The sequence below is a fragment of the Coregonus lavaretus genome, assembly GCF_964263955.1.
Source record: "Coregonus lavaretus genome assembly, chromosome: 36".
Taxonomy (NCBI): domain Eukaryota; kingdom Metazoa; phylum Chordata; class Actinopteri; order Salmoniformes; family Salmonidae; genus Coregonus; species Coregonus lavaretus.
In genome coordinates, this window is record NC_140023.1 from 25,660,628 (window position 1) to 25,731,546 (window position 70,919).

The 70,919-nt window shown below is 44.0% G+C and overlaps 1 protein-coding gene across 2 annotated transcripts; it reads left to right on the forward strand.

Moving 5' to 3' along the window:
* Positions 1-1,787: 1,787 nt before the first annotated feature.
* LOC311110996 (uncharacterized protein) lies at positions 1,788-34,051 on the forward strand. 2 transcript variants are annotated; one of them, XM_084153674.1, is made up of 14 exons: positions 1,788-1,885; positions 10,195-10,329; positions 10,449-10,622; positions 13,201-13,281; positions 13,544-15,788; positions 15,897-15,950; positions 24,835-24,895; positions 25,105-25,172; positions 26,530-27,253; positions 27,632-27,823; positions 31,712-31,790; positions 32,100-32,221; positions 32,801-32,952; positions 33,131-34,051. In XM_084153674.1, exons 1-14 carry the CDS (start codon positions 1,805-1,807, stop codon positions 33,229-33,231), a joined length of 4,269 nt encoding a protein of 1,422 aa, XP_084009800.1. In that variant the 5' UTR covers positions 1,788-1,804; the 3' UTR covers positions 33,232-34,051. The 2 variants fall into 2 exon arrangements, with proteins under 2 accessions (XP_084009800.1, XP_084009801.1); XM_084153675.1 differs by having other exon boundaries at positions 10,470-10,622.
* Positions 34,052-70,919: the final 36,868 nt, after the last annotated feature.

Below are 70,919 nucleotides of genomic sequence, written 5' to 3' on the forward strand. Positions count from 1 at the left end.
AGCTGTCTAAGGCACTGCATCTCAGTGCTTGAGGCGTCACTACAGACCCCCTGGTTCGATTCCAGGCTGTATCACAACCAGCCATGATTAGGAGTCCCATACGGCGGCGCACAATTGGCCCAGCGTCGTCCGGGTTTGGCCGGTGTAGGCCGTCATTGTAAATAAGAATTTGTTCTTAACTGACTTGCCTAGTTAAATAAAGGTTCAATAAAAAATTGGAAGACTGATATTATGTTTTATTTTGACCTAACTGATATGGACCCCGATTTCATTTTCATTGTTAATTTGATTATTTTTCTTGGAAGATTCTTTATTCATAAGATGAAGTGTGCAGAAAACAAACCCCTTTTTAAATTGTAATTGTTTAAGAAAGAACTGAAGAGTAAATGTAAAAACTAAAAAGCAGTATGTACCATAAAACTTTTTGACAAATGTAAATGTTCTTTTGACATGTGATACCCCGTCTGCGTTAAGTTGATGTACTCTTGTCCATATATTTCTGTGTTGTATTTTGTGTTATTGTTTAATAAAAATAAACATTACAACAACAAAAAAGACCCCCCCCAAAAAAAATATATATATATGCGAGCACAAACATTCACTTTCTGTAGGCACAAGAGGCGGCAGGTAGCCTAGCGGTTAAGAACATTGGGCCAGCAACTGAAAAGTCACTGGTTTGAATCCCTAAGCCAACCAGGTGATAAGAGTGTCTGCTAAATGACGAAAAGCGAACCTATGTATGCGGATGCCTTTAGAACGTTTGAGCACTACCAATTTGACTGTCCAGACCAGGGATGTGCAACTTTGATGGGGGGCCACAAAAAATATGAACTAATAATGAGAGGCCGCAGTGGCTCGCGGGTCTGTGTTTTCATAACCACACTGATTTTTGTAATCTATTTGTGGTATACTTAACTCTCTTAACTAACGTGAGCCTAGCGTTTTGGGGGCCCTAAGCGAGATTTGGTTGGGGGGGCCCCACACCTCGTGGGCAAAACATTTGACTGACCACAGTATTGAGGACAGAGAGAAAACTGTACGTTTGAGAGTGTATTTCCTGCAATTCTACACATTTTGCCATGGGGCACATTGTGTATTCTACTATTATAAATCTCAACAGTAAGTTGAGACACTGACTGAGTTCCAAAAAAATTAAAAAACATTTAAATAAATTGGCAGGGGTGTTTTTGGAAATTGATCTGTGGGCCGCCAGTTCAGTTGGGCCAGACCACTGAGGTATAATCAAAGACAGTACAGTAGGAAGAAACTGCTTCTCCAACAGAAATCCCCGATCACGCTTGTAGGCGATGTCATGGCGATTTTGGAGTGGTCTCGCGCATGTGCAGGCCGTCAGAAATAAAGGCACTCCTTCGATATAAAGTCGTTTTTGACGAATGTGTCAGTTTGTCACTTTCACAAGGGTGGAGTAATAACATGTTCAAATACTTACGATATTTGCTCGAATCTAGCCTTTAGATTTCGAGAATATGAACAACTAAGGAAGAATGTTTCACACCTCTCAATGACTTATCATATCCCTAACCCCGGCCTGGTCTGTCACGCAAGCGTTCCCGGAAGTCTCGCGATGTTGTGTCTCTGGGTTTAGAAACTTTGTGATTATGCCATGGTCTTTGGTCCAGACCATAGATTGGTCCAGACTTCGGTGAGGGCGGAGTTAAACTCTGACCCTATACATAATTTAGCCGGGAATCCAAATACCACGTGTCCTCCGCCCGTCTTGTTCCATCAGTGCACGATTCACATAAAAACATTTTTCCCGCACAGAGTGAGAGTTGTTGCTAAGATGGCGGCGCGGTGGGGAGCAGGCGAGGAGCTGTTAACTGCCTGCAACATGGAATTTTTTTCTACAAATACACTAGACGAGGTAAATTACATTGATTTGATACTGTTATGTGTTTTATGTTTGGTATCATGCATGTATTTTTGCTGTATGTGTATGTCTCGTGTGCTGGGAATGATGCGCTGAAAAAGTGACACGTGGATACAATCACTGCTGCACAGAAGAATCATGGCATGATTATTAGCAAATGGTTGGCTACGATTATAACTAAAATGTATTGATACGTAGAATGTTTTCATGGGTATTTTGTTAACTGCTGCACTAGCTAGTGTACACACCATCTGAAGTAGCCGGCTAGTTAAGTAACGCATTGCTAGCCCGGATGTGTGGTTAGCTGTAGACAACGTGTGTTAATATTTGCTTTAAATGTGTTGAATTGTTAGTCTTTTGGATTTCATTGTAAACTACTTCGGTCAAACCAAAGTGAATGATTATATGGTGTAGTAATCCTATGGCCATTCTTCAATGTGCGAATTTTGCAAACGTAAAACCTCATGGATGACTAATGGGGAGTTGTCCAGTTTGTTTGGCCAAGATGAGGCCATTGACAGCTAGCTGGATATTCGTATAAAATCGTGACAAGTTGATGTCTGGCAATTATAACATCATATAACCAATTGTGTTGATTTAATAAACGTTTCAAACCCACCTATATGCGTCATGTAAAGGGATGTTATTTTGGGCCTATTTAAATTCGGTCTCAAGATGATTCATTCCCACGTGGTTGTAAATGCATGACGTAAACCTTTCAATGAAACTGCATAATCGTGATTGCAAGTATATAGCTAGTAAGAATGTAATGTATAAAATTGACACTACCGGTAACGTTATTTCACAGTTAAATAGCTGCAGGTAGCTTGTAAAAAGATCAATGAGTGAACACCTGGCTATACGTGCAGCGTTGTTTCAGACAGTGTAATGGGACAACTTTGGGCGATTGGCAACACTTCTCTTTTTACCCGAGTTTGTATATGATGAGATTGTACGATTATTTCCAATACATGCTCATTAATATGAGCAACACGTGGTGGTGGTGAATTAATCCCATGTTAACTGATTCAAACCGACAGCAGTAGCTACATTTCCTCGGTCAACCAATAGACCGCATACCAGTCTTTGTGTATATTTCAGACAACGAAATTGTATTTGAGGTAATATTAGCACAGATGTGTATACAAGACTGCCTGTCTGGTTTCCACAAGGGTAGCTACAGCCTTTCCTACAGCGGAGCCGCGTTTGTTGTAGTGCAACACGTGGTAATTAGGAAGGAGATCCCTTTGGGCGAGGTGCGTGGTAGCAACATGTCCTACTGCGCAGGGTCCGGTTCAATTGGGCATGGACTGAACGACACGTGGGTTACAGAGATGATGGTAGTTTGGTGACTTTCTTTTTCTCTCCCTAAATCCTAAATACTCAAACTATATAGATTAGGAATGAGTTATGTGCTGTCTAATGATTTTATATAAGTTATACATGCATTATTATTTTTTCTGCCCACATGGAATGGCAAGTGCCCAGGCCTGTTCCAGGCATCCATTACATGATTGTGGGTCTTGTATAAGTGGACTGTAGTGAACACAACTGTTTAGGTCCTTCCATAAGAATACTTTTTAATCACGATAATCGATCTTGTTTGCTGCTGAAGAGACTTCACACTGCACTCCCAACATTAACATCATACTGTGCACTACGAGAAACCTCGTGTTTTGTTTTCATTGGGACAGCTTCTGTGCTTGGCCTGAGGGCCTAGATACTAGGTTACCATTATTTCTACAGTGCTATGATGGTCTGGACCAATGTTATAAACATTAACTTTCTCCTCATTGGGGCTGTGCTGCTGCAGCCTCTGTTAAAATCAGACAGATTATCATTTTATAATAAACAAATGTATTTATAGGATTCGATTCACCAATATGTATTAGTGTCATGATACTAGGGCTGACCCCATTTAGTCGACTGTTTGGTCCATAGGCTGTTGGTCAACCAAGTTATTTTTTTCCCCCTTTTTTTGAGCAGTTGCAAATATTTTTCCTATGTCATACACCTGTCTGATTCGCCCTGTCTCAGTGGACTAATCTGTTGTGGAGGCCGCAGGGATGGCACACGGTCCAAGAAGAGTGTGGCTAAGATGCAGAAGGCACATCTCTCTAGAATGTTCTCTCTCCTGCCACTTCGTGCGCATTCATTGTTTCATAGCTTAATTGTGTGAATTGTTTGCCCTTTGATTGTTAGTGTCTATCAATTCCCCATTAGATGTATTAGTAGTACATTATGACCTCTATGTTGAAAGATTAGGCTATCACGAACACAATGGTGTGCTCCAATTTTCTCTAGGACTCCCACAAGACTCGTCCGAAGGTCCCTGGTACCAGTAAAAAAAATAGTATATACAGAGATTAGTGCCTAAAATAAGGGGTAACTTGTTCCATGTAGTGAATCAGTTATTAAATGCTTTTCTATTGGTTAATGGCGGTAATGCCAAATTCAATGTTTCATAATTTTTTATATACATATTTTTATACCTAAAGGGGTCTGTCTTAAAATTCTAAATCAAATAGCTAAATAATTCCTGCTTGAATTTTTGCTTGTAAGCGGGAATCAGGAGAATAGAATTATGGTCCGATTTGCCAAATGGGGGGCGAGGGAGAGCTTTGTATGCGTGTGTGGAGTAAAGGTGGTCTAGAGTGTTCTATCCTGCCGATACAGTGTATAACACGCCAGCTGTATGTTATTCATGTCATCGTTCAGCCATGACTCTGTGAAACATAAGATATTGCTTCTTTTAATGTCCCCTTGGTAGGATATTCGTGCTTGTAGTTCGTCCACTTTATTATCAAGCTATTTAAGTTGGCCAGTAGTATCGATGGCAAAGGCAGATTAGCCACTCCTCGCCGGCTCCTTACCAGGCACCCCGATCTCCTTCCGCGATATCTCCTTTCTACTTCGAATGACGGGTATGAGGGCCCTGTCGGGTGTCTGGAGCAAATCCCTCTCGTCTGACTCATTAAAGAAAAATGATTTGTCCGTTCAAGATGAGTAATCGCTGTTCTGATGTCCAGACGCTCTTTTCGGTCATGAGACGGTAGCAGCAACATTATGTACAAAATAAGTGACAAACAATGTGGGGGAAAAACCACACAATAGCACAGTTGGTTAAGAGTGCATAACTGCAGCCATCCCCTCTGGCGCCATTACTGAGAACACATGAGGCTTTACCCACTTTAAGTTAGTTGTAACAGTGGCCAAGTAGGCTACTGTGGTTATTTGATCATAATGTAGGCCTACCAGAGTGACCTATCAAAAACAATGGAGAAAATGCATCCCATAACATTTTAACATGGATATAGCAGTTCTATCATTCAGCCTACAGTAGCAGCCAATGTGATGTTCAATGTAGGCCTACATTCCATGAGACTTTCGGGAAAAAAACATGCATGGCTTGACATTAACCCGTCTTATCCGCTTGTCATTCAGACAAGGCGGTGACTGAATGTTGTTTGATGGAAGAAACTACTTTACAAAATAAAATTCATTATTCCCATACCATTACCACAGAGACTCAACAAATTATGCTACCCTCTGCCTATCGGTTACTTAACTTATTTAAGCCTGTCACAAAATACAACACTGCATCTTTAAGACAAAGCTCTGACTCACTTTTCAAAGATGTTTAGAAATGCACATGTTTGTGCTCTTGTAGGAAGCAGTCACTCCCCTATTGCTGACTACAAATTATCTAAAACTGGGCTAATAACTCACTAACTAGCAAAGGATATGAATAAAATGGGCACATGTAGCTCTTGCTTTGATCTCAACATAAGTGCATCTGCTCACAACCACAGTTGTAAACACATTCCAGTTCAAAGTAAATAGCACAGATCGATATATGGCAATGGTCTATTTGCATATAGGCACTGCAGCACTGATTTGGTTATGGCGCACAGGTCTATGTAGAGTACGGGTTGAGTCGTGCAATAGAATCCTACTCGGATGCATTCTGCCTACAACAATCTCTTGCATAGTTTTTGTTTCGGTATATTGCAGTGAAAGTGACTAACATTGTGTTGATTTGATCACAATTGCCACAGTCAAGGGAAACATTGATAGTGTTAACTAACAGGGAAAACTCTAGAAAGAAAGTTGAGTGAAGTTCAATCTCGTGCTTCTCTCCAGTGGACTGATATTTCTTCTGTGCATTGCAGGTGGCTACTGCTATGTCTTGTGCGCTCTGCACACCAGTGGCGGGTGCGGCAGCTTAACGGGAACATTGCCTACACGATGCCAAGTATCACGATCTGGCGTGATATCGCGATACCACAGGGGGAAATGTCAGTGGCCTAGTGTCCTGTTGGCCATGTCCCCTGACACTTCCCTTTTTCTAAATGTTATGTGCATGTGCTATACAAAATAACCTGATTCACACTTCTACTCAATACAACACATTGAATTTAACTTCACTGTATAATAGAATACTGCATAGAATGGCAGATTTGTGAAGGCCTACCTGTGATTTGGTTGGAGGAATGGGAGAAAGGAATATATGCATAATGACCTGCATGTCATTGTGGCGAGAAGGGGAAAACACTGCATGAAACCTTTACTCTTCAGTTAAAGGAAAACTCCACCAAAAAACGGTCTTTTGCTTTTTGTTTCATTAGTCCATTGTTGATATAATCCCAATGTTTTGCTTGTCAGCATGTGTTTTTTCCTTTACCACACACTCCCTCCCTCACACACGGTCTCCCTTTATAAACTCACACTACTCTCTCTGTCCCACAAACACATACAAACTGCTCCCAACTTTTAAAACATTAGGCACCAAACAGAATGTAATAAGCACCAGAAAGCAATAGTTTTTGATAGTTTAGACTTACATTAGGCCTATATGAATCCTACCTTTTTTGAAGCACATCTCATGAGTAGCAGAACCTTTTCCTTTCTTCCTGTGCCAATCAATTTTGCCTAGACCTACTGTCAAGTTACCAGGTTGTTAGCTAGCTAGGTAACATGACTGAACAATGTTTGTTATCAAAACAATAAGCAGCCCGGGATTAGTTTAAAACGGCCCAGCGACATGGTTTGTGAAATTCAAATGTGTGCAGGAAGAAAAAAAGTTGGCACAGGTTGAGTCATTATTTATTTTGCCGTTTGATCCTATGCCACGTTGAAAGTCACTGAGCACTGCAATAAGGCCATTCTACTGCCAATAGCCGAATCCACTAATTTGAAGGGATGTCCACATACTTTTGTATGTACAATGAATTCGGAAAGTATTCAGACCCCTCAACCTTCAACATTTTGTTACGTTAGCCTTATTCTAAAGTTGATTAAATTGTTTTCCCCCTCATCAATCTATTCACAATACCCCCTAATGACAAAGCAAAAACAGGTTTTTAGAAATGTTTGCAAATTTATAATAAATCTATGTAAATGTGATAAGTATTCAGACCCTTTACTCAGTACTTTGAAGCACCTTTGGCAGCAATTACAGCCTCGCGTCTTCTTGGGTATGAAGCTACAAGCTTGGCACACCTGTATTTTGGGAGTTTCTCCCATTCTTCTCTGTAGATCCTCTCAAGCTCTGTCAGGTTGGATGGGGTGCGCCGCTGCGCAGCTATTTTCAGGTCTCTCCAGAGCTGTTCGATCAGGTTCGTGTCCGGGCTCTGGCTGGGCCACTCAAGAACATTGAGACTTGTCCCGACACCACTCATGCGTTGTCTTGGATGTGTGTTTAGGGTCGTTGTCCTGTTGGAAGGTGAACCTTCGCCCCAGTCTGAGGTCCTGAGCGCTCTGGAGCAGGTTTCCATCAAGGATCTCTCAGTACTTTATTCCGTTCATCTTTGCCTCGATCCTGACTAGCCTCCCAGTCCCTGCCGCTGAAAAACATGCCCACAGCATGATGCTGCCACCACCATGCTTCACCGTAGGGCTGGTGCCAAGTTTCCTCCAGACGTGACTCCCGAGTGGCGCAGTGGTCTAAGGCACTGCATTGCAGTGCTAGCTGTGCCACTAGAGATCCTGGTTCAAGTCCAGGCTCTGTCGCAGCCGGCCGCGACCGGGAGACCCATTGGCGGCGCACAATTGGTCCAGCGTCGTCCAAGGTAGGGGAGGGTTTGGCCGGCAGGGATGTGGGTTCCCCACGGGGGGCCAGTATGGGGGGGACGTATGCATTCACTAACTGTAAGTCGCTCTGGATAAGAGCGTCTGCTAAATGACTTAAATGTAAAATGTGACGCTTGGCATTCAGGCCAAATAGTTCAATCTGGGTTTCATCGGACCAAAGAATCTTATTCCTCAGGGTCTGAGTCCTTTAGATGCCTTTTGGCAAACTCCAAGCTGGCTGTCATGTGCCTTTTACTGAGGAGTGGCTTCCGTCTGGCCACTCTACCATAAAGGCCTGATTTGGTGGAGTGCTGCAGAGATGGTTGTCCTTATGGAAGGTTCTCCCATCTCCACAGAGGAACTCCGGAGCTGTCAGTGACCATCGGGTTCTTGGTCACCTCCCTGACCAAGGCCCTTCTCCCCTGATTGCTCAGTTTTGCCGGGCGGCCAGCTCTAGGGAGTCTTGGTGGTTCGAAACTTCTTCCATTTTAAGAATGATGGAGGCCACTGTGTTCTTGGGGACCTTCAATGCTGCAGACATTTTTGTTATCCTTCCCCAGATCTGTGCCTCGACACAATCCTGTCTCGGACCTCCACAAACAATTATTTCGACCTCATGGCTTGGTTTTTGCTCTGACATGCCCTGTCAACCGTAGGACCTTAATATAGACAGGTGTGCCTTTCCAAAACATGTCCAATCAATTGAATTTACCACAGGTGGACTCCAATGAAGTTGTAGAAATATCTCAAGGATGATCAATGGAAACAGGATGCACTGGAGCTCAATTTCGAGTTTCATAGCGAAGGGTTTGAGTACTTAAGGTATTTCTGTTAAAAAAATAATAAATTTGCAAACACTTAAACCTGTTTTTGCTTTGTTATTATGGGGTATTGTGTGTAGATTGTGTGGGAAACTATTTCATAATACGGCTGTAACGTAACAATGTGGAAAGTCAAGGGGTCTGAATACTTTCTGAAGGGTGATTGTGTGTTTTGCATAAAGTTAAACTTTCGTTTTACTGGAAGAGAAATAGGCTGGCATACTGAGAAGTACAGATAAAAGAAGCTACACATCAGTCGGTGCGCTGTCTGCTGATAAAATGCCAGTTCATTAATTCTCATCCGGGTTTAGAAGTTTGACTGAAGCACAAATGTAGTGATTCCGAGCAGAAATTACAATAAGCATTTTAGATCTGTGTTTACAAAACGCCACAATTGTGTTAATGCGACCCCTAGTTTAACTTGCTAAATTATTAAGGTTATTGGTTAGCATATTTAGCTAGCAGCCTCCATGCAAATTCACTAATACTTGTGCTAATTTTGTTAGCATTCTGGTAATAGATGCTCAATGGGTGTTTTTTGGCGCCCACTTGTGTACCAAACTGGTGATACTGTAAATCCCGGGGTGAGAAGGTAGCTATGAAAATCTGGAAACGCCCAACCCTAATGAGTGCATCGGTCTGTGGGAGGCCAAACTTATGCTAATTAATCATGCATCGGTTAGAACTGATTTTGAATCACAGGTTCTGTCTTTTTACTGCTTTTTATTCAGAAAATATCGCTTATCTGTTGACTGAATTGATGCGTCCTCTCCTAAAGTTCAGTGGCCTATCGAACCTTATTGCATGTAATTGGTCATTGCTGACTTTTGGCCGATAAACAACTATTTTAGCAGCTTAGAAGTCACTGCAGACAGATCCAGCTCAGAGGCCCAAGCTCCTATTAATTTAAAATGGAAAATGATTGTGTTCATGCAACAAAATTAACCGCTTCAAACTAAAACGTATCGGAGCCCATGCGTCTAGATGCGTATTGAATCCTTCATGGAAGGAGAGCTGCACATCTGTAATATAGGCTATATCTCAATTAGTTTAAAAAAAAATGTATGGCTCCTAAATTTTGTGGCCCTAACTGTTTTTTAAGTTGGGAGCACCAGTGAATTTTAAAAATGTAGAGCCATGGGTGGTAGGGCCTATCTCCATGTGTTGGTTTGAGAGGACTGGCGCAGGGTTAAAGTAATACGGCCAAAAATAAATCCAGTACCACCCAGCCTTTCAAAGGGCATGATGAAGCTATCAATCACTACTGGATATATTGATTGAACAGTTCTTCAAATATGAGTTGCGACTTGCCCAAAGGGTAGGTGCTATGGGTGGATTTTCGGATCGCTCTGACATTTTGGATTGTGGTTCTTCAGGCTTACTGACCCATTCCCCCTCTGCCCCTATCAGGCGGTGATCCTCCATGGGGGCCTGTCTAGTGACAATATGGCCAGTCTGGAGCTGGAGACAGAGGCTCTGGAGGCCCTCCACTGCTGTCTGGACCCCTCCATACTGTCCATCTTTGAGGACACAACCACAGAAGAGGTAAGGCTCAGAGAGCAATGTTCAAATCACTTCCTGTTTCCTATATAGTGCACAACTTTATAATGGTAAAACATTTTTTTTGACTTTGCTGATTTGTGATTTTTTTTTTCTTCTCAAAGAACACCTTTTTTTCTTCTCAGAATAAAGTTGGACTTGATGAGGATAACGAGGCGACGCTGCTCACAGCTCTGACTGAGATCCTGGATAACGTGGACGACGAGAACCTGTCCCCCTTCGACACTCTGCCAGACTCTGACCTACTGACTGGCCAAAAAGGCCGGGAACACTCTCCGGTGAGTTCAACATACAAACTGAAGTTATCCCTGTTTGACATGCTGCCTGACTCCGAACATGCACCCCATGGATTCCCAGTTGTTCCTGGCCAACACACCAGGGTTTACGCTAAGACAATTTGGCGCCGGACAAGTGACCGGGAAGATTTTAATTTATCGGACATTTGACAAATGTACCTGTCCTCCATATCCGTAACCCATTACGGCGTCCACCCAAGCAGCCCGCAGCGTCAATAAACCGATATTAGCCAAATGAGCCACCTTTACGTGTCCTTAAAAATAACCTATTACATTGTGGTTCGATGTGTATCTAAAACTATATAGCCTATTGTTAAATTGGTTTTTACTTTCCTAAAACCATAATGGCTCACCTTACGGTTCAGCTGTTGGCGATTTGAGCACTAAATGCATCAGGGCGTTGCATGCATAGGCCTATAGGCTTAGGCGTCCACTGTATGAAATGAATATAAAAAAATGAGAAGCTTAGGCCTTGCCCCAGAGATGCCGGCGGCATGCTACGACGCTGACATGCATGTCTTTATCCTTGTCAGATGGCTACTGCATCTGCTATACAGGAGGAGGCTAATTTATAAATCAAATTGTATTTGTCACATACACATGTTTAGCAGATTTATATTGCGGGTGTATCGAAATGCTTGTTTATAGCTCCAACAGTGCAGTATATCTAACAATTCATATTGTTAGACTATAGGAGTAACTCTGGTAGGCCTAAAACATAATTCCTCACCTGAAGTTCAACTGGTGCGCACTGCCTTCATAGCATAGGCCTGCAGTATAATAGACTAATGGGTACACCAAACTTCACAAACATTTCTTAACTTTATTGGGATAATATCAAAAGTTAGTCAAGCCATTGTTTATAGGGAAAATACGAGCAGGGTATGATATTGCGGCAAACGCATTACAGTTTGGAACTTTAATTTAATAGGCACACGTTTACACGGAGGCCAGGTAGCCTAGGCCTACTTCTATGTATAATCAGGTGCGTGTCCTTACTCAACATTGACAGGAGCGCTACAAACGACAATTAATAAATTGACAACTCCTAAATGTAATGAAACCAAAACGTGTTCCTCAGTGTAGCCTAGGTTGTGCGGTCTGCAACCGACGTGTCCACTCTGACAATGAGAACGGTAATAGACTGTAATAATGTATTGAATGCATTAACAGAAATTACCATAACCAAACAAACATTTATATATAGAAATGATGGAAATGAAAGGTAAACGACACTGGTGTGCCATCCCTGCGGCCTCCGCAATGGGTTAGTCCACTGAGACAGGCGTGAATCAGACAGGCGTCTCGTGCCATAAAAAAAAAATTATTGGTCGATCAACAGCCTGTCGACTAAATGGGGCAGCCCTAGATGTTTCCATCAGAACCAATTATGGATACCGTTCAACGCGGGACACTTGCTGCTAAAACCGTCATTGGCCAAGTACTAATCTCACTATGCAATGCCCTTAGACGGATCATTACTGTTTAAAAAAAAAAACTGTACTTAACTGTTATAGCTAGGGGTGTAACATACACATTCGTACCGACCCTTTCGGTACAGGGACCTCAGTTGGGTCCGCATATCTGAGCTGAAAAAAACATTCCAGGCTATTCTGTTAAAACAATCAGAGCGTATACGCACGCTGTAATCCGCATTTCAAACTGGCATTTTGGGAGATGCAGCCGGGAACTAGTTCTGTACAATGGCCAGTGGTGGGGTCGATAAACCAGGAGGATTCGCCATCGTTTAAATCATTTTGGCTTCCCAGTAGATTACAACGCTGATGGACAGAGTTTTGGATAGAATTTTAACAGTATGTCACCACTGCTGAACGAGAATAACCTAATAGCCGCTGCCAACACCTCAAACATCTTGACACATTTACGCCGTCATCACCCCAGTATTCCTACCACCGGCGCAAGGCTGAAATGCAAAATAACAACACAACTTAGTCTCCCCACTGCATTCAAGCAGCCTTTCGTAGCTGAAGTTACAAGAGCGGTGGGTATGTTTATAGCCGCGGATATACGTCCAACTCTTGCTTATTGGTCTATTAACATATTTACCGCATGGTGATGTCAAGATGGAAAGCCAAAACTCCATCCCACTAAAACAGGCTGACATTTCAGGCAGTCTTTTCAAACAGCTCTTACACTAAAATGCCATTGTCGTCATTTTCACAATTTAAGTATTATTCCAACCTAGTGTGGAAATGCATATAAAACACATGAAAATCACATTTGACTGCACTAGGCCTTTTGAATAGACAAAACGTAACTACAGTAACTGTTGGCATTTCATTTTCCCGCTGTACCGAAACCAAACCGTGACCCAAAAACCGCAATGCGTGGTGAACCGTTACACCCCTAGTTATAACTGCATACGTGACGTTAAACTTCGTAGGGCTGAGATGGACCCATCTCTAGGAAGCAGGGCTGTCTAAACAAATAGGAAACTGGAATACATTTTGTCACCAATGACAACTTTTTATGCTTAAACTGTTTCACTGTTGATGTTTGTCCTTTGTGATTGTAATGTTTGTTTCTTCTAATATTGTAGCTGAGGAGACTGCTGTGCTTGTCCCACTCGCCTCCAGAGAGAGAGACACTCTGCCACACACGACAGTTCTCCACCGGAAAGGTAGCACACCTGGTTTCATTACCTTCCTGTTGTAAATGCATTCAACTGTATCACTCTAGCATATGCTGTATTTTCATATTGACATGTACATAAGATCTTCAGCGAAATCATGAGACGTATTGCTTTAAAGTGCAGACACACCAAATAGTCTAGCTGGTGAGGAAGTCTGCATATGCAGGTGGTCCAGTTGACATTTTAAACCTCCAAGCTGAACGGAGAAAGCGCCAGATGTTAACCAGAGGTTTCCTCTCTCTTTATCCAGAGTCTCCCCAGGACACAGAAGTCTGTCCAGAGGAGTGATGGAGAGGAGGAAGAGGACGGAGAGGCCTTTTCTCCCTCCCTGAGCCCAAACAGACAGTCCTCGTCCCCAGAGCAAGAGCTCCTGAACTGGGGTGACCTGTCCCTGCCTCTCCCTCTGGCTCTGGAGCAGCACATGGAGGATGAGGGCGAGGATGGAGAGAGCATGTCAGTGAGTCTAGGAGAGCTGGTCAGACACATGCACCCCTATTGCATGGCAGTGTGCGTGGAGGATGAAGAAGGGGAAGAACGGATGCTGGCGGAGGAAGGGATACTGCTGGAGGTGGTGGAACAGGGAGAGCATGGAGAAACGATATTTGCCATCCCAGACATGGGCATCCCTCACTCTCATCTCTCCCTCTCCTTGCCAGGAGTAGAAGACTCGTCCAAAGCAGAGCAGAGGGTTCCAGATGAAATTTCGGAGGCAGATATGTTGGAAACGCCTGAGTCTGAGTTGGCGAATGATGATGTCGTAGTTGACGATGACCCAGCAGAGGTGGCTGGCTCTTCTGCCGCGACCCTGAGGTCAAAAGCAAGGGGTGAGAAGGTTAACAGCAAACCAAAGGAGGAGACTGTAGAAAGATGTCTGTCTCGAAGGAAAAAGAAACGGAAAAACAAAGAGAAGATTTCACCTGCTGAGGTCACTCCTGAACCTGCCCAGGCAGAGGGGAGGGTCCTGCGGAGCGCGTCCAATAGGAGAGCAGCCCAGGAATCCTTGCCCCGGAAGCCCATGAAGGAGACGACCAAACCAGAGAAGAAGAAAATGGACAAAGAGTCGTTTTCTTCTGCCATATCTATGGCCGCCCCCGAAGCCCCAAAACACAAGACGAGAGCGACACATACTGCCGAAACACAACACACACAGCGGCAGAGCCATGTGGAAGTCACAACCCTACAATTATCCACACGCCCCAGCGTTAAGGTCATCCCCGCCTCTGACCATGTGTCAAAGGTCATGGCCTCTGACCTATTGCCAATGACTATGACCCCCGAGAAGGTCCCCCAACCAACCACAGGCTGTGAGAAGCTTCAAGGCCCCCTAGCTTCTGCAGCTAACCCAACAGCCCCCCAGACGATGGCAGCCCCCCAGGCAATGACAATCAACCCTGCAGCACCCCAGTCTCTGAACCCCAGTGAAGTACCTGTGTCAGTGGCCCCTCAGGCAACAATGCAGTCCAACAGTTGCTCTCTAGGGGCCCCCCAGGTGATGCCCCAGCCCATTGAGGCCCCCCAGGCTATTGAGCCCAAGCCTAAGCCCCTGTCCCTCCAGCAGTACCGGCTGCTGCGCCAGCAGAAGAAACCGGCCCCTGTAGAGAGACCGGAGGACCAGAGCACCAAGTGGCCCAGCCTCCCTGATGCCCCTACAGAGCTGCCCCCCATCCCCTGCCTCCCCATCCCCTCTTCCAGAGACCCCCGTCGCCCCCACCCCTCCCCAGGGAAAAATAAGGAGGTGGAGGAGGTGAAAGAAGCCTGGCAGCCCATGGGACCAGGAGCACCTCCTACACCTGAAGCCCTGCTGGTGCCTCCTGCTTACATGCTGGCCTCCAAATCATCTTCCCCTAGCAAGGCTACTAGTGCAAATGCATCCCCTACCACCCCTCCCCAGCAAGCGGCTACGCCACAGCCAGCTAAAGCTAGCCAACCCCAGCCCCCCATCTCCGCTGTGCCTGTATCCAGTACTGTGACGGTAGTACCCCCATCACCCCAGACCCCCTCTACCCAGCCCCAGAACCCTTCTGTGAAGCGTAATATACCCCAGGCCCCCCAGCCTGCACTGCTCCAGTCCCAGCTACCCTCCTTGAAGCCTGTAGTCCTTATCAAATCTGAGAGCTCCAGTGGAGCCTCTTCTAAAACCACTACAGATGCCCACAGGCCCACTCTAATTGCTACTGTAGCCCAAAAACCGACCCCCATCGCTGCTGATTTACCAGAGAAAATGTTAAACCGCACCACCAACGCTGCTGCTGTTTTTGTCCAGAAATCTACCCCTGCTGCTCCTCTGAAGGTGGCTGCAACTCTCCAGAAGGGAGTAGTTACTCTGCCCCAGCCTAAGATGCCTGAGCTGCCTACAGTCACTCCTGGGTCTACCCCAGCCAAGCCCTCCACCACCCAGGCCTCCAAACCTCCAGTGAGGTGTACTACAGCCCAGGAGGCCCCCAAAGCCAAGAGCCCTACTCAGGAGCTGATAGAGGCCTTCACCAGTGAAATCGGTGAGTGGACGTACTACTGATCCTCTGGTTGCTTAAATGTGTTAGACTTGCCACATAGTTTTTGTGGTGTATTGGTATAGTAGTGAGTGGTTCTGTTATCGCTCACAGGTATTGAAGCGGCTGACCTCACCAGCCTGCTGGAGCAGTTTGAAGAGACACAAGGTGAGTGATACTGAGTATTGACGCTAGCGTTCTCTCTGGCTGTAGGGGATACAGTTTTCAAAACGTACTGCCAAACTTCTTCAAATTTCCATGTTTCTTTGGCGTTTTAGTTATTTCATCTGACGCATTACCCACGTTTTCTTGAAAAATAGACATTCTGTTAGAAAACAGCCAGGAGTTTCACTTTAAATGGTTGACTGTTTCCTGCTGAAAATAGAATCCACGTAGCCCTTAATCCTCTAGCATGCTAGTGGCCTTAGTATTGGTTAACAGCTTTGGGTCAGCTAGTTCAGTAGTACTAGACTAAATCTGTCCCCAGGATCACTTTCACTGAATTGTATAATGGAGAAGTGGAGGGAAGTAGGGTTGCAGAGCAGGGCTATCTCTGGCCATGATTGACTGATGGGGTGGGTGGAGGAAATTAGAGTGCCAAGACTCCTGGTGTTAAGAACGGGCACCTTACGATGTCAATGGCTGACACAAACATTGGACTTTGCAGGTCAATCTGGAACATGCTCATTGTCTTGTGTGTTTTGGTTCAGGTAAGTAGCTTGGCGTAGCAGCGTTTGCCATGTGTTGGCTTTTTATTCATGTCTTATCTAGACTAATTTATTTATTTTTGATTTTAAAAACAACAATTGTAGATTTTATTTTGGTTCAGTCAGGATGCTGGTTGTCTTGGCATCAACTGTTCACATGTAAGAAGCATTCTCAGCAAGGTGTCATTCCTGGAGGCCTTTCTGGGTTGTAGCCTAGTTTGCCAGTCCAATACACTTGAGTGCAGTTCAGAGTAGGGAAGGGCACGGTTATTTGAATATCCGAAAGGACGTTAGTATTCGATTACTTGTGAGTATTCATTTGAGGGGGAAATATTATAGGCTTTTTAAAAACTAAATGAAAATATCCATGTGATGTTGTTACATAAGGATATACCATTACATTTTTTTTTATTTAACCTCTACGGGATCGTTGTCCCGTATACCGGACGGTTGAGCTAAAGTGCGCTAATGTGATTAGTATGGCTGTAAGTAATGGCAAACTTTCCAGGACATAGACATGTCCTATATGGGCAGAAAGCTTAAATTCTTGTTAATCTAACTGCATTGTCCAATATTACAGTGAAAAAATACCATGCTATTGTTTGAGAGTGCACCACAACAACAACTTATCACGGCAACTGGTTTGATACATTCACCTCTGAAGGTAAATAATGTACTTACATTCAGTAATCTTGCTCTGATTTGTCATCCTAAGGGTCCCAGAGATAAAATGTAGCGTAGTTTTGTTTGATAAAATCATTTTTTTATATTCAAATGTAGGAACTGGGTTCTACAGTTTGAACCCCTGCTGTCTCTGGCTCCACACCCACAACGCCAGGCCATCTAGATGGGTGGAAGTTAGTGTATAAGCTAATGATCCATCATGTATGACATTCCTGGGAGTGTGTAACCTTACATTTTGTATTACCATATAATTTTTGTATGTTCTCTATAGCTATGTACTTGAAAATGTATAAATTGACCAATTTGGCACATTTGGGCAGACTTGATACAAAATAGTCCAGTATTGCAACGCTTCGCTGGATGAAGCTGAAACTTTGCGCACTGCTGCCATCTAGTGGCCAGAATCTGAACTGCGCCTAAACTGCAATATTATTATATTGTGGCCTTTCGCTTGCATTTAAAAGATGGAACAAAAATAATAGAAAACACGTTTTTTTTCTTTGTAGTATCTTTTACCAGATCTAATGTGTTATTCTCCTACATGAACTAGTTAAATAAAGGTTAAAAAAAATACAATTAATTTCACATTTCCACAAACTTCAGTGTTTCCTGTCAAATGGTATCAAGAATATGCATGTCCTTGCTTCAGGTCCTGAGCTACAGGCAGTTAGATTTGGATGTCATTTTAGGCGAAAATTGTAAAAAAAAGGGTCCGATCCTTAAGAGGTTAATAAAACAAACTTTAGAATATAGTAGCCTATATGACGTGCGCCCCAGCCTTCACGCTTGTTTCAAGTGATGTGAGAGCTCACTAATGCAATGCAAGTTGGATTTAAAATGAGAGAACACAAATTGAGCAAAATAAGGAGTACAACAATGAGCAATCAACAGGTAGGCTGTGTTTAATCTGAATGGAGTTAAGGAGAAAGCACAGCAAAATATAGTTACGCTAGCGTGGAACCCCGTATTATCGGCATATTCAACAGCGTTTAGTTATTGGCCACCTTTACTATTTTGTTCAAAAAAGAGACCCCAACCATGTATCTGAAGTGTTTACTAGATAGTTGGCTAGCCTTCCGGTAAAAAATGACTTGCCTGTCAGCATTTCATTGCATAGCCTGGTGCGCCCTCCTGTGACTCTTAAATTGTTCTTCACCAACACATTCAGTGTTGTAACCAAATAATGTCTAATTTGTTTTACAGATTAATCTTATGTTTTGAGAAAGTAGATAACAGTTGAATACTCAAATATAAATGAGTATGAATAATTTACATCAAATAAAACTTTAATTTCAGTGATGTGCATTGACATAAACAACACTGGAGTTTGTTGCAGAGATGCACTTGGAAAGTGAAGGAAGAAATACACAAGATGGGTTGAATAAATATAGATATATAGTAGGGCTGTCAAAAATAGCGCGTTAACGACGTTAATTAGTTGTTTGCTGTTAATTACGTCAATTTTTTTAACGCATTTCACGCATGCGCAGTGTGACAAATTATTCAGGTCAGGAAAGTGGTTGGGAGCTAGAGGCGAGATGGAGCAAGGTGAGCAAAGTGGGCCTATTGACGGATTCAAATATAAAAAGAATGATGATGGTACAGTTAACAAGTACAAGGTTATTTGCAAGATTTGTAAGAAGGAGTTTCAATTTCACCGGAGCTGTTCAAGCTTGAAGTACCATGTCAACGCCAAACATGCGTTTGCTGGGCCGTCAGATTCAGCAAGTGGTTTGCGCCAGACCACGCTGAATGTTTGCAGGCAATTAACAAAATCAACCTCAGATAATTTGACCAACACAATAGCAAAATGGATTGCAAAGGATTGTAGACCCATTAGCATTGTAGAAGACTCAGGTTTCCTTGATGTTTTGCAAGTGGCGTCTCAAGACTCATTCTATAAGCCACCGTCAAGAGCCACAGCCAAAGACAAATATTATGGTGTGTAGTATGTTTCAGCTTGATTTAAAACACCATTATTTGGCTGTGTTAATAAACAGACATAATATGAAAATTATGTATCTGTGTCCTGTTTATCTTTTGGTATGCATTTCAGAAAAAAAATGGTTAGGATTCAGGTGTAATTGCAAATAGTGATTAATCATGATTAATCCACTGAAAATTCTGATTAATTTGATTAAAAATTTTAATCATTTGACAGCCCTAATATATAGATTATATTTTAGACTTTTTTTGTACAAATAATAATTTCATATGAACACAAACAATTACATCTTGACCTCCATCCCTATATTGAGCACAGCAGGTGGTGTCTTTTTATTAAAAATACAATTGATTTAACATGGTTTTGCAAAATGTAGAAGTTCTTCAACAACAATAGTAATTGATAAAACAGAGCGAAAAACAGATTATGAAGTACCTGAGAGTGGTGGCGTGACCGGTGGAGCTTTTCTCTTCCTTTTCTGTGCTGCAGTTTGAGAAAAAGTAGTGTTAGACAGAGCATGTTTCATGAAAACCCTTTTCAACCTCCCAGTGTGTAGTGGCCACCGGGGAAACACTTTGGGTAGATGATAAATTGGGGGACGTCCTCCCCAGCTGTGTTGAAGCAGGCCAGCACTGTGATGTGCTCCTTAGTCCCCGGAGCCTGCTGGTACACGTGTTTTGTGCCCTGGGGAGCCAGCACTTTGTGCCTACTCTGATCGCTACGAAACCCAGACTCATCGCCGTTATAGATTTGTCTGGGTTTCTCCCTCAACCCACTCTCCAAGTGCTTCTCATAATAAGTGAAGAAGGTGTCTCATAAGAAGTGAAGGTGTCCATCGTCGGACGTGTGGCACACTCAGCTCTCCCCCTGTCCAGGTTGTCCGGCTTCCTCATGCTCAGGTTCTTGTGCCGCCTCCTGAACATTTCCCACCACCTCTTCCCCAGTGGTGAAATTGTTTGGGTGCCGAAACCTAGAATACAATAGAACTGTCCATCCAGGATGAAAATGTTTGTTTTGGGATCACCATACACATCCACATCACACACTGAGAACAGTCAGTCCAGCAATCTACATACATAAACACATAGAACACCAAATACCTGCATATTTTATCTGCATATTTAATCAGCCTCTGTCTGGTGAAGGGGAACCCATGGCTGGCTGCAGTAGATGCAGTACTGCACCAGAGAATGTTCATCCTCTGGTGCAAGCAATGTGGGTGGTCCACTGCAACAACCATGGGTCACCCGGCCGCTCAGCCTGTTCACCAGGGTCTGCCGAGGTACACCATGCACCTTGGTAGAAAAGAGAACTGTTACTAGCAGATAAAATTCACCTACACATGGTCATCTCCTATAAACAAAAGATGCATAACCTTGGCAGCCTGGTGGATAGCCATCTTTGCCCCGCAGTCCTCCATGGCATGGAACATGTCCACCTCACTCCACTGCTTCCTCTTGACTTTCTCCATGCTGTGGTGGTAAATACAAGTAGCTAAATAACTTGGCATACTATACACATTTTAGAAAGATAACTCAATCTGAATGTGTAAACATTTACATTTCAGAGCTAAGGCATTGAAAGGTGAACGTTTTTACAATAACTGAAAGTGTACCCACGTTTTTTGTTTTATCTGTAATGAAAATTAGTGTCCCAATTAGTTTAATATTGATGCATACATTGTAACATTTGACTAAATACTGCCTCTATGTAGCTGTTGTAAGATGAAACATAGCCAACAGTGATGGGTGTCAAAGTTCATGGTTCAAAGTTCCAAATATATTTTAGCAGATTGTGCAAAACGTCCCCATCAGAGGACTCCAATGTTGATACGGTAAAGCTTGACAACATTCAGCTGTTTTCGTGATATGTATTATCTAACGCTTACAATTTATTTCCCTTTTGGGCTCCCGAGTGGCGCAGCGGTCTAAGGCACTGCATCTCAGTGCTTGAGGCGTCACTACAGACCCCCGGTTCGATTCCAGGCTGTATCACAACCGGCCGTGACTGGGAGTCCCATAGGGCGGCGCACAATTGGCCAAGCGTCATCCGGGTTTGGCCGGTGTAGGCCGTCATTGTAAATAAGAATTTGTTCTTAACTGACTTGCCTAGTTAAATAAAAAAAATTGCTGTCTTAGCAGTTATCAACATTTAGCAACTAAGCTAGCAACATTAGAAAATCTGTTAGCTATATTTCAGAGGTAAAAAGTTGGATATTAAATAATGTGTCCCACAATGTGTACATAACTTTTTTGAAAACTCTCAACCTAACTTAACTAACTTAAATTGCACTGAAAATCGGTGGTCAGCTAGCTAGAAGGGGGTCTTTAGTCGCAAAACGTACTGTTATTTTCCAGTCCATGTAAATGTTGAGCTCGAGGTGATTTAGTCCTCCAACCGAAAGGGTTGTCCGACGTTGGGGGGGTGGAATTAGCTAGCTTCTTTAGGCTACTCCGATTTGACACAGTGAAGACGGGCACTGTCAAATGGATGATAAATAACATTGTGGCTGCGACAAGTTAGCCAGTTTAGCTAGCCTTTGACGTGCTGGCTTGGCTGCATGCATATCTTTCCCTCCTGTCAGCTCCACTCGCATCTAACACACCATCCGGCCCTTCCCCCGCAGCAGCAGAGCTGCACAGTCTCTCCCGGTGTGCTCAGGTTAATAACATAAGTATAAAAATAAATTCCATGTATTCTGGATATCCATTCTCCCCCCCCCCCCCCCCCCATAATAGTCAAATAGTACATTTATTTCGAACACCCATCCCTAGTTCAGAGTTCATTGTTCATGTTTGATTACATGATTTATCATATATTCTGCACGTGAATAATAAACATGGTGGTGAGACTTCACGTGCCGTTCACTCTGCAGTCTGCATGGTTAGAAGAAACAAGATGTTGGTGACACCGATGCTGCTTGTAAGCGTTCTATAATTACACGATTACAATGAGCAAAAACACAAATGCAACATGTAAAGTGTTGGTTTCATGAGCTGAAACATTTGTTTACATCCCTGTTAGTGAGCATTTCTCCTTTGCCAAGATAATACATCCACCTGACAGGTGTGGCATATCAAGAAGCTGATTAAACAGCATGATCATTACACAGGTGCATCTTGTGATGGGGACAATAAAAGGGCACTAAAATGTGCAGTTGTCACAATGCAACAGATGTCTCAAGTTGAGGGAACATGCGGTTGGCATGATGACTGCAGGAATGTCCACCAGAGCTGTTGCCAGAGAATTGAATGTTCATTTCTCTACCATAAGCTGCTTCCAACATCGTTTTAGAGAATTTGGCAGTACGTCCAACCGGCCTCACAACCGCAGACCACGTGTAACCACGCCAGCCCAGGACCTCCACATCCGGCTTCTTCACCTGTGGGATCGTCTGAGACTAGCCACCCGGGCAGCTGATGAAACTGGGTTTGCACAACCGAAGAATTTCTGCACAAACTGTCAGAAACCGTCACATGGAAGCTCATCTGCATGCTCGTCGTCATCAGGGTCTTGACCTGATTGCAGTTTGCGGGCAAATGCTCGCCTTCGATGGCCACTGCCACGCTGGAGAAGTGTGCTCTTCACACTGTACCGGGCAGACATGTGGGCGAGTGGTTTGCTGATGTCAACGTTGTGAACAGAGTGCCATATGGTGAGGTTATGGTATGGGCAGGCATAAGCTACAGACAACGAACACAATTGTATTTTATCGAAGGCAATTTGAATACAGATGCTGTGAAGAGATCCTTGAGGCCCATTGTCGTGCCATTCTTTCGCTGCAATCACCATGTTTCAGCATGATAATGCACAGCCCCATGTCGCAAGGATCTATACACAATTCCTGGAAGCTAAAAAATCTCCCAGTTCTTCTATGGCCTCCATACTCACCAGACATGTCTCCCATTTGAGCATGTTTGCGACGCTCTGGATCGACGTGTACGACAGCGTGTTCCATTTCCCGCCAATATTCAGCAACTTCGCCATTGAGGAGTGGGACAACATTCCACAGGCCATAATCAACAGCCTGATCAACTCTATGCGAAGGAGATGGGTTGCGCTGCTTGAGGCAAATGGTGGTCACACCAGATACTGACTGGTTTTCTGATCCATGCCTCTACCTTTTTATTTAAGGTATCTGTGACCAACAGATGCATATCTTTATTCCCAGTCGTGTGAAATCCATAGATTAGGGTCTAATGAATTCATTTTAATTGACTGATTTCCTTATGAACTGTAACTCAGAATCTTTATTGTTTCATATTGCCTTTATTTGTTCAATGTAGTTTGTGTAGCTCTTACTGTCTGCAAAAGGCTAGTTTCATTTCTTAGCATGTTGTGGCTAAAATAAATATTGTTAGCAGTTAGCTATCTAGCTAGCAAAATGTAAGCGTAGCTAGCTAATACAGCGCGATACCAGTGCTGGTGTAGGCCTAGAGCAGCATGTTTTTGTGCAATGGTATCTTCTAAATTAGAGAGGAATAGGCATAGCATGAATGTTAGCGAGAGTTACCTACATGAGAAAATGTTACATCCTATAGGGTCCCCTAGGAAACACTAACCAACACTTGTTCCTACCCTGTCACAATTCCTCCCTAGCTTATTCATTTGTCATGTCAAACAACAATGTATTTAAAGTGCTGCCCACTTGAATTACAATTATATTTCCATGATTCCAACAGTTCACCAATAAACTAGACCTAGATTGTTTGCCCATATGTGGGACAGTGTGGAAGTTATAACAAAAGTGCAGGAAATGCAGAAATTAAGATTATTTTTGGTTGAAGTTAGATTGTTTTATGCTGTTCAGTCAGAATGGAGAAAGCCCCATTTGAAATCATGTGTTGCCACCCTTGTCCTGAACTACTGATATTTAGAACTTAAAGGAGAAAACTACCCCAAAAACTATTTAGCTATGTTTCGTTAGTCCATTGTTGATATAGTCCCAAAAATGTTTTGCATGTCAGCAATCGAGTTAAGATACAGAATGTAACTTTCAAAATACAGGAATGTAGCCCGTATGATGCATTATACATAATACGGGCCAAGTTAAATTCTGTATCTTAACTTGATTGCTGACATGCAAAACATTCAGGGACTATCAACAATGGACTAATGAAACATAGCAAAAGTAATTTGGGTGGCTTTCCTTTAGTCATATTTAGACCCTTTTTTTATATTATTCAAAAACAAACTACTGTCTTACTATGAAAAATATCGTGATATATTTTGGCCATATTATCCAGTCCTACAAGGGGGGAAACTGGGTTCACATTTTCTACTATTACTACTTTAATAGGGGTTTGCCCCTTTAAGTGTATGTCTTCTTTTTAAAAAAAGACTGCATAGTCAGGGCGGCTGCTATGCGCTCATGTCGGCTGAGCTGCTGGAATTCTGCCCTGTCCGCAGATCCATTTAACACCGCTGCCGTTGTCTGGCTGGATGTACAGGCCCCAGCTAGAACAACTGGCCAGACGTGTGTGTGTGTGCGTGCGCACGGGTTGGCACCTCCACTGGCGTGTGTGTGTGATGCCACCAACTAGTCCAGGCCTAGCATAATGGCTGAAACCTCATGTAGATCTATCCCAAAATCAAAATGTTATCATGGAAACGAGTGCCTATGAATGTGTTGGAGAAAGGTGAGCATGCTACCTTACCCCCCCCCCCCCCCATCCCTTGCTTTTACTCATTCCTTCTCTTCCCTCTCTCTCTCCAGCTAAAGAGGAGCAGTATGTTCTGGAGGTCTCTGGTAGAGCAGCAGCTGTAGGAAACTCTAGGTGAGTTACCCTACAGCCTCATGCTGCTCTTAGTCGGTGTGTGGGTACTTTGTGTGCGTATGGATGTGGAGCATTCGCCAAGACCTACCACACACTCAATTGTTCTACTGTTCTTGTCTGTGTGGCCTCTGGACTTAGCCTTAGGCTCATCTTAGTGTACATGTTCAATGAAGCAGTGTGTTGAAGGTGCGTGTTTGTTTCTATCGTAGTGTGGAGCAGCCATGTGACAGGACAGTCGTGGAGACTGTCAGCACGCATGACCTGGCAAGCACTGCAGGTAAGAACTACTGTACTAATCACCCCGTAAGCTGCTAATGCTTATTGTATTCTGCTAATGCTAATGCTAACCATAAACCAATCACCCGGTCGTCACTAGTTGCCACAGTCATAAACCCTGCCTATTTCTACAATTTCTTGTGAATTTAGGATATAGCCAATTTTGACTTTGTGGCTATGATATCTAGTGGAATCCCAATCACCCTGTACAATGCTAATCACACACCAATCAACCTGTACACTGCTAATTGTAAATTGCTGATGCTAGTCATACACCAATGGTCCTGCATGGCTCAGTTGGTAGAACATAGTTCATGCAACGGCAGAATTTTAAGTGTATATTAATCGCCCTGCACACTGCTGATGCTAATCACACACCAATCAGCCTGGGCCTGTTTTCCCAAAAGCATCTTAAGGGTAAGTTCATCGTTCAAACCTTCATAGGAACATCGTTAAATCTCCCAAAAGTTTCCCAAAACTATCATTAGTAAAGTTGCACTTGAAAAGTTATTAGAACAGCTAAGTGTGTCATTAGATGTATTTTTCTTTCCCCCTGCCGCGTCACTTCATGTACAGCTCTCCGCTAAACGTATAACTACGAAGTTGATATTTGCAGCCATAGGTGATTATCTTTCTAGGAGCTGATCCTTCGTCAGTATTGTGGAATAATTATAATGTTAAGGTAAGATTTGAATGGAGAAAGCTGATCAGAGAGCAGTGCTGCCATTCCATCCTATCAGTATCGACGCATGCTCCAATGACACTTAACAAACATTCTTTTTCCGTGGTGTTTTGGGAAACGCATGCTACATCTTCGGCCATTGTAGGAACAATGCATCGTTAAAACACTCGTAAGCCTAAGTTCCATTGCTATTGGGAAACTGGGCCCTGTACACTGCACAGGCTAATCACACTGCTAATGCTAATGGCCCACCAATCACCATGTACACTGCTAATAAAAAAAACATTTAAAATAATGTTTTATTGTCACGCAACGGATAGGTGTTTTACAGGGTCAGTCGTAGTAGTATGACCCCTGGAGTAAATTGGGTTTAAGTGCCCTGCTCGGGTATTTGAGTCAGTGTCCTTTTCGGTTATAGGTCGAACGCTCTAACTGCTAAGCTACCTGCCGCCCTATACACTGCTAACATACTAAAAACATGGCAGAGGTTTACGCCCTAAAATAAATCGCTGTCACTCCATGGAGTAAATGGAAAATATGAACACCCGCCTGTATCTCCTGGTAAAATGCTTGACATCCATTTTTGTGGTCCAAAATCTACCTTCAAATGGCAACCAGAGGCATTCTGCTTCAGATTTAACAGTAGTGGACTACTCTCTGTTCCATCTCCTTCCAGGTCTGACCCCTCCAGCTACCCCTCCTCACCAGATGTGGAAGCCCCTGGCCCCCGTGGCCCTCCTTGGGAAGAGCCGAGCGGTTGAGGCCCCCAAACCATCGCCCTCCAAGGCCATCCAGATCGACGCGCGGCCCCTGCCCTCCAACAAGCTCCGAAGCAAGCCCCCCAGCCCACCTGTAATTCCCACCCCCAACCCGGTGGCTCTCACCCTGGCTTTCTCAGACCACGACTACTGCCTCCCTCAGAAGGAGCCTGTAGCTATTGCTGGAGAGCCAGGCAAGCGCTGGAATGTCAAACAGCAAGCAGCCATCACCATCAGGACCATCGAGCCACTTGGCAGCACCACTACCAGGGCACCCCAGAGGATCCCTGCCCCCTCCCTCCAGACCCTCATCCCTGCCCTGGGTACAAAGATCCAGCAGGCTCCTCAGCCCCTGGATGTAAAGACTGACAGGACTAGCTCTGTGCTGGGGACCCCTGAAGCCTCTCCCACCAGGCTGGAGCAACAGGTCGGTCCCCTGGAGAGGAGTCCCAAGAAAGAGAGGTCCTACCGGGGCTACAACACTACCTCCTCCCCCATGCCTAGCCCCAGCCCCAGGGAAGGAAAGCGAGGACGGGAGAGGAAAAGGAGACTCCACCATTCCTCCAGCCCTTGTTCTACTGACTCTGAGTCAGACTTTCACTCCTCTTCTCAGTCTAGATCTTGCTCTCCACCCAGGAAGAGGTGAGACGCTCATCCCCTCTTTTATTTCTGTTTTAAAAGCTATTTGTCCCCTCTTGTCACTGGGCAAGGCGGTGTCCACTAATGGCACTGTCTTACATCTGTCAGGGGAAGAGAGAATGTCCATATTCATCCCAGTCATCTCTAGTCAGTGAGGAAAAAGGCTGGTTCATGCTATGGACACAGATGTATAGTATTTGTATCTGTTTTGAACAGACTTTGTTTGAGTTCTCAATCTTTGTTCTCCCCCATCTGCTACCAATGTAGCACTCAAGGTGATGTCATTGGTTTACATCCACGTGACTAATGGAGATATCCAGTCCATCCTGATCTGACATCACTGACAGATTCCCTCCTTCCTCCCGTCCTTCTCTTCTCCAGGTACAGGCCTCGTCACTCTAAGAGCAGCTCCAGTGCTTCGTCTTGCTCCTCTCGTTCCTCCTCTCCTTCCCTGTCCCGCTCTCCACCCAGGCGGCGGTATTCCTACTCCTCTTCCCGATCAGGATCCTGGAGTACGTCCCGTTCCCGCTCTCCCCACAGACGGGCATGGCGCAGAGGCAGCAGACCACGCAGGTAATTAAAGCACTTTCCTTGTAAACAGCCGTGAGCTTAAAAAAATTATATGGAAATTAACCGCATGTACATTGCCTGAAGACAGTATTCACACCCCTTGACCTTTTCCACATTTTGTTGCTACAGCCTGAATTTAAGATGGATTAAATTGGTTTGTCACTGGCCTACACACACTACCCCATAATGTTAGTGGAATTTTGATAAAAATATTAATAAAAAATGCTGGAATGTCTTGTATTCAATCCCTTTGTAATGGCAAGCCTAAATAAGTTCAGTAGTAAATGTTTGCTTAACAATTCATAAGTTGCATGGACTCACTCCGTGTACAATAAGTGTTTAACATGATTTATGAATGAATACCTCATCTCTACCCCACACATACAATTATCTGTAAGGTCCCTCAGTTGAGCAGTGATATTTCAACCACAAAGACCAGGAAGGTTTTCCAATGCCTCGCAAAGAAGGGCACCTGTTAGTAAATGTTTTTAAAGCACTTTGGATGGTGTATCAATACACCCAGTCACTACAAAGATGCAGGCATGCTTTCTAACTCAGTTGCGGAGAGGAAGGAAACCGCTCAGGGATTTCACCATGAGGCCAATGGTGACTTTAAAACAGTTAGTTGAATGGCTGTGATAGAACTGTGGATGGATCCACATTGTAATTACTCCACAATACTAACCTAAATGAGAGCGGAAAGAAGAGCCTGTACAGAATAAAATATGTTACAAAACATACATCCTGCTTGTAATAAGGCACTAAAGTAAAACTGCAAAAAATAAAATGTGGCAAAGAAATTGTTTATGTCCTGAATACTAACCGTTATGTTTGGGGCAAATCCAAGACCACATCACGGAGTACCACTTCATATTTTCAAGCGTGGTTGCTGCATCATGTTATGGGTATGCTTGTCATCGGCACGGGATGTTTTTTTAATTAGAAACTGAATATAATTAAGCACAGGCAAAATTCTAGAGGAAAACCTGGTCGGCTGCTTTCCAACAAACACTGGGAGACTTCCCTGGTAAGAAGCAGTTGGAGTCTGCAGTGCTGCACTGCCTGTCTCTGCTGGACCTGGCCCTGCAGAAGACCTGGCCCTCCACTGCATTCTCCCGAGTGGCGCAGTGGTCTAAGGCGCTGCATCGCTGTGCCACTAGAGATCCTGGTTCAAATCCAGGCTCTGTCGTAGCTGTCCGTGACCGGGAGACCCATGCACAATTGGCCGGCAGGGATGTAGCTCAGTTGGTAGAGCATGGTGTTTGCAACGCCAGGGTTGTGGGTTCGATTCCCACGGGGGGCTAGTATGAAAAAAAATGTATGCACTCACTAACTGTAAGTCGCTCTGGATAAGAGCGTCTGCTAAATGACTAAAATTGTAAAATGTAAATGAGACTAATTCACCTTTCAGCAGTACAACAACTGTATATTTCACATTGTGTTAAGTTAGTCGGAAGTTTACATACACCTTAGCCAAATACATTTTAAACTCAGTTTTTCACAATTCCTGACATTTAATCCTAGTAAAAATGCCCTGTTTTAGGTCAGTTAGGATCACCACTTTATTTTACAAATGTGAAATGTCAGAATAATAGTAGAGGGAATGATTTATTTCAGCTTTAATTTATTTCATCACATTCCCAGTGGGTCAGAAGTTTACATACACTCAATTAGTATTTGGTAGCATTGCCTTTTTAAATTGTTTTAACTTGGGTCAAACGTTTTAGGTAGACTTCCACAAGCTTCCCACAATAAGTAGGGTGAATTTTGGCCACATCTCCTGACAGAGCTGGTGTAACTGAGTCAGGTTTGTAGGCCTCCTTGCTCGCACACGCCTTTTCAGTTCTGCCCACACATTTTCTATAGGATTGAGGTCAGGGCTTTGTGATGGCCACTCCAATACCTTGACTTTGTTGTCCATAAGCCATTTTCCCACAACTTTGGAAGTATGCTTGGGGTCATTGTCCATTTGGAAGACCCATTTGCGACCAAGCTTTAACTTCCTGACTGATGTTGCTTCAATATATCCACTTAATTTACCTTCCTCATGATGCCATCTATTTTGTGAAGTGCACCAGTCCCTCCTGCAGCAAAGCACCCACACAGCATGATGCTGCCACCCCCGTGCTTCACAGTTGGGATGGTGTTCTTCGGCTTGCGAGATACAACCTTTTTCCTCCAAACATAACGATGGTCATTATGGCCAAACAGTTCTATTTTTGTTTCATCAGACCAGAGGACATTTCTCCAAAAAGTACGATCTTGTCCCCATGTGCAGTTGCAAACCGTAGTCTGGCTTTTTTATGGCGGTTTTGGAGCAGTGGCTTCTTCCTTGCTGAGCGGCCTTTCAGCTTATGTCGATATAGGACTCGTTTTACTGTGGATATAGATATTTTGTACCTGTTTCCTCCAGCATCTTCACAAGGTCCTTTGCTGCTGTTCTGGGATTGATTTGCACTTTTCGCACCAAAGTACGTTCATCTCTAGGAGACAGAACACGTCTCCTTCCTGAGCGGTATGACGGCTGCGTGGTCCCATGGTGTTTATACTTGCGTACTATTGTTTGTACAGATGGTACCTTCAGGCATTTGGAAATTGCTCCCAATGATGAATCAGACTTGTGGAGGTCTACAATAGATTTTCTGAGGTCTTGGCTGATTTTCTTTTTGATTTTCACATGTCAAGCTAAGAGGCACTGAGTTTGAAGTTAGGCCTTGAAATACATCCACAGGTACACCTCCAATTGACTCAAATGATGTCAATTAGCCTATCAGAAGCTTCTAAAGCCATGACATCATTTTTTGGAATTTTCCAAGCTGTTTTAAAGGCACAGTCAACTTAGTGTATGTAAATGTCTGACCCACTGGAATTGTGATACAGTGAAATAATCTGTCTGTGAAAAATTACTTGTGTCATGCACAAAGTAGATGTCCTAACCGACTTGCCAAAACTAGTTTGTAACAAGACATTTGGAGTGGTTGATAAACGAGTTTTAATGACTCCAACCCTAAGTGTATAAACTTCTGACTTCAACTGTACGCTGGAGTTCCTGAGTGGCCTAGTTTTTACTTAAATTTGCTTAAATCTATTGGTGTCTAGCGACGATCAACCAACTTGACCTGATTTTTAAAAATAATAATGTGCAAATCAAGGGTTGACTGGTTCAGGGAACAGAACTGAAAACCTTAAAATAACTAAATTTGGTCAACAGAACCATGAACCGAAAGTGGTCTATACATTTCTGTAACAGAACCATTATTTTAAAAGCATTGTAACCGGTAAATAACAATTATTTTTACGTTTTCTGGAATTATTTTCTAGTCCCACAAATCAAAGCTCCTATGCAAAGCCCTCTCTGTCACTCAAACTTATTCAAGCATCTGCCTGCCAGCTGGAAATCTTTGCCAGTAGGTGTGTAGGCTAAGTTAGCGAGAGATGTTAAGGATACTATTGTTATCACGTTGGATTTATTAACTACGATAAGGTAAGACTATTTTAATTCTAGTGTCTTAGCTAGCTAAAGTTTGCTGTTATGGCAAAATACACATTTATCTTAATGACTTTCCTATATAGATTTAATCGCTTACCCGCTGCTCTATCCGCACTGATTGTTTAAATAATTTGATGGCGCGCTAAATGTAAAATAATATAATTTGAGGTTTTAAAAAGGAACAAAGGAACGATAAACCGGTACTGTATGTCCTCCTGACTACAGTGGCTGTAAAACAAAATGTGAAATATGTCAAGGGGTATGAATACTTTCTGAAGGCTCTGTATGTCCTGACTATTTGGGATAGGATAACATAATGTACCGGTACTTGGCTTTATGGATACAGATTTAAAAATGATATAACATTGACCACCTCACCCTCATTACGTTTCTTCCCACAGCCCCTCTCTCAGACCAGGCTACCGGTCTGAATCTAGAGAAAACAGCCAGGAGGTGAAGAGACTCAAAGAAAAAGCGATCGTGAGTACATCATTTTCTATCAAAGTGAAGTTGCCGATTTGTGCCTTTCAGGAATTGGGCCCAGTAGTAACCTCCTTAAGAGGTGTCTGCTCTTCATTGATGACAAGTCGGAATGGGACAGTCTGTCACTGGGTCACGGTCTGGGTACAGTTCCCCAGAGCAGCGTGTCCTCTTCAGTTGGCATTTGTCTGAAGGGTCAGAAAAGAGGGGTGGGGGGGAGAGTGAGTATGTGTGCTTTTAAGCCAATCATGCCTTGAATGTGGGGTGCAGAATAAAAAATGTGAGCTGACTGTTGTCGTTCCCCCTCAGGAGGAGCGTAGGGTTGTTTACGTAGGGCGAATCCGGGGGACAATGACTCGCAAAGAGCTGAGGGAACGCTTCTCTCTGTACGGAGAGATTGAGGAGTGCACTCTACACTTTAGAGACCATGGGTAAGTACTCTCAAACATGTTTTGTTTCAACAACGAGTAATTCCTGAAACCTGTCATGTTCAGTAGGCACGATATGGAAAACATTTTGAAACCAAAGTGTCTATTGAACAAGTCTGAGTCTTCCTGCCTCAATCACTGAACATTTGGTTTTACGCTTACTAAACATGACTTGAAAAGATTTTCTCCCAGACCAAGAGCTAACACCTAGGCTTTAGCTCAGTGGGCTTTACCCTGTCAGTTACATGAAGCACCCCCCAGTGCACTGTCTTTGAACCTGGTTGACCCTTTGTGGTCTCTCAGGCCAAGCTACAGCTGCTACAGCAACAACCAGGCTTGTTTATAACTGGGGCCTCTTGGCTAAACCACCAGGTGGCTCTTTTAAGAACAACCCACACCTTGACACAATCTAGTAGTCATTGGTAGTGTTCATGTCACCAAACAGAAGAAAACCGACCAACAGGGCGGGACTACCTGGACTATAATTAACGCTAATTTTAGTGTTTGTTTTGATTTAAAATGTTTTCCCATTGTGTGCCCTAATGAATCAATACAACCCTGGTTGTTCCATCTCTGTGATAGGGATAATTATGGGTTTGTGACGTACTACGATACGAAGGATGCGTTCACGGCCATCGAGAATGGCGGCAAGCTCCGTAAGCCTGATGAACTCCCCTTTGACCTTTGCTTCGGGGGAAGGAGACAGTTCTGCAAGGCCAGCTACGCTGATCTAGGTAGAATATGCCATTTTTTGGGGGGTCGTCAACACTGCTACTAGTTGTCAGTATTCAGACAAAATTATCATTGATTTATTGTACTGGCAACTTTCTTGGTATACACCTACATCTGGTTGCAGTGATGCAAGGAGAGTTAACAGTGATACTAATGTTCATTCTCTCGCCCCTCCTCCAGATTCTAACCGTGAGTATGACCCGTCGCCCGCAAAGGGCAAGTTTGATGCACTTGACTTTGACACTTTACTGAAGCAGGCCCAGAAAGGTCTGAAGAGGTAACAGAGGTCAGCCCACTGGGGGCGCCACGCTAAGACTTACCTCAGAGCCGTCGGCAGGCTCCTCCCACCTTCAACGCTGCCTTCGCCTTGACCTAGGGGTGGATCACAACGCATGGTCGAAACGTTAGCCAGCTAACATTGATAAACATACAGATGTAGCTCTCTTTTCTGGTTAATAAAAAAAGCTACAGTTTAAAGCCGCAATCTGAAAAATTATCAATAGTAGTAAAACGTTATATTTTGGGTTATGAGAGGGTAAGGCATTGTAAGAAGCTCATAGCACATTTAAATTATATTCAAATCAATGGCATCAATGTCATTAATTGAATCAATACATCAGAATATGTATCATTAATTGAAAATGGTTGGATGGCAGGAAGTCTTTTTTTTTTTTTATATGGGTTGTTTAAGTGTGAAATCATTTATGCCATGTTCATTTCAAGCCGGTCTACCTTTATGAACTCAAATGTTATTTTTGAAATGACAGCTGGCTAACGTATTATCCTGCATTGTGACATAGCTACCTGTCTTTATTTAGGTAGGTTTGTGTGTTTTTGTTTCTGCAAGCTTACACCTTCTATTGAAGTGAAGATTTGTATGAAAAGATTAAAAGCAAAAAAAAAAGATGAATGGAAACTTTTTAACAGGAAAGAATTTATTTAAATGTATAATCAGATTTTCCACAATGTATGGAAAAAATACATTTTAGAAATGGGGGGGGAAATACTTTTAAATAAATATTCCCTGATTATTTGGGCGAAGGTGGAACTCCATTGCTGAAATGTACCGCAAACCTAAATAAACCAAAAATTAAAACTGGTTGACATTTTGATTTATTTGTCTTTTGAGTATGTCACTGACCTTCAAGTCAATATTATTATGTCATTGAAGTGACTTATTGTTTTTGAACATATCAGGAGAACATGGCTCCAGTCTGTTTGTGGCTTTTCATTCATTCTTGCCAGAGACCGATTTCAGAGCTGGGAAACCAGGAGATACTCCGTTGGTTTAGCTCACCTGTCCTCACTCTTCTCCTCGCCTCATTTTGAAAAGGGTCCAAGGTAATCAAGGAGAGGAAACGAATGTGCTTGTATTTAATGACTCCTCCACTTGCCTGTCATCAGGCAAACTGGTGTAAAGTGCTAAAAATACATTTAAATTAGTTGTGAAAGACATTTTATAGATGAGGATGAATAGCATTTCGTTTTTAAACGTGTGAATGCTTTTCTCTGAGAAAACAACCGCTGATTCAAAGGGAGTGTGACCGATCTTAAAGGGTGACTGCACTTCTAGATTTGGTTCATTAACGCCTCATGTAACTGTCGCGTAGAGTAGGCCAGATGGCTAAACTGGAAAAACCTTAACCTCTACCAAAAAAGTACTTATATGCAAGGGTGTTTTATTTACATAGTGATTCCGAAAGAAAAAACAGTACTGCTGCCAAAAGTATACATTATGGGGACAGCTAAACAGTGCTGCCCCATCAAACAGCTCTTCTTCAGTGGGGTTTATCGGCGGTTGGCATCCAACGTTATTGTGCATTACCGTACTGGAGTGTGGGCCAGAGACGGGGATAAACTAAATCCTACCTGCCATCCCCGTTTCTCTTAAAATATAAATATTTGAGACTATATCTAATGACGCTCTACTCTATATACTCTTTAAACTAATTTCCTGTATCCCTTCTCCCCCATACTAAATCTCATCCTCTCTCTTTCCCTCTGATACTGCCCACACTGTAGCAATACATGCTCCACAGTCTATTTCCTGACAATAATCACACTTTCCTGATGGATGCTTTCCTATCACGTTTAATGTCTTATTCAACTGGCTGTGTCCCACCCTTAATCTTGTAAAAATAGCCTCTCTTCTGTCCCTTCCTGCCGTCCTCCCCTCCCCGACTTTCCTCTGTACTTGAAATAAAATCCATCAACAGCTCAATCAAAAAGCCCCCCCCCCCCTTTGTAGGGGAAGCCCCTCCCATCAGAACATAAACGGATAAATTAATAAAGCCATTACAAACATCAGCCTACATTTTCCCCTCAGCTTAACATATCATGAATTATCTTAATTTGACCTTTGCAATCGGTTTATCATAATGCCAATATAACACATTTACAGAATCCCATCACTACTGACATGGTGTCTTCCAATACGCATATCCACATGAACGGCCATTCGGGACAGGCACTACAAAGCCAGCCCAATTGCCCTAGCTCGGGTCTTTATTCCAGCATACCCGGAAGCTACAGAGACCGAGAGAGGAACAGAAACAAACAGCGCTCTCATCCAAAACATTGATAAGTACAATAAATGTTACTTAAATTAAACATGAAAGCTTGTCTGCGTGTTCCTTATACCATACCAAACTGTTACTGTTGGGAGGTAAGAATGTGTGCAATGTATGAACTGAGATCGCTAAGTTAACGTGTGTCGACCCACATTGCTAACATAGCTGAAAACGGAGCAGGGAGGGGAAAATGTGGGTGTGTTAGCTTACCAAATGCTGCCAGTGACTGACTTCTCCGTCACATTACCTTCCTCCTCTCCCGAAGCGACCAGGTTCGGGAGCCGGGATAGGTAGTCCGCCATGACATTTTATTTTTTTCCTGCCTTGTGATGGACACAGAACCGGAAGGGCTGTAGCGCCAGATACTACCTGGTCACGCGAGTATTCCGGTCCTTCATGGCCTGGATCCAGGTCAGGGCTCTGTGGTCCGTGTGTAGGTCAAATTCTCTCCCAAGAAGGTAGTACCGGTGGCTATCTAGTGCCCACTTTATAGCCAGGCACTCTTTCTCGATGGTCGAATACCTTGTTTCCCTGGGCAAGAGCATCTGACTCAGGTACAGCACGGGGAGCTCTGCTCCCGGCTCCCCTTTTTGTGTGTTAAGGTACCGCAGTGCCAGCTTGGCCGCCATAAGCCCATCGACTCACCCGATGGCGTCAATGCAGTTCTGAAGCATTGACGGTAGGTCTCTGGGGAGATGTCGAACTTCACCAGCAGCGCTTCTTTCAGGTCCTTGTAGACGTTGGACAACCCCTCATCCATTGCTGTGTAAGCCTCTAAGGCCTTGCCCGTGAGCAATGGGACAAGCCTGCAGACCCACTCTACCTCCGGCCATCGCCAGGTCTTGGCCATTCACTCAAACCTCAGCAGGTAGTTTTCAATGTCCCCCCCCCCCCTGCTGGTATGAAGGCATCTTCTGCTCCTTCCTCAGGAATGCTGGAGGGTGGACGTTAGCGCTGCTGGACTTGTCTCCTGGTGCTGGGGTTGGCCTCCACTGCTTGGGGACCCTGCTGTGGAGTTGAAGTCCCTGTTGCGTCGATCCTCCGTCGTCCTGGTGTTGGCAGACCAAATCTTGGGCTCTCACTGACGAGTTCCGCTTGGTGAGGAGCTGTGAGGATAGATTGTCGTAGGCCCCGGAATTCCTGCTTGAGGTCTTTGTCCCTGCTCTCAAGGCAGGTGAGAAGCTGCTGGAAAAGGGCTACCATGGTTGGGTGTGGTTCTGGTCCCCCAACTGCTCCTTCAGTCGGCTGCTCTTTTATGGCTGTATCTGGTGGTTTTATCGGCAGCTCGAGCGGTTCTGGTTCTGTTCGGCCCCTTGGTCGGGCTCCTAGTTTCTCATCATTTACCTCTTCTTCAATTTTAGGGACCTTTTCTGAAAGTTGATAATGCGGAGAACAGAACCCTGTATGTGGTCCTTTACGTCTCAATTAGGAATTCACTGATTTGTGGTGTGCCATCCCACCACTGCCACCATATGTCGCATAGAGTAGGCCAAAGCCCTTTTGTGGGGAAAAACTCATTCTGATTGGCTGGGCCTGGCTCCCCAGTGGGTGGGCCTATGCCCTCCCAGGCCCACCAATGGGGTTGTGAAATCCATAGATTAGGACCTAATGAATTTATTTCAATTGACTGATTTCCTTATATGAACTGTAACTCATTAAAATCGTTGCATGTTGTGTTTATATTTTTGTTCAGTATAGTAATGCTACATACTCCACGAAAGGTTAAAATCTCACCTTTCTGGTATTTTTTTAAAATAAATTACTGAGTTTACTGAGTTGAAAAAATATTTCCTATTCAACAACTATGAATAAGGCTTGAAATGACATTTTCTAAATGTAGTATATAAAATGACTAACAAGGATTTCACCTTAACTGTAAAATACATATTTGTATATTTAGTGTTAGAGAAAATTTGAATAATTCTAAAGTTCTCTCTTGGTCAAAACGTCTCACTGTGAAGATGCTGCTGTACTGGAATGCCGCCGTTTTGCAAGCTCCGACCTAACTTTGCTTAGCAAGATAGGCACTTCACTTCACTGTACTTCCATGTGACATTGAAACTTGAATATCTCACAGAGCTCTAGCCCTGAACTCGCCTTTCATCTCATATTAATCTTGTCCGTCTATCACAAACAGAAAGTGTTTTTGAATTATTTTAGATTACTGGCTATAAATCGATCTCAATGTGCTACAGCAAAGAAACTACTCTCTCCTGCTGCGTTACGATATAAGGATTCCAGGCATATGCGTTGTCAGTGGCTGTGACGTAGGATTCAGCCAGGAGTTGATGGACAGTCGGAAGAGCGGTAGGAGGGATATCCCAGCTTCAAGTGGTGTCAGACATCTTGCTTCACACAGGCAGAAGACAAATACTCCTGTGTCCTTGTGAATCAGGGCTACCGCTCAATGCAAGCCATTTCGATCTACGGTGTCCACAGATCGATTTTTAAGCAAAGATGTAGGTTGGAACCAGTACCAGAACCACACAGGTCCCCTAAACAGGGGACTTTACATCGAAGAGGTTAAGAAATGCTAGCGGCCATGACTGAATTCAAACGTGAGTTGGTTTCATGTGTGGTTTGATGTGGGTGTCTCGTGTGTTTGCAGGTGGGAAGAGTTAGACAAATTATTTTGAGGATTCGCTTTAGCCAGCTGGTGTGCAAGTGTGGCAAAGTCTGTTTGACTTTGGATAGCCTATCTCCGGGGATAGTTAGGGACTCTCAATAAATTACACAATGTAAATTAGATAATATTTTTATGTTGCACACCTTTTAGTTTTCATCAAATGCTTTTCAATATTTGTATATGAATTTCTACAATTTATTGTTGGTTTGAGCTTTTAAAGTCAGTGAAATTTGGAGCTATTGGAATTTTAACATTGTCCCATGTACATTGTGTAATTTACCAATGGTCCCTAACTACCCCATAGGGATATCCAAAGTCAATCCAAATTTACCATGGGCATTCGAGATTGGGTCACATGCAGCTGCACTCCAAATTGATGATTTGGCTACTTGTGTGCTGCCAGCTGTGGGCAGGATGGAGGAAAAAAACACCTTCATTTACATTGTGACGCGGGTCACAACCACAGGTCTCACAAAACTCTGTTTTGGACAAGACTGACTATGAAAAAAAGTATCACATTTACACATTGTACTCAATTTTGACAGTAGAATAAATGTTTGACTCAAATCGATGACACAGGTTGTTTTCTAAATGAGAAGTTGTTTTTTAGTTGCTCCTGAAAACATTTCTGCGCTAGCTGCCGAGAGGATATTATTGTGCATCCTCTGCTGAAGTAGGTCATCAAGGAGGGGAGAATACTCTGAGGGGTTTTCTAATTTGGGCAAAAGTCTGTCCTCTCCTCCATGACCCGGAAACCTATTTAAGTGGTCGAATGGTCAAGGAGGGGACACACTTCGATTAGAAGTGATTTTCATAACCTGCTACGTTAATTATCCTAACCTGCTGCGTAAGTTCTCCTGACTTGCTACAAGAAAGTCACTTCCGTATCGAAGTGGCGTGAAAATAGTGTTTCTCGGTCGAGTGTGTCAATTCGTTAGTAGGCAAATGGAAGACAGTCCTCCCCTCCTCAATAGTCTCCTTTTGGCAAGGAAGCAGAAGTGTATCCTACCGCGGAAGAGTTTTGATATCTGCCACACCTGCTTTGAATCAGCTCTTTTATGGTCGGAGTAAAAAAAGCATGCACACATTTAAAAACGATATGCTACTTTTCCTTTGATCTATAACAGATAGGCAACTCCAATCCTAAAGACTATTCAATGCTGGTCTGACCAATTGGAATCCACGCTTCAATATTGTTTTGATCACACGGACTGGGATATGTTCCGAGTAGCTTGCGAAAATAATTTAGACAAATACACTGAAACGGTGACTGAGTTTATCAGGAAGTGTATAGGAGATGTTGTGTCCACTGTGACTATTAAAACCTACCCTGACCAGAAACCGTGGATAGATGGCAGCATTCGTGCAAAACTGAAAGCGCGAACCACTGCATTTAACCATTGCAAGGTGACTGGGAATATGGCAGAATACAAACAGTGTAGCTACTCACTCCGAATTGTTTTATTTATTAGGCCTAGTCCCAAAAAATATCACTATCTTGCAAGCGAACTAGCCTTTAGCCTATGTTTTGTTCAGTTTGAGAAGGAGAGCAGGAAGATGAAAAGGAGGACTGGAGGTCAACAGAGTTATTGACCTCACAATAAGCCAGATTCGAGTAACTTACATTGTGGTGCTGAAACTTGAAGCAGTGGCGGAACAATCAATCGGAGATGGACAGCTCATGGTGCTGAAAGTAGGCAAATTCGAGTAGGCATAATTCATTTCAACCATCTTAATTTGACATTAGACTTCACTAACAACAAGAGGGCTTTGTGTTGGAGCATATTTCTTCCTATTTAAGAAATAAGAGGTTGGCCTTCCTGTTTGACAGATGAAATTATGCTATAGGTTGCTCTATCCATAGATTTGTCTGTCAGTTCCTCCACCCACCATGCACTCTTTAAATAGCCTATCTCAGTGTCAGTGAAGAGCTGTTAAGTTAAGACCAAGACTCGAATTGAGGGGTTATGAGAGGGTATGCCATAGGCCTACCTTTTTATTCAAGAAAATGTCAAAAAGCACAGGCCTACCCCCTTCTTAGCTTAATGATGCACTATGCAGAAATCGAGCCGCCATTTCCTGGTTGCTAAAATTCGAATAGTTCGCCTAATATCAGTTTGTGACAAAACAAACGAGTATAGTGTAGAGAATCATTGTACCATTTAAACCGCTGTGAAATATACCCCATAGGGATATCCAAAGTCAATCCAAATTTACCATGGGCATTCGAGATTGGGTCACATGCAGCTGCACTCCAAATTGATGATTTGGCTACTTGTGTGCTGCCAGCTGTGGGCAGGATGGAGGAAAAAAACACCTTCATTTACATTGCTTAGTGGGTAAGAGCGTTGTGCCAGTAACCGAAAGGTCGCTGGTTCTAATCCCCGAGCCGACTAGGTGAAAAATCTGTCGATGTGCCCTTGAGCAAGGCACTTAACCCTAATTGCTCCTGTAAGTCGCTCTGGATAAGAGCGTCTGCTAAATGACTAAAAATGTAAAAAATATAAAAATAGGCGTAACTTTTGAAAGTACAATGCTCAGATTCCTAATGACGTCTCAGATTTAATTATTTGCAAACAGGGACAGTTTTGTTGCAAACAAGACACACTGATTTGGCATTGGAGAAATATGATAATATGAACACATAGGCCTATTTCTTTGTCCATTCTTAGCCTGTAATTTGTGTGATATTAAGAAAGATTCTGCTAAAATGATGTAGAATTGCATGAAATGTTTATGAAAGGCAATTTTTCCTCTGACCTGCAAATACGATGATTAATTCATGCAATGCTTTTACTATGAAGGAGATCTTTCCACCTCTACTCTTGTCCACGGTGGTCTGCGAACCCACAACCTTCTGGTCCGCAGCCCTGTGCGCTATCAAAATTCCTGCGTTGCCATGTAATGCTTACAAGATGAATAACAGTTTCTAAAACTGCATATCTAAGGCTCTGGTCTGTCCAAGAAGTGAGGGTAAACGGTAGACATGTTCTCTGCTATCCACTTTGTTTTCATTATTGTTTTGGGTTTAGGGGAGGGTCACTTTTTTTTTTTTTTCAAGCGTTCAGGGATGGTTTTCGTAAAATTGATTTTGCTGAAGGGAGGGGCATCCATTTTCATTTCAGAGAGGTCCAATTTTCTCCATGTAACCCTTACTTATTATAAATAACGTTCACCCCTTAGGTTTGCCTGCTAACGAATTGACACCAAAGATGGTGGATAAATGAAGATGTCTTACTCTGGCCGTTTATACTTTTTTTAAATGGTATGTTCCTGTCTGCTTAACGGGGTGGCTCTCTCATAGGCACCAATGCAATAGCAGCTGGGTCTGATCTGCTTAGTTCATTGACTTTCATTGTACCAGAAAAAAATTGTAAGTGGTGTCTCACGTGCTCATCCGTCTCTGTTGACACCCTTGACCACTTATCTGTTCCTGGGCCACGGAGGAGAGGAGGATGGAAGAGTGGAGGATTCAGGACGCAGCCACACCTCGTGTTGAATGTGCCACCACAGATCCCAGCACTGGCCTGCCAGCCAGACGGTATGCTGTCGTAATCGTGTCCACGATCCAGTGAGAGAGCCTCTGCTCTGCTTTGATAGCCCAGCCCCCAGGACTCTCTCACCATAGCAGACAAAGAGCTTGTCTGTTGTTCTCACTGACCGTGTCTGCTCCACATAGGCAGCCAGTGCCTGCACAGGGCACAGCATGCCGGAGGGAGGCCCAGACTCCTCCGCCATTGCCGGGGGGTCATATTCAGACAGGATAAAAGGGATGTTCACATGCCTGTCTGACAGAACCTTCGGGAGGAATGAAGGGTTGGGCGGTGAGATATACTCCTCCCACCGAGGTCCATCCGGTAGCACTCAGAACTTACCGAAAAAGCATGGAGCTCACCCACCCTCTTCATGGAAGTAATCGCTACCAAGAAAACCACCTTCATAGATAGGTGTTTCAGGGAGGCAGACTACAACGGTTCGAAAGCCGGCTTTGCCAAAGCTGCCAAGACCACATCCAGATCCCAGCTCGCCATTGAGCGGGTCCTAGCTGGACGCAGGCGACGAACCCCCTTCATAAACCTGGAGACCAAGGGATCAAATCACATTTTATTTGCCAGATACGCCGAATACAACAGGTGTAGACCTTACAGTGAAATGCTTACTTACAAGCCCTTAACCAACAATGCAGTTTTGAGAAAAAAAGTGTTGAGTAAAAAATAGATAAGTAAAAAATAAAATAATAATAATTAAAGAGCAGCAGTAAAAGATAACAGTAGGGAGACTATACACAGGGGCACTGGTACAGAGTCAATGTGTGGGGGCACCGGTTAGTCGAGGTAATTTAGGTAATATGTACATGTGGGTAGAGTTATAATGACTGCATAGATAATAAACAGAGTAGCAGCAGCGTAAAAGAGGGGGTGGGGTGGGGGGGACAATGCAAATAGTCCAGGTAGCCATGATTAGCTGTTCAGGAGGTGATGTGGACACCAAGGAACTTGAAGCTCTCAACCTGTTCCACTACAGCCCCGTCGATGAGAATGGGGGCGTGCTCAGTCCTCTTTTATTTCCTGTAGTCCACAATCATCTCCTTTATCTTGATCACATTGAGGGAGAGGTTGTTATCCTGGCACCACACGGCCAAGTCTCTGACCTCCTCCCTGGTCTACAGCTTATCATGAGATACTCTATCTCAGGCGAGGAAAACCTTGAGACTTCCTTAGTATTAGATTTCGTGCACCAGCGGTTGTTTACAAATATACACAGACTGCCACCCCTTGTCTTACCGGAGTCAGCCGTTCTTTCCTACCTATGTAGCGTATATCCCGCCAGCTGTATGTTATCCATGTCGTCGTTCAGCCACGACTCAGTGAAACATAAGATATTACAGTTTTTAATGTCCCGTTGGTAGGATATCCTTGATCTTAGGTCGTCCATTTTGTTTTCCAATGATTGTACGTTGGCTAATAGGACTGATGGAAGAGGCAGATTACTCGCTCGCCGTCGGATCCTTACAAGGCACCCCGACCTACGTCCATGATATCTCCGTCTCTTTCTCATGCAAATCTGTAGAATATCCTTCGCGTCCGACTCGTTGAAGAAAAAATATTTGTCCAATACGAGGTGAGTAATCCCTGTCCTGATATCCAGAAGCTCTTTTTGGTCATAAGAGACGGTGGCAGAAACATTATGTACAGAATATATTACAAATAACGCGAAAAAACACACATAATAGCACAATTGGTTAGGGGGCAGCCATCCTCCGGCACCCCACATGGCAGGCAAATATAGCGGCCAAATACCCTCTCAATGTAGAGGCTGCCAAGCCCTCATCCAAGCGAGACTGCAGGTATTGGAGGACATACTGCACCCCGCATGACTCGGGCACAACCTCAATACCAGTGCACCAAGAGCAGAACAACCGCCAGCGCAACAGGTATGCCGTGGTTGTAGCTGGTGCTCTTGCGCTCTACATGGTGTTCATTACGCCCTCCTGTATTCCTAACATGGACCATTGGTGCCGTTCAGTGGCCAAGCCCACAGACTGAGGCGGTGTGGTCTCGGATGCCACAGAGTTCCCCCGGCCTGAGACAGCAGGTCGGGTCTCAGGGGCAGTTGCCAAGGTGTCCCAGGCAACAGGGACAGGAGAAGGCTGAACCACGGTCATCTGGGCCAGTATGGGGCCACCAGCAGCAGACGATGCTCTGCCATCCTGGTCCTGTCCAGCACAGCCTGGATCAGGGGAAAAGGGGGGAATGCATAAAGCTCCAGCCCTGGCCAATGGTGAGCCAGAGCATCCAAGCCCAGAGGCCCTGGTGGCTCCGACATGGAGTACCACAGGGGGCAGTGTGCATTGCCCATGGAGGCAAACAGGTCCACCTGCGCCCTCCCAAACTTGTCCCACAGGTGCTGCACCACCTGGGAAGGTAGGCTCCAGTCCCAAGGTGGCAGGCCCTCCCTCGAGAGCATATTAGCTGCCACATTCAGGATGCCAGGTACGTGTGCTACGCGTAGAGTTGCTAGATGTCCCTGAGCCCAGAGAAGGAGCTCCCATGCCATAAAATGGAGACGGTGGGACCTCAGTCCACCCTGATGGTTGATGTAAGCCAGACCTCAGGGCCAGCAGTACAGCTCGGAGCGCTAGTGTATTGATGTACCTGCCGCTCCAAGGGGGTAGCCAACAGCCGCTGGCCGACCTGCCCTTGGTCACACCCCCCCAGCCAATCTAGGAGGCATCAGTGCTGACCAGCTCCCGGCGGCACATCCTCAGCATCTCCACCCCACCTGAGAGAAAGAAGCGACAGCGCCACCTCAACAATGCCCTGAGGCACTGTGCGGTCACCCGCAGCTGGCGGTGGCGCTTCGGGTGCAGCCGGTGGGAGTTGAACCACCGTTGAAGAGGACGGAGATGGAGCAGGCCCAGTAAATCAGCAACGAGGCCGCCATCAGCAAGCCCAACAGGCATTGGCAGGTCAGGGCGGATACCACCTGCCGAAAGTGGTCGAGGCAAGTTAAGATCGCCTGGCAGGCGTGCTCTGATGAGGAGTGAGTCCAGTTCCATGCCAATGAAGGCCACCCTCTAGGTGGGCATCAGATGACTCTTCTTGTCATTTACAGTAATGCCCAGCCCGCCAATGTGGGTCAGGAGCGTGTCTCTGTCTGACAGGACCTGGGTCCTGGTCGGGGCACAAATCAGCCAATCGTCCAGGTAATTGAGGATCAACAATCCTCGGGACAGCGTCCATGCACCAGAATCGATCAAAACCATCTTTAAGGGACCACAAAATAAGTGGAGTAGAACCCACCTAGCCATTCTGATGTCAGCCACCGTGGTGACATGCATAACTGAAGGAGAGAGAGCCTACCTTTTCATGGTTGTTTGATCAATATGACCGTGAAGTTCCCAAATGTAAGATGACACCCGTGGTATTTACATATTTGCAAAAATACATTCAGGTGTATTTTGTGGCTTTTGGTCAATGCCTTCTAATGATCTAATGTGTGCTCTTGCTACTGCCTGTAAATACACAGTCCAGTTCAAAGTGAATGATGGCAGGCCTATGTGGCAAATGGCTTATTTGCATATAGGCCTACTGTAGCTCTGATTGGCTATGGTGAACCGGTCTGTGCCGAGTGTGGTCCTGGACAAGACAGATGTTTTTTTTGTCTATTAATTGTCCAAACGCGTGGTCGCTTTCCCACTATATTGCTATAGAATTTCCCCAAATGCCTTACTATACATAATTCCCAAACGTTCTATGAATTTATGAAAACGTGCTTGCTTGTCAGAAAATGTACAAAAAAGGTGTCATATTCTTCCAGGGGGGAACCGATTTTAATAAGATTTCATGTTAAAATGCTGTCAGTTCCACTTTAAATAAGTGCTTTCATTTAGAGGGACATGCACATCATTCTAGAGCAGAGTGCATTGTTCAAAGAGGTTACCATGAAGATGGGTGCATTCTCTAAGCATTGTTTCAGAGACCTTGCCATCACTTATCCAGAACATTTTAAAAGACATTGCTAAGAGAATCCCCAGTGACTTTGAGGGCAGACTTCATTCTGTTCTACACAGATGATCCTAATGCTTGGCACACAGCTCTCCACAAGGCCAACAATGAACTTAAAATGTCAGAAAACAGAAACATTTGGCAATTGTACATTGATTCCACCCCCAAATTTAACATTAATATGTATAATAATGGCACTGTGATGGTTCAAGGTTCAGAGGCCAGTCTGGATACATTTGTCCAGTACTTTAATCAAATTAAACCTCTTGTTGCCGAACTCAAAACCTCTCCACCAGAACTGCCTACAACGGCCTCCACTTCCTTTGTGTCCCAGGATGTACTCCCCAGTGTCCATCTCCTTCCCGTGCCTGCAGCAGACATAGCCCTCATCATGCCACTCTCACATGTGACACCTGCAATATCAAAGCATCTCAGAGAGGAGGAGGTCAGCCTGGTGCGTCAGCATAGGGAGGAGATCCGGGAGTTACAGTATGCTATCAGGAGCATTGAGGAGGACAACCAGTTCCTCAGGATTAAGTGCACAGAGTATGAGAGGAACTGTCCACAACAGTCAATATAAGCCATCCCCAGGACCTGCAGAAGGAGCTACAAGATCTAAGGCAGGAATTGGTCAGCCACCACCACCCACTCCTTAAAGAGTCCAGTAAAAACCTAAGACCCAGTAAACTGTTGAACAATGACCAACCCAACCATCCAACCAATCAATCCGCCAACCCAGCTGACCCCCTCCATCCCAGTCTCACGGTCTGTGATTGCTCCCACTCCTGCCATCCTCCACAGGCCTTAGAGAAGCCTGACATTGTTTTGATGATGGACTCCAATGGAAAATTCATACAAAATAAAGTGGTGGCAAAGTTATGGTGCCCCACATCTGAGAGAGCCATGGAGTACATGACCGTGGCCCAGCTTGGTTCACCGAGCCTTATCATTGTACATACTTTAACCAATGACCTGCATGCTCAACAGGAGAGGGTGGCCACATCACTTGGGAGGGTGATGGAGAGGATTGTAATGTCCACCCTGCTACGGATGAGAGATTTTCACCCTGCCACCATCGAGAGGATAAATGCCACCCTCTCTCGGGACTGTGCTAAATGGCCAAATGTAAAATTGGCCCAACATCGCACCCTTAGTCTGGACTGTCTGTATGATAATGTACACTTGTTCAAAGAGGCTGTCCCCACCTTTGCCAGGACATTAAATGATGTTGCTCTGGGTGGACAGTCCACCTCACCCCACAGGAGCAGCAAACCAGCCACCAACTCCCTGAGACAAATCCGATGCTCCTTTAGACCTGTATCTGGTGGTGCCTCACAGAGACTGGAGAACAGCCAGCAACACTGCCCCCCACACCACCCTCCACCACTTGTCTCCCAGGAACTGCATGCAGATACGCTAAGCTATGCCCAAGCCGTACGCAGTCACAGAGGCCCCACGCAGAGTTTGGAGCATCGCTGGCCACACTGCCCTCCACACCACCCTTTTCAATTCCCCCCACAACCTCCCTCCCATGTTACCACACAGCACTGACCACTACCTTAGGGTCTGGCAAAACACTGTTAAGAGTAGTGCAGTCCACACCATGTATGATTCATATCATCAGTCCTCATATGCGGAGAGTTTGGAGCCCCAACCTTGCAACAGGAGGCACACCAAGGCCTCCTGTGCACACTCAGAATTGAGCATCGGCAGCCACTCCGGTCCCCTGCAGCAGCTCCACTCCTTTTGCGGGAGCTACATCCAGGTAGACTGAGCTCTGCCAACGCTGCTCACCCAGTTCCTGCCCCAGCCCCTGCATCCAGCGACTTGAGGGAGGTCTGTTGAATGCTCAGTCTGCTCTAGTCTCACATGGTTGGCCAGGGACCTTGGCAAAGTCTCAGCTCACTCAACAAATAGCTGCAGATGACCCTATGCCTGTTAGCTCTTATGTGAATGAGATGAATACCCCCTCTGACTTTAAATCTCTTAGGGGGCTTGTATGATTTCAAAAATGGATACAATTGACATTTGGGTACAGGACTTGTGTCCTGACATTCTGGTTCTCTCGGAACATGGTTAAATAGTTCTGTCTCTGATAAAGACATTAAAGTAAATTATTATAATGTATTTAGATGTGACAGATTACAGAAAGGGGGAGGCCATATATGTAAAATCGAATTTCATGGCATCCCAAACTTTGAATATTTCTGTTCGCAAGAAATTTGAGCTCCTGGTTGTAGCTTTGTCCGTAAACCAGAATACACATTTATTTGTTGCCCCCCCCCCCCCCCCCGCTGCCATGGCAGATGCTATTGGTGCTATATCTGAGTGTTTATCACCTTTTCTGTCCTCGGAGTTGGTCATTTTAGGGGATTTGAATCTGGATTGGCTATCCCTGGCCTCAGATCAATAAATACATTGCTTTTAATCTGACTCAATTGATCTCAAGACCCACACGTTCAACATCCACTGAAGTAGCTGGCAAGTTTACTAGATAGCTACAGTAGTTGCTGTGGTAACCAAACAAACAGACTTGCTAGTTTAGCTAACCAAACCATTAGTGGACAGATTTCCACCGGTCTAATGTCCATTGCTAGTGTTTCTTGGCCCAAGCAAGTCTCTTCTTCTTATTGGTGTCCTTTAGTAGTGGTTTATTTGCAGCAGTTCGACAATGAAGGCCTGTTTCACGCAGTCTCCTCTGAACAGTTGATGTTGAGATGTGTCTGTTACTTGAACTCTGTGAATAATTTATTTGGGTTGCAATCTGAGGTGCAGTTAACTCTAATGAACTTATCCTCTGCAGCAGAGGTAACTCTGGGTCTTCCTTTCCTGTGGCGGTCCTCATGAGAGCCAGTTTCATCATAGCGCTTGATCATACAGACAGTCCAGACTAAGGGTGAGATGTTGGGCCAATTTTACATTTGGCCATTTAGCACAGTCCTCTGTAGCTCAGCTGGTAGAGCACGGCGCTTGTAACGCCAAGGTAGTGGGTTCGATCCCCGGGACCACCAATACACAAAAATGTATGCACGCATGACTGGAAGTCGCTTTGGATAAAAGCGTCTGCTAAATGGCATATTATTATATTATATTATTATGGTTTTTGCGACTGATCTTCATGTCTTAAAGTAATGATGGACTGTCGTTTCTCTTTGCTTATTTGAGCTGTTCTTGCCATAAAATGGACTTGGCCTTTTACCAAATAGGGCTATCTTTTGTATACCACCCCTACCTTGTCACAACACAAATGATTGGCTCAAACGCATTAAGAAGGAAAGAAATTCCACAAATTAACTTTTAACAAGGCACACCTGTTAAAAGTTCTCTCAACCATGAAGCTGGTTGAGAGAATGCCAAGAGTGTCCAAAGCTGTCATCAATGCAAAGGGTGGCTACTTTGAAGAATCTAAAATATATTTAGATTTGTTTAACACTTTTTTGGTTACTACATGATTCCATAAGTGTTATTTCATAGTTCTGATGTCTTCACTATTATTCTACAATGTAGAAAATAGTAAAAATAAAGAAAAACCCTGGAATGAGTAGGTGTGTCCAAACGTTTGACTGGTAATGTATATATTTAATATTTGACTAGGTTGAATCACTTCTGACAGCATGTTATGATGTTAAGATGTGACTGTACAGAGACACTGCACAGCAGAGCAGGAGGGAACAAACGTCTCAGCTTCAAAATGTAAGTGATCAATTTAATCATTCTTGAAAATGATACCCGCGCCCAGCCCGTACCCTAGTTAATTATTTAAAAAAACAGGCCATACCCAGCGTCGGGTAGCAGAGCTCTACCCCACAGATCAGATGTTGCCAAGATGAAAGGGTGTCTTAATACCTCACCCTCTGCTTCCTGTTGAAGATGAAGCTACAGACCCAGGGGATAAGGGACTCTGACTCCTAGCTGAATCAGGCACATTGTTACCACTGTAAGGTCAACTTTGTTGATGGCTTCGGCAAAATCTGCTGTTATTATAGTGTATATAAAATGGTCTTACTTGCACCAATAGATTTTACATCATGTCTAGGAGACTGACCAAGGCGTCTGTCGTTGACCTGCCCTTTCTGCATCCAAATTGTCTTGGGTCAAGCTTGTGGGTGATGTCTTCCAGCATCCAATTTGTAGCTAAACTTTCAACCATCTTAGCTCCAGTATCCCAGAATTGTGTTCTACAGCGGTAATGCCTTTAAGATGTCACCATTCAGACTGTGTTCATGATGTTTCTTAATTATGTTTACTTCTGTCTCTAAGAAACCCGAGTTCCGGCCAAGAAATGAGAACCAGAAACAGCGGAGGTTCCATTTCTCACGCTGGCAGTCCATTGAAAAAAAAGTAAATGTCATTATAACCATTACAATTCCACAGTAGCCTGTGAAGTACAATATTATTTAGTTATTTGACAGATATAGTGACAATATAGGTATTAAGAAAAAATAATATATTGAGAACAAGGCTAACAGATAATATTACCTTATCTGGCTAAGAAAATTATGAAATAGAACATATTTTAATAACAATAATTAGATACACATTTTACATGGAAAGTCAACATAACATAGCAATATTTTGCCCAAATAGTATGCTTTTTACCCAAATAAGTGCTATAATAAATGCGATTTTCTTTCCATGTGATTTTTTTGTTGTTGTTGCAGTTGATCATACTGCAATGTTCTATCTGTTCATGTTATTTTGAAGACAAAATGTTAGCATTTTTGGTCATGAAGAAATAAATATTTTTCACCAAATTCTCAAAATTAAGGCATGATCATTGTTGGGGTGAGGGTTAAGGGTTTAATAATGGAGAATATACTACAACATTTGCATTACATTTTGCCTTTATTTCAGCTACCTCTCTTTGTTGCCCCCAGGCTTTTTAGTTTTTCTTATTCCACAAAATCTTCTGCAAAATGTAATATTTCTATTTATCCCAAACCATCTCGCCAGGCGCAGAATGCCTGCAATCTTTCTGGACCTGCGAGAGGAAGAGCGACCTGATTATGGTGTTCCGCAAAAGAAAAGGCTGTGCTTGTCTGGTATGATTGCCTTATCCAAGCTCCACAGTCTATATAAGGTTTATCAACACCCCAGGCAAAACAAATGTAATTCATAGTGCATGATACTGTATGCCACTGTATGCTACTGTATGCTGTGTTATATTGTAAGCGGTTTTATCATTATTATTTCTTTAGCACTTACTTCAGTAATTGTTGTTTCCATGACAACTATCCACCAGCCGTGTAAGGGGCTATGTTAACCCCAAGGTGGAGATCAGCTTCCTGCACTGTTTTGTCTCACAACTTGGCAGACAACACGGTAATATAAGTGTCTTGGAATTAACCATTCAATTATACTTTAGACACTATATTTGTCAGATCAATTATGTTTCATATACAGTTGAAGTCTGAAGTTTACGTACACTTAGGTTGGAGTCATTAAAACTCGTTTTTCAACCACTCCACACATTTCTTGTTAACAAACTATAGTTTTGGCAAGTTGGTTGGGACATCTACTTTGTGCATGACACAAGTAATTTTTCCAACAATTGTTTACAGACAGATTATTTCACTTATAATTCAGTGTATCACCATTTTCTTGGAAAATTTCAGAAAATGATGTCATGGCTTTAAAAGCTTCTGATAGGCTAATTGACATAATTTGAGTCAATTGGAGGTGTACCTGTGGATGTATTTCAAGGCCTACCTTCAAACTCAGTGCCTCTTTGCTTGACATCATGGGAAAATCAAAAGAAATCAGCCAAGACCTCAGAAAAAGATTGTAGACCTCCACAAGTCTGGTTCATCCTTGGGAGCAATTTCCAAACGCCTGAAGGTACCACGTTCATCTGTACAAACAATAGTACGCAAGTATAAACACCATGGGACCACGCAGCCGTCATACCGCTCATCCTAGAGATGAACGTACTTTGGAGCGGAAAGTGCAAATCAATCCCAGAACAACAGCAAAGGACCTTGTGAAGATGCTGGAGGAAATAGGTACAAAAGTATCTATATCCACAGTAAAACGAGTCCTATATCGACATAACCTGAAAGGCCGCTCAGCAAGGAAGAAGCCACTGCTCCAAAACCGCCATAAAAAAGCCAGACTACGGTTTGCAACTGCACATGGGGACAAAGATCGTACTTTTTGGAGAAATGTCCTCTGGTCTGATGAAACAAAAATAGAACTGTTTGGCCATAATGACCATCGTTATGTTATGAAAAAGGGAGCGCTTGCAAGCCGAAGAACACCATCCCAACCGTGAAGCACGAGGGTGGCAGCATCATGCTGTGGGGGTGCTTTGCAGCAGGAGGGACTGGTGCACTTCACAATAAGATGGCATCATGAGGAAGGAAAATTATGTGGATATATTGAAGCAACATCTCAAGACATCAGTCAGTAAGTTAAAGCTTGGTCGCAAATGGGTCTTCCAAATGGACAATGACCCCAAGCATACTTCTGTTAGGCCTACTGCTGCTAGGTAGCTCTCTCTCTGCTCTCCCCCTCCCCTCTGTCTGTCCTTGATTGCAGGAGTGAAGTCTGGTGTGCGGGAGTCAGGGTTCCAGCTGCAGCTCATTCTCCATTATCACCTCAGCCTTTAAGACCCGGTCAAACTTGCCACTCATCGTCAGATCATAGTCAAGACTACCATGTTAGTTTCGCTGTTGACTCAACCTGCTTGTTTTCGCCCTTTGTGTTTTTGGCCTGTTCTAGTTACTTTTCTCCTGTGCCACAGATTATTGGAACCTGACTCCTGCCTCCGCTTCACTCCTGCCACCACCATCCTGCTTACCGCTACCGGGCCTTCCTTTTGGACTCTCCACGGACACTAGGACGTTACGGTACCACTCCTGCTCAGAACCTGGATCTGTTACCCTCCCTGTAAACCTGGACTTGCTCTTCCCCTATTATTGGAAACCTGGACAATTTGAACTCTGTAAATAAACCTGTTAAACCTTCTCTGGCTCGGTGTAGTTGTCTGCATTTGGTTATCAGATTGTGGCATTGGAAACAGTGTTGTCAAAGACCCATGTCTACTCAGTGTTTTATGTTTCCACTTATTTCACCACACATAGAGAATCCTTTAAAATAAATTAGTACTATACTCAGAAAAGCAGTATTTGCGTCAAGGCTTGGATGACAGGTGGCTAGTGCATAAGATAATAAATAATTCTGCTGGTACTTTCAAACTATAAAAAGGAAACAAAAGAAAGTATATGTTTTGGAGCCTATCTTACCTCCTTGGTTTTTCTTCTTTGAGTGTGAGTACCAGTTGAACTGAATCATCACCACAGGTGAGAATAGGGGTATTTTCACTGTATCCACACTGAGAAGGATAATCTGTTTTTACAATTCATTTTATGAACTGACCCCAGAGGTTAGTCTTTACATTATATTTGTGGTCATCAACTCTACTGGAGCTGCAGCTACTGTCAGGTCCAAAATGATTGGCACTCTTGATAAAGATGAACAAAATACTGTATCAAATAAATTATACAAATACTGAGCTATATTGCATGCTCCACTTTTTTTTTTTATGATACTATTTTATAATAATACAATTGCTCAGAGAATGAGATTTTGTTTAACAAGTAATAAAAAGATTATCAAAAAGATAGGGGTCAACTTTTTTGGCACCTTTGTTTTCAGTCTTTTAATACCTCACCTTGCAAGGACACGGCACTGAGCCTTTTCTAAAATGTTTCATGAGATTGGAGAACACATTGGAGGGATCTTAGACCATTCCTCCATACAGAATCTTTCCAGATCCTTGATAACTTTCGTCTGCGATTATGGACTGCGCTCTCCTAACTTAAAACCACAGGTTTTCAATGGATTTCATGTCCGGAGACTGAGATGGCCATTGCAAAATGTTAATTTTGTGGTCAATTAACCATTTCTATTTTGATGTGTGCTTTAGGGTATTGTCTTGCTGGAAGAGCCACTTGCGGCCAAGTTATAGCCTACTAGTGGAGGCAACCAGGTTTTTGGCTGAAATGTCCTTGTACTTGGTAAAGTTCATGATGCCGTTGAACACATCTTTATCGAGGGTGCCACTGCCAATAATTTTGGTCCTGACTGTACGTTGTCGTGGTGTACGTTGTCGTGGTGGGGTAGCTTGTGTTATGTCTCTCCATGACTCTGTGGGCTGAGCCGTCGATGCTTGTACAACCTGAGCATGGATGTGGACAATACTGTATGTGCTTGTTTTTCAGGTTGAAGTTGCCAGCTGTCCATCCAGCCCTCCTCAAGAGTAGGAGTGAGGAAATGATAGCAAATCAAATGAAATTGTATTTGTCACGTGCTATTCAGAGGGTGAATGGGCAAGACAAGATTTAAGTGCCTTTGAATGGGGTATGGTAGTAGGTGCCAGGCGCAGCAGTTTGTGTCAAGAACTGCAACGCTGCTGGATTTTCCACGCTCAACAGTTTCCCGTGTGTATCAAGAATGGTCCACTACCCAAAGGACATCCATTCAACTTGACACAACTGTGGGAAGCATTGAGTCAACATGGGCCAGCATCCCTATGGAACGCTTTTGACACCTTGTACAGTCCATGCCCCGACGAAATGAGGCTGTTCTGAGGGCAAAAAGGGGTGCAACTCAATATTAGGAAGGTGTTCTTAATGTTTTGTACACTCAGTGTGTATATATATATATATATATATATATATATGGTATGTACATTTGTGAATATGTGTGTGCATTGTGTGTGTGTGTGTGTGTGTGTGTGTGTGTGTGTGTGTGTGTGTGTGTGTGTGTGTGTGTGTGTGTGTGTGTGTGTGTGTGTGTGTGTGTGTGTGTGTGTGTGTGTGTGAGTGAGAACAGCCCATAAACACTATATATACAAAAGTATGTGGACACCCCTTCAAATTAGTGGATTCGTATATTTCAGACAGACCTGTTGCTGACAGGTGTATAAAATCGAGCACACAGCCATGCAATCTCCATAGACAAACATTGGCAGTAGAATGGCCTTACTGAAGAGCTCAGTGACTTTCAACGTAGCACTGTCATAGGATGCCACCTTTCCAACAAGTCAGTTCGTAAATTTTCTGCCCTGCTAGAGCTGCCTTGGAAATCTGTAAGTGCTGTTATTGTGAAGTGGAAACGTCTAGGAGCAACAATGGCTCAGCCGCGAAGTGGTAGGTCACACAAGCTCACAGAACGGGACTGCCGAAGCTCATAACATGTAAAAATCGTCTGTCCTTGGTTGCAACACTCACTACCGAGTTCCAAACTGCCTCTGGAAGCAACGTCAGCACAATAACTGTTTGTCGGGAAATACATTAAATGGGTTTCCATGGCCGAGCAGCCGCACACAAGCCTAAGATCACCATGCGCAATGCCAAGCGTCGGCTGGAGTGGTGTAAAGCTCGCCGCCATTGGACTCTGGAGCAGTGGAAACTCGCTCTCTGGTGTGATGAATTATGCTTTACCATCTGACAGTCTGATGGACAAATCTGGGTTTGGCGGATGCCAGGAGAACGCTACCTGCCCGAATGCGTAGTGCAAATTGTAATGTTTGGTGGAGGAGTTGTAAACGATATGTTACCTCGTTGACCCTCCGGAGTACCTTGAAGGGCCCCACATACCGGGGGCTCAGCTTCTGGCGGGAGGTTCCTGGTGGAGAGCGAGACGCGATCACCAGGATGGAACACGGGAGCCTCTGCGGTCCGCCTGCTCCTTCTGGCAGCGGACGGCGCGCTGGAGCCTCACGTGGGCAGCGTTCCAAACTTCCTCTGCGCACCGGAACCACTCATCCATCGCAGGGGCTTCGGTCTGGCTCGGGGTCCACGGGGCCAGGGCCGGCTGGTATCCCAGGACGCACTGGAAGGGAGTCATCCCGGTGGAGGAGTGACGAAGTGAGTTCTGGGCTCACTCCGCCCAGGGAAGGAACCGGGCCCACTCCCCCAGCCGGTTCAGGCAGTGACTCCTAAGGAACCTGCCTGAACCGGCTGGGGGAGTGGGCCCGGTTCCTTCCCTGGGCGGAGTGAGCCGGATGTGAAGCTGGCCGTGGCCCCCAGCTTCTCCATGAAGGCTCTCCATGAAGGCTCTCCATTCCTGCGACGTGAATTGGGGGCCATGGTCGGAGACTATGGCCATAGTGCTGAAACAGTGCCTCAGTGACCTGGAGAGCGGTCAGGAAACCAGAGAGAGGGATAAAACAGCAGGATTTAGAGCAGTGGTTCCCAACCTTTTTTCCTTGGAGCCCCCATACTTGCATCTAAGAAAAGCTGACCCCCCCCCCCCACCCCCCCCCTCACACACACACCAAAATAATAAAGGGATTCATTCCAAATCTTTGTTGCCAAAAATGTACATCAATTATAGTTTTTCTTTCCTTTTCTCTTTGGTTTGCCATGGTTATCTTTGTGTATAATTAACCGTAGGCCTATACACACATATTGTTACCAAAATAATAATACTGATTCATTATCAGCGTAATAAGTGATGAACAGCACCTATATAGCTCTGTCCTAGATCTGTGGTCCTCTGTAGCTCAATTGGTAGAGCATGGCGCTTGTAACGCCAGGGTAGTGAGTTCGATCCCCAGGACCACCCATACGTAAAAATGTATGCACACATGACTGTAAGTCGCTTTGGATAAAAGCTAAATGGCATATTATATGATATTATCTCCCTCAGACCAATTAACTGAAACGGGGCAGTTTGTTGCATACACACATGCACATCATGTGAACACTGGTTTTGACACAGCTATAATGTATGTGTTATAAAAATAACAATAAGTAATGTCAAAGTCGCGTCAATTCAAATCTGGCATTAGGAACAAAAGAGGTCAACACGACTTCTAAGATATACTAGTTATTTTAATTAATGCAAAAACCTTCAATGGTAAATATGATGTTTCGTATATACGGGCTCTCTGAAATACCTCGCAGGGCACCCCAGAGAACTAATCCATTGTTCTGGGTTCTTGCTCAAATACTCTGACAGAGGGAGTTTCCCACCTCTCTGCTGGCCAATTAGAGTAGAGACTTGAGCGTGGTTTAAACTTACTCAGCCAATCCGTTGATGCATCTCTGTTACCATGCATATGTCCATATCATAACAACCTGTCATAGTGAGAAGAGCCAGCTCCCTTAGACACCATTCCTACGTCCAAGGAAGGTTCACAGATCACAAAGAACCAGTATAGTCTAGCATTTGGAGACACAAATCCTTATCTCCCTTTACCCCCTAAAACAGCTCTTCACATCAATCACAGCTTGCCAGGTGTCACAACCTACATTAGCCCAGTCAAGAATGCATTCTTTCTAAGTTAGTCATCCCATCAATTATGAAAATAATAAATCCCCAATAGTAACAATAACAAACATAATATAATATGCCATTTAGCAGACGCTTTTATCCAAAGCGACTTACAGTCATGCGTGCATACATTTTTGTGTATGGGTGGTCCCGGGGCTCGAACCCACTACCTTGGCGTTTCAAGCGCCGGACACAGAGGATAAGTCAAGACGACTTTACTAACACTTGAAATAGACAAAATAAACGGCCTCAAAACACTGGAGGCGAACAAATACGCGCAGTGCGTAACACAACAAGAACCTATCAAAACACGACAGGTGGAACAATAACACACAAGATACAAACATAACATAGGGGAACTTATAGGTGACACAATCAATACAGAATACGAAACAGGTGCACTAACTAGACATGACAAAACAAACATCGAAAACATCAAACGGTAGTAGCTAGTACTCCGGGGACGACGAACGCCGAAGCCTGCCCGAGCAAGGAGGAGGAGCAGCCTCGGCGGCATCCGTGACAGTTACGGGCTTTTGTTTTTATTGTTACAAGCGCGCTGAAGGCCATCTCAGACAGGTAATAGTGCTGAATGGTAGAATAACTGGGTGCAACAGCGTGTCCTTTGACAATCCCAAACTTTTTGTATCCGTTCTCGTGGAAATATTTATTTGACACAGAATCGTCTTGAAGGTCAGCAAGCTCATCTTCACAGCCAAGGTATTACACGTCCTCGAGACTGGAAATGTAAGGGTCCATCACCCACGATTCCTTTGATAAGTATTCAGCAACATCGGCAAAACTGGATTTAATTTCCTCCCGAAGCATGTTCATGTGCCTGGTAAACTCAGTGCATAAAGACGCAGGCACAGTGCCACCAGACTGTTTCATCAGCAGTGGAAATTGTTGTAGCTCCCCTTTTGACATTTTTCCAACTCTGTACTCCAGTTTCCGCACTAAAGTGTCGAGAGAGTCTTTGCACTGCATGACGTTTGATTCAGGACCCTGCATCCGCTTGTTTGTCTCATTGTAGAGAGTGAATGTATCTGCTAGGTATGCCGTTTTGATCCAAAACGCATCAGTCAGCTGTTCGCACAGTGGTCGATTGTGATCTTGCAAGAATTCCTTTATTTTTTCTTGCAGTTCCATAAAACGCACAAGCACTTGTCCACGCGACAATCAGTGTACCTCTGTGTGTAACAGCAGTGTTTGATGCGCTTCATCCTCACACAGCTGGGCAAACAGTCTCTTGTTAGTAGGGCGAGCCTTAATGAAGTTTACAACTTTAACAACAGTTGCCAGGGTGTTACTAAGGTCTTCCGAAAGTGTTTTACTGGCCAATGCTTGGCGATGTAGCATGCAACAATATTTTTCCTTCAATCGGCTGTTAAATCCCTTGTTTTTGCCCATCAACACTGCAGCCCCATCAGTGCAGCATGCAACAATACGATAAGTAGGGCAGATTGTTGGACGAGAGATATGAGTCCATAGCTATTACAATATATTGGCCTGTTGTTGTGGCTAGATTGGTAGACATAAGAATGTCTTGTTTCAAGTCATCACTGTCAATATTTTGCACATAAACGATGAGCACGGATTCGTCTGACACTGTTGTTGTTTCATCCAACTGAATGGCAAAGGGAACATTCCTAAGCTTCTCGTGCAGCTGGTTTTGACAATCAACAGCCATTTGATCAATTCGGTCTTTGACAGTGTTGTCAGAGAGTGGGACAGTTCTCACTTTATCCACCACCTGTGGGCCACAGCCTCTACAATTTTCAGGCAGGCGGGTTTGTTTAGCTGCTCTCCAATATTGTGCGGCTTTTTAGCCTTGGCAATTAATAGCGAACACTCAACTGATGCCTCCGTGGCTCTGTGTAAATCACTGCCTGCTCTTTCAAATGCTTTTCTGATATCTAAGGGTCTTTTTGATAGTGCCAACTGCTTCTTCCTCTCAAAAAAATCCTGACCTTCACCAATAGTCTCCTGGTGTTTTGTTTCCTGGTGTCGTTGCATTTTGCTTGGCTTCATGCTGTCATTAGCTAGCTTCTCGCCACAAATGACACATTCTGGCCGAGTCCTGTCCTTCAATAAAACCGAAGTTCAGATAACTCTGGAGATATAGCCTTACTTTCTTTTTTGATGATGAGTCATCAGCACTTTTACGTTTCTTAGATATGTTGTTTTATTTATAAAATAGTGATGCTCTGACTGCAGGAAAAACGAGCTGCTAGCTGAAACTGATTGAGCGGGGGTCATTGACGTGCACAAATTTCTTTGGGGGAACTACCGCTTTTACGTTTCTCTACCATTATTATTTTTTTGCTTGGCCTTGGCATTGCAAGCATATGATTTTTTATAACATTTTAAAATGTATTAATTTTACAATTAAATTATAGTGGAACATTTTATGCATGGTTGACCTCAAAGCAAATGAGATCACAAGCCCCCCTTTGAACTCTGGCGCCCCCCTAAGAGGGGCCCGGACCCCAGGTTGGGAACCACTGATTTAGAGAATCTGTCCACAACAACCATAATAGTGGTGAAACCATCAGATGGAAGGAGATCAGTAACTAAGTCTATGGACAGATGGGACCAAGACCGCAGAGGCACAGGAAGGGGAAGGAGTTTCCCTGCTGAAGCGTGCCTGGGAGATTTGGTTTGGGCACATACGGAGCAGGAGTTGACATAGCGGGCGACGTCCTGCACCAAGGTGGGCCACCAGTACATAGTGGAGATGGATTGAATGGTGAGGGTGATAGCTGGGTGTCCAGCAGCGAGGGATGTGTGCGCCCAGGTCAAGAGCCGATCCCTTACCCCCGTGGGGACGTAGATGCGCTCAGGAGGGCAGTTGGTAGGCGCGGGTTCCCTTTCCAGAGCCTGGCGGATGTCCACATCTACGTCCCAAAACACGGGGCCAACGATACCGGAGGACGGAATGATGGGCAGGAGGGCACCTACAGGACTCTCAACTGATGTGGAACCACAGGGTACGGGAAAGCAGGTCTTCCGGCATCCTGGTGCCCAGGCGGTGATTTTCATCCTCGACCAGGAGGTGGTGGGGTTATGACGTTGGAGCCACGGGAGGCTGAGGATGACTTTGTGTACGGGTGGATCCTCTCGGGTGGTGTCGAGGCGGTGGAGGGCGTAGAGGACCTCATCCATAGCGGAGTAGGTGTCCCTGTTCACCGACCGTCTTGTTTATCTGCCTTTTATTATTATTAAACTCACCTTCTGTACCTGCTTCCTGACTCCCAGCGATTACATTACATAATACTGCCTCACATACTATCTTCTGCTGCTTCCATAGTATGTGAGGCATTATTCTGTAATGTAATCGCTGGGAGTCAGGAAGCAGGTACAGAAGGTGAGTTTAATAATAATAAAAGGCAGATAAACAAAAACAGGAAAAGCGTACTGAACGAGACAAAACCAATACTACCTGATGACTGAGGCTACTGAGGGCTAAATAAAGGGAGCATAATCAAGGTGATGATGAGGTCCAGGTGTGCGTAATGATGGTGCCAGGACCGGTGGTTGGTAGACCGGCGACGTGGAGCGCTGGAGAGGGGGAGCGGAAGTAGGTGTGACAGTCAGACTCTTTAATGCCAATTATCTCAACATCTTAGACCCCAAAGGTTGTTAATCAACACATTTTAAGGTCATATGACTTGTAATATTTTCTTAGGGTGCTGAAAGCCATTGGCGAATGTATTGAAAGTGACCAATTTGCACTGGAAATCACCTGTCACACAGATCACAGGTCAACCTATATGAATTACAGCACTTTTATAACTATGATACAATTCTTATAAACGGCTGGAAACTGGAAAAAGATACTCAATGCTTTTTAATAAAATAAAACAATACATCAACTATTGACTGAATTATAGCACATTGACCATTGTATAATTAGGTCCAGATAATGAATGGAATTCAGACAGGTTCGGTGATCATTCATGTATTCAATTTAATTTAAAATATATATTTGTATTTTTCTTATAAACGACTCAAACAAAAGCTACTTCAAAAAAGAAAATACATCAACAGCAAAACTACAGGATACCCTCAAAATAAATATGTCAATGAAAATAAACAAGACAGCCTGCAAAAATATTAACACCACCATACCATTTTATTTAACCTTTATTTAAACAGGGAGTCATTTTGAGATCCAGGTCTCTATTTTAAATGGATCCTGTAATACATAAAATACACATAATACATATGAAATATAATCAATAAATGCTAATACAATCATCAACCAGTTGTTATAAAAATATACAATATTACAAACAATTTAAGAAGAAAACACATTCCTCAATAACAACTTGAACTGCCCTAGAGGCAACAGAGCATCAACAGAGCTCTGCAGATCATTCCATACACTGGGCGGAAAAAAAACTGAATGCAGATTTACTTATTTCTGTACTGATCAACCGGAACTATAAAATTAACCATCTCTGTGATCGGGACTGGCGACTTGTATGTCTGGGGTATGGCGGAAGTTTGCACAACAGGGTTTTATAAACGAAAATAGAGCAGTGCATTGATCTACGAGATTTAAGAGAGGGCCAGCCTACTTTTGTGTACTTAACCTGTCGCCTGTAATAAAGCGTAGTGCACTATGATAAACTGCATCTAATGTGTTTGTGATGGACATTTTAATGATTATATTTGAGATTCTTCAAAGTAGCCACCCTTTGCCTTGATGACAGCTTTGCACACTCTTGGCATTCGTTACCTGTATAAAAGACATCTCGATTTCTGGTGGCTGGGACTCTTCCATCCCTGCCTCGATCTCTGGTGGCTGGGTCTCTTCCATCCCTGCCTCGATCTCTGGTGGCTGCGTCTCTTCCATCCCTGCCTCGATCTCTGGTGGCTGGGTCTCTTCCATCCCTGCCTTGATCTCTGGTGGCTGCGTCTCTGCCATCCCTGCCTCGATATCTGGTGGCTGGGTCTCTTCCATCCCTGCCTCGATCTCTGGTGGCTGGGTCTCTTCCATCCCTGCCTCGATCTCTGGTGGCTGGGTCTATCCCATCTCTACCTCAATCTCTGGTGGCTGGGTCTCTCCCATCTCTACCTCAATCTCTGGTGGCTGGGTCTCTGCCATCCCTGCCTTGGTCACTGATGACTGGGTGGCAGGAGTTTTCCTCTTCTTATGATCCTTAGAGTTAAGAATATTGGTGTGCTTTATAGATGCCATTTTTTTCTGGTGTTTACTCCTATGGAATGACTAGCGAAGCTGTAATCAGTTGGCTAGGCTGATAGTGGGGTCTGGTTATAGAAGATAGAGATACTCACTCAGGAGTTGTAGAATTTGGACACAACAACAGATACAGTGGGGAGAACAAGTATTTGATACACTGCCGATTTTGCAGGTTTTCCTACTTACAAAGCATGTAGAGGTCTGTAATTTTTATCATAGGTACACTTCAACTGTGAGAGACGGAATCTAAAACAAAAATCCAGAAAATCATATTGTATGATTTTTAAGTAATTAATTTGCATTTTATTGCATCAGAAAAGCAGAACTCAATATTTGTTACAGAAACCTTTGTTTGCAATTACAGAGATCATACATTTCCTGTAGGTCTTAACCAGGTTTGCACACACTGCAGCAGGGATTTTAGTCCTACTCCTCCATACAGACCTTCTCCAGATCCTTCAGGTTTCGGGGCTGTCGCTGGGCAATATGGACTTTCAGCTCCCTCCAAAGATTTTCTATTGGGTTCAGGTCTGGAGACTGGCTAGGCCACTCCAGGACCTTGAGAGGCTTCTTACGGAGCCACCCCTTAGTTGCCCTGGCTGTGTGTTTCGGGCCGTTGTCATGCTGGAAGACCCAGCCAACCCATTTTCAATGCTCTTACTGAGGGAAGGGGCCAAGATCTCGCGATACATGGCCCCATCCATCCTCCCCTCAATACGGTGCAGTCGTCCTGTCCCCTTTGCAGAAAAGCATCCCCAAAGAATGATGTTTCCACCTCCATGCTTCACGGTTGGGATGGTGTTCTTGGGGTTGTACTCATCCTTCTTCTTCCTCCAAACACGGCGAGTGGAGTTTAGACCAAAAAGCTCTATTTTTGTCTCATCAGACCACATGACCTTCTCCCATTCCTCCTCTGGATCATCCAGATGGTCATTGGCAAACTTCAGACGGGCCTGGACATGCACTGGCTTGAGCAGGGGGACCTTGCGTGCGCTGCAGGATTTTAATCCATGACGGCGTAGTGTGTTACTAATGGTTTTCTTTGAGACTGTGGTCCCAGCTCTCTTCCGGTCATTGACCAGGTCCTGCCGTGTAGTTCTGGGCTGATCCCTCACCTTCCTCATGATCATTGATGCCCCACGAGGTGAGATCTTGCATGGAGCCCCAGAACATCTTCCATTTTCTAATAATTGCGCCAACAGTTGTTGCCTTCTCACCAAGCAGCTTGCCTATTGTCCTGTAGCCCATCCCAGCCTTGTGCAGGTCTACAATTTTATCCCTGATGTCCTTACACAGCTCTCTGGTCTTGGCCATTGTGGAGAGGTTGGAGTATGTTTGATTGGTGTGGACAGGTGTCTTTTATACAGGTAACGAGTTCAAACAGGTGCAGTTAATACAGGTAATGAGTGGAGAACAGGAGGGCTTCTTAAAGAAAAACTAACAGGTCTGTGAGAGCCGGAATTCTTACTGGTTGGTAGGTGATCAAATACTTATGTCATGCAATAAAATGCTAATTAATTACTTAAAAATCATACAATGTGATTTTCTGGATTTTTGTTTTAGATTCCGTCTCTCACAGTTGAAGTGTACATATGATAAAAATTACAGACCTCTACATGCTTTGTAAGTAGGAAAACCTGCAAAATCGGCAGTGTATCAAATACTTGTTCTCCCCACTGTATAAGTTTCCTGAAACTCCAGTTTATTGCACATATGCGGTGGGCGCTCTAGGTCCAGCGCCACGGGATAAGAGCTCAACTGTGACACAGCGCTAACGCGAGTACACCATATTGTTCACTATAAAACCACATAAGGTGGGGTCAACACAGCCGGAAGTCCCACTGTAACAATATGCTTGTGAAATATGTCAGTTTATGCATGTCTTGGTTTAACATATTACTCATATTTGATAAACAACAATTAAGATGCAGCTTTACAGATTTCTGTCGCCGCATTCCAGGGATTCTGCTGGGGTCATATTTACACCAACTGGAGGAAATATCCAGACATCTGGCGTCATGGGTCGGCCACTTTTTGGATGGTCCTCAGATACAAACAAATGAAAATCAAATGTAGCTACACTACTGGGGATACATCATGCAACATATCAACAATTTAACAATTCAGGTTTCAGGTTCCTCTGCACAAGCCTCCTCACTTAGCTCCTGAACCTCTCCACGAGCCTCGTCTTCATGCGCCTCATCTCCATGCACCTCCTCTTCACGCCCCTCCTCTCCGCGCCTCTCCTCTCCACACGTCTTGTCTCCACAGCCCTTCTCTCCATGGCCCTCCTCTCCACGTGCATCCTCTCTTCTTGGCTCCTGAACTTCTTCATAGAGAGAGAAATATGATTAGATGCATACGTAATTGATCAGATACATCATGCAACATATCTACAATTATACATTTCCAGTTTGAATAGTTATTAATGCTATCACACACACTGCAAAATCAGTCTTACCTTACGATGATGTTGCAGATATTGCCCTCCCCTTAACTCCAAGGTAATTTATGACCTGCCCTGTGGGTACTATGTATCTTCATCCAACCCTGCCTATAATAAGTATTTAATAAGTACTTACTATACCTGCTCTTATACTTGTAGCTATGTTGTATGTAAAGTAATTATATAACATGTACTGTATGTAGGACAGTATACACTATTCAACCATGGTTCTGTAGATCCGTGGGTTAAGCAGGCTTGAGGTCAAGCCCAGCACTTACAAACCCTCCAGTGTGTTAGTCCTCATAGTGTTAGTTGGGACAAAAGCCTACACACCCAGTGGCTCTTCAGGAATAGGGTTGGTGACCAATGCCCTACATGCCATGAAATGTTAGGAAAGCCTATAATGTTACTTTATGGCAGAGAGTGTAATTATCTTGGCCTTGGCTTAAAACCACTCAAAACTACATAAGTATTGGTCTGGGCCTTGACTCAGTCAGAGCCCAGGGTTTTGGTCCATTGGCACTAATCCTTAAAACCCAAATCAAGCCCTAACCCCTAAGAACTACCTTCAAGCCCAGGAACGGTGACAATGTTGTACCTAAACGAGCTTGCTCTTGACTCTGACACCGATCATCTCTGCAATATACAGTTGAAGTTGGAAGTTTACATACACCTTAGCCAAATACATTTAAACTCAGTTTTTCACAATTCCTGACATTTAATCCTAGTAACAATTCCCTGTTTTAGGTCAGTGAGGATCACCACTTTATTTTAAGAATGTGAAATGTGAAAATATTTATTTCATCACATTCCCAGTGGGTCAGAAGTTTACATACACTCAATTAGTATTTAGTAGCATTGCCTTTAAATTGTTTAACTTGGGTCAAACATTTCGGGTAGCCTTCCACAAGCTTCCCACAATAAGTTGGGTGAATTTTGGCCCATTCCTCCTGACAGAACTGGTGTTACTGAGTCAGGTTTGTAGGCCTCCTTGCTCGCAAACGTTTTTTCAGTTCTGCCCACAAATGTTCTATAGGATTGAGGTCAGGACTTTGTAAAGGCCACTCCAATACCTTGACTTTGTTGTCCTTAAGCCATTTTGCCACAACACTGGAAGTATGCTTGGGGTCATTGTCCATTTGGAAGACTCATTTGCGACCAAGCTTTAACTTCCTGACTGATGTCTTGAGATGTTGCTTCAATATATCCACATAATATTCCTTCCTCATGATGCCATCTATTTTGTGAAGTGCACCAGTCCCTCCTGCAGCAAAGCACCACCACAGCATGATGCTGCCACCCCCGTGCTTCATGGTTGGGATGGTGTTCTTCGGCTTGCAAGCACCCCCTTTTTCCTCCAAACATAATGATGGTCATTATGGCCAAACAGTTCTATTGTTTCATCAGACCAGAGGACATTTCTCCAAAAAGTACGATCTTTGTCCCCATGTGCAGTTGCAAACCACAGTCTGGCTTTTTTATGGTGGTCTTGTAGCAGTGGCTTCTTCCTTGCTGAGCGGCCTTTCAGGTTATGTCGATATAGGACTCGTTTTACTGTGGATATAGATACTTTTGTACCTGTTTCCTCCAGCATCTTCACAAGGTCCTTGGCTGTTGTTCTGGGATTGATTTGCACTTTTCGCACCAAAGTACATTCTCTAGGAGACAGAACGCGTCTTCTTCCTGAGCGGTATGACGGCTGCGTGGTCCCATGGTGTTTATACTTGCGTACTATTGTTTGTATAGATGAACGTGGTACCTTCAGTCGTTTGGAAATTGCTCCCAAGGATGAACCAGACTTGTGGAGGTCTACAATTTTTTGTCTGAGGTCTTGGCTGATTTCTTTTGATTTTCCCATGATGTCAAGCAAAGAGTCACTGAGTTTGAAGGTAGGCCTTAAAATACATCCACAGGTACACCTCCAATTGACTCAAATTATGTCAATTAGCCTATCAGAAGCTTCTAAAGCCATGACATCATTTTCTGAAAATGTCCAAGCTGTTTAAAGGCACAGTCAACTTAGTGTATGTAAACTTCTGACCCACTGGAATTGTGATACAATGAATTATAAGTGAAATAATCTGTCTGTAAACAATTGTTGGAAAAATTACTTGTGTCATGCACAAAGTAGATGTCCTAACTGACTTGCCAAAACTGTAGTTTGTTAACAAGAAATGTGTGGAGTGGTTGAAAAACTAGATTTAATGACTCCAACCTAAGTGTATGTAAACTTCCATCCAGGCAGGTAGCTAGGCATACATGCAGGTAAATATAATGTAAAACCACTTCTAACACTCTTTCCCTTGTTAAACACTTTAAATCTGCATTAACGTTAGCTAAGTTAACGTTACCGATCAGTATCTCCCTATAGCTAGCTAGCTAGCTAGATAATGTTAGCTAACAGTTAACCAAGCTGATCGTTTTGTGTACAGATACATTTGTGAACATCGTATTCAGCTTTGCTTTTTTAAATTCACAAAACTTGAAATATTTTTGGTTGCAAATTGTCTGACTAGCTAGCTAGTTATCTATCTATCTATACCTATTGCTGATGATCCACTGTCATCCATGGTGTGTTGCTGCTAGCTACACTGTATATATACAAAAGTATATGGACACCCCTTCAAGTTAGTGGTTTCGGCTATTTCAGCCACACCTGTTGCTGACAGGTGTATAAAATCGAGCACACAGCCATGCAATCTCCATAGACAAACATTGGCAGTAGAATGGCCTTACTGAAGAGCTAAGTGACTTTCAACGTGGCACCATCATAGGATGCCTCCTTTCCAACAAGTCAGTTCGTAAAATGTCTGCCCTGCTAGAGCTGCTCCAGTCAACTGTAAGTGCTGTTATTGTGAAGTGAAAACGTCTAGGAGCAACAACGGCTCAGCCGTGAAGTGGTAGGCCACACAAGCTCACAAAACGGGACCGCCGAGTGCTGAAGTGCATAGCGCGTAAAAATCGTCTGTCCTTGGTTGCAACACTCACTACTGAGTTCCAAACTGCCTCTGGAAGCAACGTCAGTACAAGAACTGTTTGTCAGGAGCTTCATGAAATGGGTTTCCATGGCCGAGCAGCCGCACACAAGCCTAAGATCACCATACACAATGCCAAGCGTCGGCTGGAGTGGTGTAAAGCTCGCCGTCATTGGCCTCTGGAGCAGTGGAAACGCGTTCTCTGGAGTGATGAAGCACGCTTCCCAATCTGGCAGTCCGACGGACAAATCTGGGTTTGGGGGACGCCAGGAGAACGCTACCTGCCCGAATTCATAGTGCTAACTGTAACGTTTGGTGGAGGCGAATAATGGTCTGGGGCTGTTTTTCATGGTTCGGGCTAGGCCCCTTAGTTCCAGTGAAGGGAAATCTTAATGCTACAGCATACAATGACATTGTAGACGATTCTGCGCTTCCAACTTTGTGGCAACAGTTTTGGGAAGGACCTTTCCTGTTTCAGCATGACAATGCCCCCTTGCACAAAGCGAGGTCCATACAGAAATGGTTTGTTGAGATCGGTGTGGAAGAACTTGACTGGCCTGCGCAGAGCCCTGACCTCAACCCCATCTAACACCTTTGGGATGAATTGGAACCCTGAGCCAGGCCTAATCGCCTAACATCAGTGCCCAACCTCACTAATGCTCTTGTGGCTGAATGGAAGCAAGTCCCTGCAGCAATGTTCCAACATCTAGTGGAAAGCCTTCCCAGAAGAGTGGAGGCTGTTATGGCAGCAAAGAGGGGGACCAACTCCATATTAATGCCCATGATTTTGGAATGAGATGTTCGACGAGCAGGTGTCCACATACTTTTGGTCATGTAGTGTATGTCTCATCTACCGGTAGTAGCTAGCTAGCTAACTAGATTCAAAAAGCATAAACAAATCGTTAGGACCAATGAGAGTAGAGCTACCATTTTCGTGTCACATACGCATGTCCATATATGGCATTGTGTTGGCAGCCATATACCTCAAAAGATGACTTGAAGGAAATTGTCATCGCAAGGACAAGAACCGAGAGTGAAAGAAAGTTGTTTAACCAAAGAAACTTTATGATTGGATGCAAACATTAACTTAATGCTTTCAAAAAATATATATTTACGTGCATCGCTTTACTTTCGCCTACAATATATAACGTTTTTTTTTCATTTACATCCTTTTTTATTTTGTGCCTTAAAAGTCCAATTGTATCCAGATTCATGGACGATTACATTGTTGAGTCAAGTGCATAAAAGAATGCAATCCAAATAATTATTTTGATTGTTAATCAGTTTTCACTTAACAAAGTGTTTAAAATCTAACACTTCAACACATTTCTTCAAGACAAGGATGTATTTTCTTGCCTTTTAGAATGAGGGCAGAAATATTTAATGTCAATTCAGAGGTATTGTTTTTATAACAGCAACTCAACTAAAATATTTGAATGATCTTTCATTAATAAAAACGTAATGTGTGGCCTGAAACATACTAAAGCTGTTAAGAAACTGTTGATCATTTGAACGGATCAAGACAAAACAGCTGCTTTACAAGTGGGATGCACTGTTGAGAGCTACATCACAAGGGGTTCGTGCTGATTGTACAGAGATTGTGACATCCCTTGAAAGGGCAAGAACAAGATGTATGTCAGGAGAAGTGCAGCATTATCATAAGGAGACGTGTACTTGGAGAGAGGGAGGCAGAGGAGGTCGAAGAGAGAGAGGGAGGAAGAGGGTGAGTTTGAGTCAGTTAAAAATCGCGTAAAAAAGGGAGATGGTTTGTTAAAGAAGAATGGTAAAAAGTGTAAAAAATGAGTGCTTAGTATCGGAGGGGGTAGGTGTGGTGAAGTTATCGGAGCCCGAGGCTTGCACGGAGGGTCAGGATAAAGATGAGTCTGTGACAGTAGGAGTGACCTTTTTGGAAAAAGTGAACCCTTGCCTTTTGGCTGATCCATTTGTGGTTTCAGGGTGGGTGAAAACAGAATTGGGTGGTGTGGAATCGGTGAAGGTAACCAGAAGTGGTATTGTGATAATTGTTTGTGTTACTGCTGGTCAGAGGAAGCAGGCGCTCCGCGTTAAACGAATGGGGACAAGAGAGGTGAATTGTTTTGCTCTCAAGGAAAGGGCGCCATTGAGTGGAGTGGTTACTGGAGTAGGGGTAAATGTGAAAGTTAACCAACTGAAGATAAAGTTTCCCGGTGTATGTGATGCTCGTCGTTTGGTGCGACGCAGACAGGATGGCGTGAGTGGTGAAACAGAAGAGTCGTTGTCGGTTCTTTTGATTTTTGATGTTGAGTCTTTGCCCGACAAAGTGATGTTAGGATATATAAGTTATCCCATTGGGGAAAGTAGTGGTACGTGTTAATTGTCGGGGTGCCCATGGGTCTGGGGATCAGAAATGTCCCGTGCGAGAGAGGCAGGTTGAGGTTTCCAGGGTTAGAGTAGTGCAGGAGTTGTCATATGCTGAGGCAGTGAAGAAAGTAGAGGAAGATGGGTCAAGGGGGAGGGATCCTGAGAGGAGTGGTGTGAGTAGTAGAACTGTACCAGTACAGAGGGATAGGCCAACAAGTGATATACGTTCCAGTAAGATTGCATTTTTAGCATTTATAGCAATGGTTATCAACTGTACTGCAGTGATGGAAAGTAAGTCGCAGAAAATTGAGGTGGTGGCTGCTACAAAGAGGTATTTGAGTGTGCGAGACTTGACGTCAGAAAAGTTACAGGGTGTGTTAAGTGGTGGTGTCCCATCCTTTCAGGCTGTTGGCCTGAGGTAGAATTAAATAGTGGAGTGGAGTGGTGGGTTTTTAGTGAGTGTAGGGTATTTGTTGATTTTTTAAATTTATTTTTTCAAGCAAAGTAAAAGGGAGTTATACTCCAGTCTACTAGGTGGCAGTAATGCAACAGTTATTGGATGCCAACCGCCGTTAAACCTCATCGAAGAAGAAGAAGATGCTCGGTTAAACCACAGCCATAACAATGAGACAGATATTTCACTGGATGTATAAATGTGAAGCATCCGGTTGGCGTTTTCAATCACTACCAAATATGGCAGTGAGAGGAAGCCCACTGGTGGTCAGTGGGGGAAGATGGAACAAGATGGATTTTGGCCGACATTCTGCACATTTTCTCATCAATTAAACATTTGATCTCAATACAGTTTTTTGTTCCCAAAACTAGACTCTGTTATGAACAGAGTAGACTGCAAAAGGTTTTTAAAAATCGCGCTGTTAAGGAGTGCAAATGCAGATTGAGTTATTGCACACGCGCACTTCACAGAGTAGGCGTTCCCTAACGGAAATATGCAGATAGCTACTAGAACGCGCCAATAGGATATCGCTAGCGCGTGCTTGGCTCTGCCCACCTC

Bases quoted from the DNA above. Each gene is read 5' to 3' on its own strand.
- LOC311110996 (XM_084153674.1), top strand. From the start codon at position 1,805: ATGGCGGCGCGGTGGGGAGCAGGCGAGGAGCTGTTAACTGCCTGCAAC. The intron at 15,951-24,834 runs GTGAGTGATACT...CTCTCTCTCCAG, and splicing joins GCAGTTTGAAGAGACACAAG to CTAAAGAGGAGCAGTATGTT. The intron at 27,254-27,631 runs GTGAGACGCTCA...TCTCTTCTCCAG, and splicing joins TGCTCTCCACCCAGGAAGAG to GTACAGGCCTCGTCACTCTA.